This window comes from Crinia signifera, chromosome 1, assembly GCF_055691185.1.
Source record: "Crinia signifera chromosome 1, ASM5569118v1, whole genome shotgun sequence".
Classification (NCBI taxonomy): domain Eukaryota; kingdom Metazoa; phylum Chordata; class Amphibia; order Anura; family Myobatrachidae; genus Crinia; species Crinia signifera.
The window spans coordinates 83058633-83119580 of NC_139217.1; the positions used below are offsets into that span (position 1 = coordinate 83058633).

The 60948-nt window shown below is 46.0% G+C and overlaps 1 long non-coding RNA gene and 5 other non-coding genes across 8 annotated transcripts; all 6 read right to left on the reverse strand.

The window, feature by feature from the left end:
* Nucleotides 1-29920: 29920 nt before the first annotated feature.
* Nucleotides 29921-43390, reverse strand: LOC146057304 (uncharacterized). Of its 3 annotated transcripts, none has more exons than XR_014469710.1 (9): nucleotides 43290-43390; nucleotides 42612-42764; nucleotides 40901-40952; nucleotides 39290-39423; nucleotides 37949-38161; nucleotides 36087-36229; nucleotides 33434-33558; nucleotides 31867-32002; nucleotides 29921-30191 (listed from the first exon to the last, which is right to left on the reverse strand). It is a non-coding gene; the product is annotated as an uncharacterized LOC146057304 (long non-coding RNA). The 3 variants fall into 3 exon arrangements; XR_014469709.1 differs by having other exon boundaries at nucleotides 29921-30212; XR_014469711.1 differs by lacking the exon at nucleotides 43290-43390 and adding an exon at nucleotides 42867-42941 and having other exon boundaries at nucleotides 29921-30212.
* LOC146045676 (small nucleolar RNA SNORA26) lies at nucleotides 31486-31604 on the reverse strand. Its single transcript, XR_014465557.1, has one exon. It is a non-coding gene; the product is annotated as a small nucleolar RNA SNORA26 (small nucleolar RNA).
* LOC146045680 (small nucleolar RNA SNORA26) lies at nucleotides 32211-32312 on the reverse strand. The gene has a single exon (XR_014465559.1). It is a non-coding gene; the product is annotated as a small nucleolar RNA SNORA26 (small nucleolar RNA).
* On the reverse strand, nucleotides 33988-34106 carry LOC146045672 (small nucleolar RNA SNORA26). Its single transcript, XR_014465552.1, has one exon. It is a non-coding gene; the product is annotated as a small nucleolar RNA SNORA26 (small nucleolar RNA).
* On the reverse strand, nucleotides 38815-38933 carry LOC146045679 (small nucleolar RNA SNORA26). Its single transcript, XR_014465558.1, has one exon. It is a non-coding gene; the product is annotated as a small nucleolar RNA SNORA26 (small nucleolar RNA).
* Nucleotides 39627-39728, reverse strand: LOC146045684 (small nucleolar RNA SNORA26). The gene has a single exon (XR_014465561.1). It is a non-coding gene; the product is annotated as a small nucleolar RNA SNORA26 (small nucleolar RNA).
* Nucleotides 43391-60948: the final 17558 nt, after the last annotated feature.

Consider the following 60948-nt stretch of genomic DNA (forward strand, 5'->3'; position numbering starts at 1 on the left):
GGCGTAACGTGTAATGGGCATCATGGTGTGAGGCGTAACATGTAATGGGAATTACACGTACAACGTGTAATGGGCATTATGGAATGTGGTATACTATGTAATGGCTGTGTGATGTGTAATATGCATGTAAGTATGTGTTAATTTTTGGCGCGCGCCTTCGACGTGCACAGTCCCTATTGTCCCTGTTTTAATAATATTTTTTTAAGCCCTAACATAATGTGTAATGGGCATTACGGTGTGTGGCATGTGTGATGGGCATTATTGTGCATGACATTATGTCTAGTGTGTTTTATTATGTGTAATAATAGGAGATGATGAACACGCCCAGTAGATAGTGATGGACACGCCCCCTCCAATGGTGCACCCCCTAATAAAACGGGCTGCGCACGCCTATGATAGACAGTCATATGGTCGACCACTAACGGTCGACAGTCACAAGGTCGGCAGGGTCAAAAGGTCTTTTTTTGAATTGTGGATTTCTGATACATACCTATACCTACCTAATTTACTACAAATTACCTGTGCTCTGATCCATCTCCCACCTCCCCCTCCCCGTACATTTCAGGGTCAAAAGGTCGACAGGGTCTAAAGCTCGACAGGTAAAATGTTGAGGTAAAAGGTCGATATGGTTAAATGGTCGACATGAAAAATGTCGACATGGTCAAAAGGTTTATATGAGTTTTAATGTTTTTAAGGTGTCTATGTGGACATAGGTCTACATGGACACTGTCTAAGTGTACCGCTTCCCCTCGCATGGCTGAAGGCGTTCATACAGCGGCCCTGCACATATGTATATTCCCCTATATGCATACGCAGAGCCGCACCATAGTGAATTAGCTATGGACCGATTGATACAGAATCAGGCCCTTAATGCCGATGACTGTAAGTCTATCACACCTACAAGGAACTTCACTTTACCTAACACTGCTGAGTTACTAACATTATTGCATTAGCTAACACTACTGACGGCCATGCTTTACACTCAGCCCCCTGAGCGCACAGCTGAGTATACTGCATCAGCATAAGCTCTTACTGTGTCCAGTCATGGTTTGGCTGAGCAGCTGCGGGGTTTGGCCTGATAGTCATACTTCTGGTCATTACAATAGTGCAGGTCAGTTAGGTGAAACTGACTGTCCCGTAGAGATTGCCGGGCACACAGCAGCAGCACACATCACTTAGCCGGGCCAGTCACTGCGTTATTGTTCCCAGATGGTGGCTGCTCAGCTATTCCAGCCTCTCCAACGTATTGTGAGTGTCACATCCGCATTCTTAGCATTCATTACTGAGCAGGCCACAAATTCCCCTGCCCTCAGATTAATAACATGTCAGGCCAATCCAGTCTCACCCAGTTAGGAGTACATTACCCCACTTGAGGACTTTCCACTCTGGAGACCAAACTACTATGTACATATTTTAAAACACATGAGGTCAGGAGAGCTTATCTTGTCTGAACCAGCCGCCTCTTGAAAGACACTTCACTCAATGTACTGAGACCATTTGTGTAATCATGGTGGATTAGTACCCAGGTCCTCCCACCATAGCATCTATGTTTTGATAATTATTTTCCATCTTACATACGTTCTGTCATATGTGATTTTATTTATAATATGAATGTAAAATGATTTTACTTTCATATGTATAACTGTAATCATAGAGCTTTTATATTGCAATACCTAATTGCTTCCATTCTATTCATTCATAGCTTATTTTATTTTTTTCAGAATAATTGTATTTATTATTATTCATATTTCTTCTCGCAATCATAAATGCAGCCCAGGCTCCTCAGCTGTTGTGGTACTACAATTTACAGCATGCCTACATGTCATTTCTCCATAGTTCGGAGCAAAGTTTACCAAAGCTTGTTTATAATGATGAAGTGACAAAAACCCCAAGAAGCCAGCAGCAACTAACTGGTTTCTGGTACATACAGTATATAAACCCCAGGGAACTGTTATGCATGTTATGATGCTGCTACCACCGTCTTACATCTGAGGACTCGGAGCAGTAACCAGAGCCACTGAGAGGGACACCTTATGGCATGTGTGATTGCATGGACCACTACAAACAGCTGGCTCTCTGCTGTTGGCCCATGTAGTAATCTGTCCCCATTGTGTGCCCAGGGCCGCCAATAGAGGGGTGCTGTGAGTACAGCTGTCCCGATACCAGCCTCTGGAAGGGCACGTGCAGCACATTTTGCCCAACGCAACCCCCTGACTGCCTCAGCTGCGCTGAAATTAAAATGCTGCACTGGCTTTTGAGCCAATCAGAGCTTGCGTACCGGCAGCCACTCAGAGCGGCTGCTGGTACGCGAGCTCTGATTGGCTCACCAGCCGGTGCTGCATTTTAATTGGCTGCCGGAATCCTGAGTTGAAGAAGCCTGCACTCCGGGACATCCGGACTGCAACTCAGTGGAAGAGGAGATGGGGGAGCAGGAGCCAGGTTACGGTAAGTCAAGGGAGGAGAGGGAGGCCACAAATTCCTGATGGCGGGCCTGCGTGCGCAAACTATTGTCCAGTTTGTGGGACAGTTGTGGCTGATGCCATGGCCTGTATTCTGGTCTGTGTAACAGGTGGTAGTCCATCGTTCCCTATAATTACCATTCCTGTGCTTAAACCGGTGCATTGCCACCACACTAATACACATGCCAGTGATTTTGGTTGAATGCCACAGTATTCCCAGCAGCACTTTCACTGTTTCCCCGGCTTGGTGTATTTTTAGGGAAAATGAATAGTCAGAGCCCACAATTATGTGGTTAGTGTCAATCCTATTGGGGAATAAGACACCGTTTGAAATCAAACCAGTACAGCGAGTAAACTAGCCTGAAACCTAAGAAAGCAGATGTAGGCTGCTGGTGTGTGCAGACAGAGGAGCGGCACGGGATACACATGATGTCACACTAATTAGCATCATGGACTGGGCTCGCCTGAGTGATATTGTTTATGTGCCGATGTTTGTGTGGACATATTGTTCTCATTACTGGGCTCTGTTTATATTCTTTTGTCGTATCCTAGTCCTCTAGTTTGGGATAAAGCAGAACATGGAATAATATGCAGAACATTGGCAATTTCACAAAATGATGACTTATACACTAGGCCCAAAGCTATAGAATATCTGTTCATTTCTGCTATAGGCACAAATGCAATGACCCCAGTGTGCTGGAGGGAGAGCAAAAGAAGGAAAGTAGCGCTAACCAATGAGGAGTAGACAAATATAATAAAAAATATTATTTAATAGGGCACGTAATGCATGTAACAAATAAACATATAATAAAAACAACATTAAAATTGACCAGAAAGTTGCCACATATATTAATAAAGAATTTGGGCTCAGCTTACCAATCAAACAAACACAATGGCTGATCATCGATATGTCAAATATCGATGGTCAGCCATTGCATAGTTTAGCACTATCGATGACCAGTTGCAGAATTGCCATCGATGGCAACCATCGATGGCAATTGCAACGATGGCCATCCCTACATCTGAAAGGAATCTTTTAAAATGACATATCCACATGTAGAGGAGCCAAAAGCAGTTAGTAAGAGCGACTATACTTGGTAAAGTGCTGGGTGCTGATTATTCAATGTAAATGTATCTATCTCTCATTCCTTTTTCCCAAAAATGTAACAGTGTAATGTGGGCTAGGTGACATGAGGGAGATTGCTAGACTAATGAGGGAGAGAGGGAGATTTCTGTTATTTCAGGGAGTCTCCTGCAGAATGCAGGAGGGTAGGCAGCTATGTATTACTTTAGTGTTGATATAATCTCACAAAGTGTATAGTGCAATTGCACACAAACATCTCATGGCAAAGCTAAAAAAATTGCTAAGAAAAAAAGCTGTATATTCTCTAGCACAAAATGAATCTCAGAAAATAACAAACAAGGTTTAATTCACCAATAGTAGGGCTAAAATATCCCAGAAAAATGAATGCTTTTAGTGCTGATATATTACACAATCCTTGTGGGTCTGTATACAGTGCTAGGGAAGTTCCTTCCCATTTTCAGTAAGTACAGAGTTAGCAGAGATCACCAAAGGAGAAATAGCGATGGGAACAGCAGTCCCTGTTACTGGGTGTTGGTGCGTTACAGAGATGGTAGCACCATAATAGTTCTAACACCACCTTCACAAATATTAAAACATTTTTATATTTTTGGTAAGATGATAATGTGTGAGGTTGACATTGAGCTGATATAAAGTAATTGGGTCTCCAATTGCCATCTTCAGGCCAATGAATGATGCCAGTGACTGAATAGGAAATAAGTTGATAAGCCATAGACAACAGCACCTCCTGCTGGTTGCCACATGTAAATGTACAAAGCCAGCAGCACCTGGTCTTCCAGCCAGAACTCTGCCAGGTCACACACTGCTCAGCTTCAGAGTCATGACAGGATCAGGCTTTATGAATGTGACTAAGCTGCAAGCAAGAACCGTGTCTCATTCGGTCAATTTCTACTGTCAACATGTAGTATTGGCAACAGTATTAGTAGTTTATAGTAATATTACTTTTTTTATTATTATTATTATTATTATTATTATTATTATTATTATTATTATAATAATACTTAGTGCCATCCATAGGGGTAAAGCATAGAGCATTGAACAAAAGTACAAAATAATAAAAATAAATATATAACATTACATATATCATATAATTACAGAGCTCATATACATATGTGCTGCACAGTTTATTTCTACTTTAGATTCTGATGCTGCGGGATCACATTGGGATCGGGTGCTGTTAAACACGGTGCCATTTTAATTAACTTGCTATCAATTTTGACTATATAGTAAAAATTGATAGCAATATATAGTAAAAATTGATAGCAAAAATCACACTGTAATACACCCTTACACTTATAAAGCCCTCACCCACTCCCCTCCCATTTACATCTCTGACCTTTTGTCCCTTTACACTCACACCTGTCCTCTTCGCTCTGCTAATGCACGCCACCCAGGGCTTAAAGTGGTCATGCAGAGGTGGGGGAACTCATTTCTCTATGCCACCTAATTACCCCCCTCCCCATCCCCCATTAGCCAGAGAGAGGGCCACTGGCAGGGTTTTTGCGCCCCCCCCCCCCCCCTGCAAACTATAATGCTTTTCTGTGAGAATTACTGTGTAGGGCCAATGTGGAGGTTAAAATGTCCACCTCACCATTAGAGGTGGTGGAACTCAGTTCCAACCCGTTCCCCCTCACTTTAACCCCTCACGCCACCTTTCCTGCCTACTGGTTACTTTATCCCGCTCCTAAGCCACTGTTACATGCTCATTTCTATGCCTTCTGTGTCACTCTTGTGCACATGCCCTTTAGGCCTACTTTTAAAGGCTTCTCCCGGAGAGGAGACTGTCAGCAGCACTTCGGGGGTGGGGTCTCATGTAGGCATTATCAATTCCCGCCCCCAGTATGGCAAATCCCACAATTTGCAGGTCTTCGAAGAGGGGGCAGGGCTAAATGACATGGTTTGCATCTTTGGTCCCGCCTCTTCCCCTGAAAAGCTGCAAATCATCAAATCATTGGAAATTAACGCTGCTGTGGGGAAGATGCGAGGGGGCGCCAGTATCCGTGAGGGTTGCACACCTATCCGGGGGGGGGGGGGGGGGGTGTTGGGGGGGCGGGAGGGGGACCCGATTTTCAGCAGCCTCCCGGCCATTCCTGGAGGGTAGGCAACCCTGCTTTAGAATGTAAACTAATGGCACCTAAGCCCACCTAAGCACCTAAAACCTGGTTTTACACCACCCTCATACTTATTTCAGTATTGTCTGCTGATACGTTAATATACCTGGTACTTGTCCTGTACTGTCTTAAACTGTAAAGGGGCATACACACTGAATAGATTGCTTAGAAACGGAGCACTGATTGCTCCGTGTGATGCCGATGCACAGGCCCACATGTCGCTATCGCCCAAAGGGAAAGCCAGCGCTTGCACAGTGCTTTGCTACGCTTGGCACACTATTGTATTTTCACTCTATGCCCACTTGGATAGTAAAGTAAGAAAAAACACCTTTAAAAAAAAAAAACATGAAAAACCCATGTCGACATTTTTCATGTCAACCTAATGCTTGTGTCGACCTATTTCATGTGTCGAATTAGTGAATGTCGACCTACAGTGGTCAACCTAATAAATGTCCACCTACTGCTTGTAGACCTAATGACCTAATGACCTAATGACCACAACCCATCTGAGGCACCCCTGCAAGTGTCCCTGTGAAAGAGACAGCACACCATGGGCCTGATTAACGGTCATCCGCAATGCTGATACTTACAGAGTTCATCGATTATTGAAAAACTATGTGTCTACGTTGCACTGCGCCCACACCAAGGTACCTTAGTGATGTCACTTACAGTGAAGGTTTATTCACAAATTGATTGACAGTCATGAAGCATTTGTGAGGTAACCGCGGGTGGCGGCAAAAATACAGTCATGTTGCAGCCATTTTCTGTGCGTGTCTCATCTTATGTGTTCCCATACGCTGTAACAGTGGCCCCAGCGTTTAAATTATTACGTCATGCCAGAGTCTAATCAGATGGTCAGTTATCAAAGCATCCTGGGCCAATGCTGTGACTTCACACCTTACGGGGGTTGGTAATGCCACTTACAGGGGGGGCGGGGGGGTTTGTTGTTCTTACTGCCATTTAAGGGGGGTCAGGGGGGGGCAGTGGTAATGCCACTTACCCTGCTTTGGCGAGTCCGCATCCGCAGCAGCCCTCCCGTGTCCACCTTTAAAACATGTCCACTGCCCAACCAGGGGGTAGGCGGCCAGGTCTGGACCGGCCCACTGGAAAATGGCCTGGTTTCCCGCCGGGCCAATCCGCCCCTGGCACTGGCATACAACTCTCATTTAGGGCCTTTGTGCATAACAGTTACAAAACATGTAAGAAAACAATCACAAAGCAATAAAAATGTTCAAACATAAATAAAAACAGCATTTATTTTGTGCATCAGATCTTTCTCATGTAAAGTACATATTGTACTCCTAATATATTCATTGCTTCACATAACTTATCTCTTTAATGTGTGAGATCACTGATAAATATGTAAAATTGCTTTCCCCCTCATACAGCATCTGGCTCAGAACCTTGACCGTTACTAGATCAGATCCGAAATGACACAATATAACATTCTTGTTCAACAACAAGATTCCCATAATTTCAAAACCGCATCCGTCTGCTTTGTTCTGTAGTAGTTTTACCTCCAAACAACTGTCCTTTAGGAAAAGCAGAGCCTCACAAACAAATGAGTAAGTGTTGCAGTATTCTGTGTCATCTAAAATTAGATGTTTCAACGGTAACTCAAAAATGGAAGCGGAAGGTGGAAAATAGATAAAGAAACCGATAATAAGCTGAAATGTGAAATTTCACTCTTGTGAAAATGTTTTTATCTTATGAACTATGGGACCATAATTCAACGAGCTTTATCAATTGGAATGATGAATTGTGCTCCAGCCAATCAGCTCCTAACTGCCATGTGTTGAAAAACGACTGCTGGTATCTGATTGGCTGGAGTATGATTTATCATACACAATGAGCTTTTAAAATGGCTGTGTATGAAAAAATGGTACTTATGTAATATCTGGGCTCCCGTTTTCTTATGAGACCGCGTCCCCTTGCGGGGCTCGCTGCGCTCGCCACGCTTCGGGCACGGTGGCTCGCTGCGCTCGCCACACTATATATAGTCAAATCCATGCATAGTTGGATAGTAGGGGCATGAAAAAATGGGGTGCATTTAACATGGGAGCCCAGATAATACATAAGTACCGAAAACCTCCTAAACAAATGGGCCCCTATTTTTAAAAAGATAAAGGGAAGCTTTACCAAAAATAGAATTGAATACCTTTTTTCATACCTTTCAATAGGATGATCTACAACGATCCTCTCTGTATCCAGCTCTATCCAATGCAAAATTACTGCTATTGCTATTTCATGTAAAAGAAAACGAAAAAACCCTGTGTGGATGATATTTAGATCTTGCCGAAAGGCACAGTATGAAGTCAGGCAAAAGAGAAGACTGTGGTGTAAATTTACTAAGGGAGTTCTATTTCAGATTGTATATATTATTTTCTAGAAGGTGCTAAATAAATAAGCAGTAGATTCTGATTGGTTTCCCATAGCAACATCCTATCTGAAATAGAACTCCAGTCTTAGTAAATGTACCCCTATGAGCCTGATTCAGAGTGCTAAGTTAAAAGCACAGCAGCTGGGTCTGTGAATGCAGCTGCTGTGTGAAAATATGTTAATGCGACAGGAAGCGAATGAAGGAAAAAGATATCCACGTGCAGATACGTAGACACAGCAGCAGATCACCATTGCAACCACCGGTCACAGCATCAGTCATCTGAGCAACCCCAAGGTTACTATCAATGGCTGCCTCATCTACGCAGCCAAGACCACATGCACACATAATGTCCACAGTAGTAGTGCCCCTTGCCATACGACCCATGTCCCATGACACCACATACCTCCCAACACTGAACGGGAGGGAAAAGGAACGCTTTGCACACTGGAGGTTGGCCGAAATGTTGGGGGTGCGGCCTCACAGCAAAGGCGTGGCCTATTGTCATTATGTCATGCCCCATTTTTGCCATTGTGGGGGCAAGGCTAGAAGCTCTGAGAGCTGCTGGCTATGTCCCAGTCCATCAGGCTGCAGGAACAGGCGCTGCGGACAGGGGGAGACTCCCATCTGCCCCTAAACCCCCCCCCTGCCGATGGACACTGCCAGCCCAGACCTGGACATGGGAACGTCCCAAAAAAATGGGACGTTCCTGCGAAAAGCGGGACAGTTGGGAGGTATGCATCATGTCACTGCCCTCTTCAACGTGGGGCCTCACGGCATAACACAAAGTAACACCAACCTCACACCTTCTCCACCACCACAATTTACCAACCATTGTCCCTTCCTGTCTTTCTAGTTACAACATAAACGTAAAAGGGTTACATAGGTAAGCCTTATAGGGAGAAATGGGTAAAGAGTAAAGATACCTGTACATGTTTTGTTATTTATTTATTACATTTTTTTTTACACCCTTCTGTTATTTACTGCACTTATAGTAACGGTGACACACTGGAACGTAATGAACATTATTCTTGTTTGTATTCTTGTTTTTTTTTTTAACACAGTTCCTGCATTAAACAACACAGTGGGGTAAGAGAGAGATCTGCAAAATATCCGCTAAAAATGTCCGCCTCCCCCACAGCGACGGTTCTATTTTTTGCGCAATGTTCAACAAAACTAACGTAATTCATGTTCCTCGACTCCGATCCCGGCATTTTTTACCGGATATTTCGCACATCTCTCACAGCAACGTTGGCAGTCAAAGGGTTAAAATATAATCTGAAAACAAAAGATACAGTTTTGTGCAGGCGATGCTTGAAATATAAACTTTGCGATTGATGGGTGAACGCATGGGGTCAGATTAATAATCTTTTGAGAACTTTTTTTCTGTTTCCATTCATCCGCTAATAAAGAGTTAAATATTTTCACTGGGAAGGGGACTGCTGTCCTGATTTAACCAAATAGAAGCTCCATTGTCTCAGCCCTAAGAACATTCCATCAGGTGCGCCAGTGCAGATGGGTAGAGAGACCGAACTATTGTATTCGATATGCAGGTGCACAGGCCATTAGTTACTCTGCTAGATTGGTACAGCATGTCAGAAAAGGAGCTGGTGCTTAGAGGTGGTGCCTCCTGGGAGCTCTTGAATGCTGCGCTTTTCTACCCAGGGAAGTGCAGCCTTCATAAAGGCTCAATCTGCTGCAGTGATGACAGGTGGAAGATAAGTGGAAACACTCTACCCCTGGGTCCTGTCACAAGAGAGCCATTCAGGACTGAAAGCGCTGTATGCCGAAGCTTAATGTTTCGAGAGCCCGGAAGTTTCTTTTTTATTTTTAAATCTTAGTAAGGAGACTGAACCACTGTGCAAAATGCTATGGTGTAGGCCTCATACCTATTATTTATTTATTTATACCTATGAATACATTACACTTTACATCTTGTGTACGGATATCCTTTAAACCTGGACTGTTATACGGCCTACACACATGCCGATATTAAGGCATTTTCTAAGCGATTTTGCTTAGTTTGGCAAAGTCGCTTAGAAAATGCCCTCACATCGGTGTATGTGTGGGGGCTATATCGACAGCAATGCGCGTCCCCGCGCGTCTTTGTCGCTGGCCGAGATTGATGAACAGTGTCCATCAATATCGGCATCGGCAGGGTTCTCCCACCGGAGAACACTGGCGCTGTCTGCTCGCTTAGCACACAGAGCTGACAGCTCGCTCTGTGTGTGTGTGTGCTGAGCAGAACGGTCCGACATAGCACAGCTAGGTCGCCCTACACACATCGGCATGTGTGTAGGGCCCATTAGGGTGCCTTGTAGACCCATATGGGAAACACTGCTCTAGGAATAAAATAAAGCAGAGTATCCCAATCTCCAGCATTACAGTCCAGGTTCTAAGGATATTGGGCCAGATGCACTAAGCTTCAAAAGTGATAAAATGGAGACTGATAAGCAACCAACCAATCGGCTCCTGTCTGACATTTTTCAAAAACAGTCTGTGACATGGAATTTAGGAGCTGATTGGCTGGCTGTTTATTACTCTCCATTGTATCACATTTGAAGCTTAGTGCATCTGGCCCCCAATGCTTATAAGTACAGTGCGCTTACCAACTGTGCCACTGGAGCACACACATATATATATATATATATATATATATATATATATATATATATATATATCCATGGGTTTTTCGTTTGTAATTTACAAGCAATATTTTTGACCACTGTTTGCAAGATAAATAGAGAAAAGTACAAAATGATGTATACTAGTTTTAAATTCTCTACAACATCTACTTTTATAAATATATATTGGAGGGTACAATGAATTTTGGGTTTTGCGATACATGTTTTATTCGTTCATGCGGAAATGTGACAACTGCATTGAAGTGTAATGGATCAGCATACTGTAAATCTGATAGCAAAAGGATTAAAGGAGAGGAGCGTAACTGGGTGGTACAGGCACTGTTGGGCTGCTTATGTGTGCCTGCCTTGCTCTCTACGATAGAATTTCCCATTTGCCTCTGTTCTGTTTATAATTGATGTTGCACTAACCTACTTTTCATACTTTGCTTCCAAGAGAGTTCGAGGCAAGGTAGTGAAAGATGTGGACAAGGGGTTGCCTGATTGATTATATAATTTGCTTCTTCAAGTGGTTGGGACACAGTGTATCACTTTGTAGTTCAACTCGGCAATCACCACTGAAACTTTAAGACATTTTATCACACAGCCCTCTTTATACTTTATAACCAGGACGAGAAAGGACATCAGCTCTGGTCACCTTAAGGAGACTCGACTTCTCTGTCCTTTTATTTTTATTTTTTATGTTAATACTATATCGGATTATATATAATAAAAAAAAAAAAAATTTTTTTTTAATTAATATAGACCCTAAAGTTCTAAACAATTTTAAAAAACTTGTCCTGTCTTGTCATTCCCCCAACCTCATATCTCCTTCCCACTTTTTTCCCTTTTTCTATGTTTGATGTAATCTAGAAATCATAGTTAATATTTCTATCTGATTCTGAAATTAAACTTAAATATATTTGTTATATAGGAATACTACTTAAATATATTTGAATCTTCATTGTCAATTAATTGTACTCTTTCCTAATTTGTAATTAATGTGAAAAAACAATAAATACCGTATATACTCGAGTATAAGCCGAGTTTTTCAGCACATTTTTTGTGCTGAAAAAACCCAACTCGGCTTATACTCGAGTGAGGGTTACCTTGCAGGGACACAGGGAGAAGGGAGGACGCAGCTGCCACTGCCGGAAGTGCCGGGCCAGGATGTGCGACAGCCGGGACGCGTAAAACAGCACGCCCACTATTAAGAACAAGCCGCACACAGCCCAGACCAGCAGCAACCTCCGTGGGAGCCCGCCTCCCTTCCGCCCACCTCCCGCAGCACGTCGGTCGGGGTGACAAAGATGCTGGAGCATCTTCTCACTGTCCTGCTCTTTCTGGGGCTCAGACTGCCTGCACTTCACACCGTCTTGACATGGACGTCGGCGGTTGTCTCCTGTGCCAGGTGGGTGCTGCCGGAATCTGTTCTATTAGTGCTGCTGATCCCTATGTCAGGGAGATGGAGGGGACTGACCCACCTACTGTCCCCAGCTGGGCTCTGCTCCCTGCCCTGTGCCCCAGGGGTCTACTGTGGTGCTGCTCCCTCACTGTCTGCCTCTAGTCCTGGTGCTGGGTACCCCCTCTAGTCCCTCAAGGTGTAAGGTACCCTCTACTCTGTCCCTGATACTGGACCCTCAGTGGGTACTGGTCCTCTGTCCCTAGTGCTGGACGTGCTATCACACCTGCCTGGATGCTTTCTTCCTCCATGTGGTCCCTCACTGTGCAGTTACTGGGTACTGTGGCCCCTTGGGTCCCCCTCACACAGCTGCAGCCTGAGCTTCCCACCCTTCCAGGGGTCACCAGAGCCTCCCCTAGGCTTATACTCGGGTCAATGATTTTCCCCAGGTTTTTGGGGTAAAATTAGGGGCCTCGGCTTATATTCGGGTCGGCTTATACTCGAGTATATACGGTATGTTTCTCACAAAAAAAAAAAAAAAAATAACCAGGACGAGAAATGGAATGATTAGATAACACAAGAGGTGGGCTGGCATGGGTGCTGATCCAACCCTTTTCAGTAGCCAATGATAGTGTAAGGGTTTTGACGTTGGCTCTTTGCAGAGGTATGTTATGTGAACAGTATGGGTGCAGTTGTTTTAGTTCAGGTGCACTCCCTTTGTTGACTGTTAGCAGGCAGTACCACCCCAAAGAGGTACATTATCATCACCCAAATGGGTGGGTAGCAGGGGCGGATTGGAAACAAAATCCGGCCCGGGAAAGGTCCTCAAGCAGCCCACGGGGAGGGGGTGTGTCACGGTAATGGGGGGGTGTCACGGTAATGAGCGCAGGGGTCATGGTAATGAGTGAGGGGTAATGTGCTGGGGGTGTCACCGTAGTGAGCGGGGGTGGGCGGTGGTCACGGTAATGAGCGGGGGGGGGGGGGGGGGTTGGTCATGGTAATTGGGCTACTGTAAAGCTGAACCTGCACATCTCTAGTTAAATCATTCCCAAAAAAAAAATAACTTTTTTGTTTTTTTTTTCTAGGTGTTATCCATGTGTTTGTAAAACTTGTTCTACCTCTCTGCCACAACCCTTACATGTTTCAGAATTATGTAAGTTATCCAACATTTAGAGCAGTGGTTCTCAACTCCAGTCCTCAAATAACCCATGTCATGTTTTCAGGATTTAAGTCTGTCAAAACATGTGGAACAATAACTAATCCCTAAAAAATTACTACTCTTGTGTACGTGATTATCGAAATCCAAAAAACATGACTTACAGTATTCTGTGTACTTGACGACTGGCGTTGAGAATCACTGTTCAAGAGCACGGAAGGCAATATATTTCCCTCAACAACCTGTTTCCAAAGGCATCCATTTAGCAAGCATAACACTCATAAAACACTTTCCTTTTTCATCTATGAAACAATAAATTGAGACAAGATACATTTGAATTTCATAGTGATATATTTAGGTAAATGTATTTACTGTATGAGTCTTCTAGCACAATGGAAAATGATTGCCGTCAGCAAGAGTAGTTACTGTACATGAATTTTCCATGTAATCTCAGTTGTTACAATAATGCAGACTTGTTAGAGAAAAAAAATGGCATTAGTGGAGCAGATATTGTAGAGGGTAAGAGGTTCGTGACAGAATAAACTTAAGTCACATTATAGGGGCTTTACCAAGGGAGTAGCTACCATTGGTACAGGAAGTGCAGCTGCTGTGGGACCCAGAGCTAAGAGGGGCACACCTTCCTTGTCACAGTTACATGTGGTATGTGTTATTTCTCCATTGGGAGGTACATAGTGGCCTAACTTGCCTTGGAGACCACAATGTGACATAATATGAACAGGGGACACTATGTCATATTATGAATTGGGGGTACTGTGTTGCAAAGTGCGAAATAACACTAGCTAGCTAGGGCACTACCAGAGGTCATAGAATAAACCATGGCACTGCCATGGGGCATAACATTTACTATTAAACAAACAACTTTTGTGGAGAATGGTGTTTCTCTAGAAACATTGGGACAGGGACCATTTGGAATGTTTCCCACAAAAAAGTCTTATTGAAAAATTAAGAAAAAATATCTTAATTAAATAAGTTGTGTTTAAATGTCATCTTGAGGTTTAGTTATGTCTTGAATGACAAGAAAAGCCTCTGTTTGTCCACATATTTTATGACTGGCAGCCACAAGCACTGGTTTTGGCAATTACATTGATCACAATTAATTCAAATTGGTCCTGGACCACGCACCTGGGGCAGCCGTGCAAGGGTTTCAAAGCACCCCTGGATGCCACAGGACAGTTTGGGAACCAGAGGCTTAACTATTAACCTGTGCATAATTGAAGTGTAGGTTTAAATATAACTTTAGAAGCATAATAGCTATCCAGTACTTCATTCAGAGTTGGACACATGTTTTTGGCCACGATTCGCTCTGTTTATGTGTGTGCGTGTTTTCATGATGCACATATTTCTTTCCAGGCAAGTTGCACTTGCGACTCCTTATAAGAAGATGGCAAAGACAGGTTTGTAGAGGGGTGTAGATGCATCCACAAATACAGCAAGGGAGCGTTGCAGCCTAACCTTACCTCTCCCATAAACCCTCCCCACCGAACCCTGTTTTTCCATAGTCTAATCCTCCCATCCTGCAGCCTAACCCTAACTCTCCCCACGCCCCTGCAACCTAACCCTTCCCTGCATACTTACGTTCAGGATTCTGATGCCATGCTTCTTATCTCACACACTCAGGTGTCCATTGCCGGGAATGGGGCGTGCCCCATTTGGCGGATGGCGGTTGGCGTGCTGGGAGCTGCTCTGATGAGAGCTGCTCTATCTGAACAGTAGCCACATCACAGGCATTGTCCAAGACATTTCTAATAGAATGTGTCTCAGTCACAACTGAGTCTCTGTGGTCACGGACTCTTGCTCCTTTTCCCAGTGGTCTGTAATTTAGCCTCCACAAATTATAAGTGCCTTTAACGTAGCTGGGTTTATGGAATGGAAGTGTATGAAGTGAACCACTGTACAGTAATGTAAAGCTCCGTACACACTATACCATATGCAGAACCACTGATATCATTAATTATATCGGTTGTGCCTAAAACGAGCGATCCCTGGGTCAACCGCTGAATGACATTAACAATATCGTTCAGTGATGTCACCCAGATGCTCGCCCAACATGCATTCACTGACGATATGGTCAAATTACACTGCATGTTGAGATGATAGGGGTTATCATTAATGATCTGTGGTAGCGTGCATCGTTAAATATAGTGGGTACACACTGAACTACATGCATGATGATATCATTAACGATATCATTATCCTGCATATCCTTCATGAAAATCGTAGAGTGCGAGAAATAATTGTTGGTGCCTCCACTCACGTTAAGATGGGAGGATGAAATACATTACCTGCGTTTGGGTTTGTAAGAGGGGTCCAGCCTTGGTCATCTGCTAGTAGGGTCCTCCTGTGCACTCAAGGGGAAGTCTCTCCCTATAGGTCGCAGCGATGTGTAACGGAGGGGAGGGAAGTCTCTTCCCATAGGTGGCAGCGATGTGTAACGGAGGGGAGGGAAGTCTCTCCCCATAGGTGGCAGCGATGTGTAACGGAGGGGAGGGAGGACTGCAACACATGGTTTCCCTGCTTATTCCTAGTCTAGGGCGCATAATGCAGAACTTGGAGCAATGGAGGAGGTTAGTGCGCCCCTCTCAGGGCCGGCGCCTGAAGGTGACTGTCTTCGATTGTCTACTGTCTCTGCAAAACCTAGAAGATAGAACTTTGGGCGGAATAGTTTTGCTCTGCACTGCGCCCCTTCCATAGACATCTGCTGCTGGCCAAATGCCACATTTGTACAAGTTAAAAACAAACCTCTTCTCCATAAATGTATCATTCCCTCTCCTCATTTAAAATGCATTATTATAAAAACGGAATAAAAAAATTATTAATCAGAAAACTTAATAGACACGGTGAAAACTGAGAACTTTCATTTACTGTGCAGTAAATTGTACCCGGCTTCTCTATTGATTCCTCTCACAATAAAAGGTTGAAGCACTTCTAGCAGCAGTCATCATACGGCAAGTGTCATCTGTAAATTGGCACTTGAAAACATTATGTGTGGGTAAAGGAGGAAGCATTGCTGATTATACCCTTAATAGCTCCGGAGTACAGAAGGATTTCTGGCATAGGTACTGTAGATGCACGTCACATTGCAGCCACTTCCAAAAGCAACACATTCATGAGTTCATGTGTATCACGTGGATCCAGGAGACATGAGGCATAGTAGAGGAAATCTGCAAAACCTGTAAACACCAATTATACACGGCTTTTACTTTGTATGTCATTCATTTTATTCCAATATATATATATATATATATATATATATATATATATATATATATATATATAGTGGTAGTGTTTCAAATAAATGAAGACTGGAGGCGGCACTCTCAGAAAACCACAAACTTGTATTCAAAGCATTAAAAACATAATGCAAAACATGCAAAAAATCACAGCAAAGGTGGTGTCAGCATAGGCATGTCGACAGTTTCGAGGCTTTACGCCCCTTCCTCAGGACTGCTGACTGTGCAACATAACAAAACGTAGCAACCAAACTAAAGTGCAGAGAACAATGAATCTGTGCTAAAACAAGGTTTAAATACATGAGTGCACTTACGTGATCCCCTGTGAACGCGAGGCCGCGGGGCTGGCTTCCGGCAGCGCTGTCCCGTGGCTGCGTGACGTTGGTCCGTCGCCGCGGCAACGCGCCGGCGTCTATTCCCGTTGGTCTACGGCAAGAGGGGGAGACAAAACTTGTTCAGAGTGCGTTAAGACCTGTATCAAATACAGTGGCGCACAAACCAAAAAATATTGTTGACTAAATAAAGTGTATAAAGATGAAGTGACTGAGTGCCTGTGTATAAAAAAGGGGTTTAAAATGAGGAGAACCGCTATACGAAGTATGGGATCACGTTAGTGAACTGCCTGTACTTTACATAGATGAACCCTGTCATACATGCATACATAAATCAATGCGCTGTAACAGTATAATAATTTATGACAGTATAGTAATATCCTCAGGCTGAATGACCCAGTGCGGGGAACTCTCCAAAAGACTATATGGTATGGTGTTGCCGAGTGCTTATAGCAAAAAAAGCAGTTTCTATATATAACTTTCAGCATGCTTGTCTATTTAGCGCTGATGCGCTGTGACCATATAATAAGTCTAAGCTACAAGGAAGTCTACACAACTCACATCTAATGTATTATTAGGTAGTGTTAAAGTCTATTTGCTATATACTAGGGGGTCCTTGTGTATATGAACTTTCATCGGTCGACATAATCGACACTGGTGTCGACAGTATTATGTATGTCCACAGAAGTGTTTACAAAACGAAGTCTACAAAAAGATGTCTACAAAAAGATGTTAAGAGAGGTTTTCTCATTGAGGCCATGTGGGGAAACGGAATTCAGCACATGGATCCAAAATGTCTCTCTCTGGAGGAGTTTTTTGATTCTGTCGCCACCACGGACAGGAAGGGGGACATGTTCGATAATTTGATGTTTAAGATCAGCCAAAGTATGCTGATGAGCCTTAAAGTGGCGAGCCACTGGCTGGTCTATATCTTTGCCTGCCAGGCAATTTTTGATGGCTGATCGGTGGGCCGTAGCCCGGTCCCGAAAAGGACGACTTGTCTGACCCACGTAGATGTGAGGACATGGGCACTTGATTACATACACCACGAAGGCTGTGGTGCACGTTATGACCTGTTTAATTTTGTGGCGTTGACCTGTGTTTGGATGCACAAAAAAGGGACCAGTCTCCATGTGATGACACGCGGTGCATGTCGGGCATTTATAGCACCCAGGGGCCTTAATTTGGGTGTTAATAGGGGTGGTTGGCATAAGGTTAGTTTTAACTACAAAGTCCCTTATATTGCGGCCCCTCTTGAAACTGGGCATAAGAGTGGTTTGAGAAAAACATGGTAGATCCCGGTCACTGGTGACCAAAGGCCATGTGGCCTTCAAAACTCGTGGTAAGGCCGCACTAGTGGTGGAGAACGAGGTTACAAAGGGAATCCTCTTGTCGGTATTTTTCTTATTGTTATTACCGACTAGGAGTTGTGTTCTTGGAATACTAAGAACCTCCTGCTTTTGTTTTATGAGTAACCTGTAATCGTATCCACGTGTTAAAAATTTGTTAATAACACGATTTAGAGCTTCATCTAACTGGCCATGGTCGCTAGTGATGCGTGCAATGCGTAACATCTGTGACCGAGGTAGACCTCGCTTCAAGCTAGGCGCATGGTGGCTGCCATGCTGAAGCAGGGTATTTCGGTCAGTACTTTTGGTGTAGACCGTAGTGTGGATGTTGCCCTCATTTAGGTGGATTGTCACATCCAAATAATTAATCTCGGAGGGATGGCATTGCATGGTCAACTTGATTGGGTTATCAAGTGCATTGATGTTATTCACAAGTAATAAAAGAGACTCTGGACTGTCACCCCAAAACAAAAGCAAATCATCAATATATCGACAATAAAACAAAATCTTATTGGAGACAGACTGTTCGGAAAAGAAAAAATTGGTTTCTTGAGTAAACATAAACACATTTGCTAGCGACGGGGCCACATTGGACCCCATCGCACATCCGGTGAGCTGTAAATAAAAAGAACCGTTATGCAGAAAGTAATTTTTAGTGAGTATGAACTCCAATAATTCCAAAAAAAGTGAAATGTCCAAACTGTCAAATGAATTGGACACCAGAAATGATCGCATGATTGAAAGACCTTCGGAATGGGGAATGACAGTATACAAGTTGGATACATCCATGGTACATAATAAAGTATGCATAGGAATAACTGATAATTGTTGTAATTTGACAAGGAGTTGGGTAGTGTCTTTAAGGAAGTGGGGTTGTGACATGACAAGTGGCTGGATAAGTGTATCCAGAAATTGAGATATGGGTTGACAGAGGGAGTGGCGGGCGGAGATAATGGGACGGACCGGAGGGTTATTGCTGTTTTTATGAATTTTGGGGATGGAATATATCACAGGTATGATGGGAAAGTCTGATGAAAGAGTCTTGTGGGTTTTTTTGCTTATATGGCCGTCTTCCAGGGCATGTTTCAAAATTTCATCCAGTTGTTTTTTAAAAATGGGCGTAGGGTCTCCAGGCAGTTTCCTGTAGGTGGTGGCATCAGACAGGTGGGCATCTAGGTTTTGAATATAGGTGGCACGGTCTTGAATGACGATGCCGCCACCTTTGTCCGCCGGGCGCACAATGATGTCTTCCCTTTTTGATAGGGCTTGCAAGGCCTGATTCTCTCCTTTAGATAGATTATAATGGCGGCGAGGCTGTACTCTATCCAATTGTGAGATGGATGAGTCCAGTAGCCGCGATAGTGTGCGAAGTGATGAATTTTGCGATGGCGGGTCAAAGGTGGATTTACCATATTTTCGTAGGTAATCTTGATGTTTGTCTGGTACCGAGATGGTGGTCTGGTGTTGATAATACTCCTTAATACGTAAATTTCTGTTGAACCTGTGAAGGTCGACTTTCCAGTCCAGGTCTTTGTGTCGACTGGTGGGGACAAAGGACAAACCCCTTGAGAGGACACTGTGTTCCAACTCGGACAAGGGGGTGGAGGACAAATTAAAAATTAAGTCTTCTGTTTGTTGATTGGCGGTTTGGTGGAGCCTTTTCGTTTGGCCTCCACGGCGGGTGGGTCTGGCACGATACCCCCCGTACGGGCCCGGGTGGCGCGGCCTAAAGGGATCCTTGCCGAGGAGGTGGATGGCTCATCCGAATCACCAAACGCAAAGTCACTGTCACTATTAGAACCGCCAGGGTCTCGTCTGGATCTCCACTGGGAGCGGGAGCGGCCTTTGTATCTTGGATTGGCTGGTTGAGTCCCATTCAACCAGCGATAAACTCGCGATTCCTCATAATCGCCCTGTACAATGGCTAATTTTTTCTTTTTAAAGCGCTCCAAATCAGCTCGATACGTGGCTATCTGGGTGTCCAATTTGGACCAGAGGGTGGTATGTTTCCTATCATCCAACATATTTTTATGCAATATTTTCAAGGCAGAGATTTTGGATCTGGTTGCTTGTAATGATTTCCCGGCCTCCTCTATTACGAGGATCATTAGATCCATACTGCATTTATTCAATACAGATATCCATTTATAACAAAATTCTGCACTGTTGCGCCCTATAGTGGGTGTGTTGGAGATGCGAAAACCACGGGGTATTTGGGCCTGCCGATAGTACTGAGACAGGGAGGTGCCGTGAAGAAGACAATCAATTTCTTTTTTCTGTAGTTTCAAAAGAGCATGGTAAATGTCCTCAGGTGTGTCCGTCGTGGAGTCTGTGGTGTCGGGCTCATCAAACAAAATGGCTTGTGCCTGATCTGACGAGAGTGACAACATGTCAGTTAGATGTTGTTGTAGCTCCACAAAACTGAGAGGCTCCGTTCTGGTACTAGCGGGTTCCATTTTAAACGGACAACTTGTTGTTAGCAGTAATCCGTTGTTTCAACTGCAGGTAAATCAATTTGTTTAAAAGAGATAAACGATCACCAGTGCCTTGTCACTTAGGGTTCCTGGCGGGGAATCCAAATACACATCGGTGGGTGACGACCGGCACTTGGTACAATGATTAGCAACAGGGAGGTGCCTTCCACAAAATAGATATAGTGGTAGCAGGGGCGGATTGGCCATTGAAGTCACCGGGAGGTTTCCCGGGAGGCCGGCCGCCCCTGAGGCCGAAAGCTGTACTGCAGGTGACTGCCCCTCTTCCTGCTTCACGCATATGCACAGCGTGAGCAGGAGGAGGCCAGCCGGAACGAACACCAGCAGCAGCTCATCAGGTAGTGGAGCTGCTGCTGGGAAGACAGCGGGGATGCCACAGGGGGATTGGGCAAAGTATCAAAGGAGCCCCCCCTCCCCCCGTGACACACAGGACCCCCTTGCCTTGCCCCCTGCTGCTGCTGCACTCCGTGGCTGCCGCTGTCTGTCACAGTACAGGCAGCGACGCCAGCAACATCAGGCAGAGGCTGAGCAGTGAGCTGCGAGCTAATTCCCAGCTCTCAAGTCACAAGGCCCTCCCAACCCCCCTCACCTACATTAGTGTCACAGTCAGAGAAAAGACTGGACAGGGGGCGGAGCTACACGGGACGCGAGTGGGCGGGGCTACACCAACGAGGGGGCGGAGCTACACGGGAGAACACCAGCAGGGCTGATGAAAGGAGAGGGTGAGCTACCTGCCACACAAATTACAAGGTAAAAAAAAGTTTGTGAGAGAGAGAGTGTACTGTCATAATGGTGTGGGCATTATGTCCAGAAGGAGCCATTGTCATTGTAACTGTCCCCAGCGTGCTAATCGCCTCGGTGCGCTGTGGACTCTGACATGTGTGCATCTCCAATGCCCGCCCCATTCCCGGCAAAGGACATGCGAGTGTCCGAGACGCTGGCATGTCCATGTATGCTGGTGGGCCACCTGCTTTTTTGGAGCATCTGGCGCACCAGCAGCAACAATGACGCTACTACTGTCATCAACTTTTGTGGGCATAACATATAGGCAGCACTACTACTGTCGGCAACTGGTGTGGGCACTACGTATAGGCAGCACTACTACTGTTGGCAGCTGGTGTGGGCACTACGTATATGCAGCACTACTACTGTCGGCAGCAGGTGTGGGGGCACTACGTATAGTCAGCGCTACTACTGTCTGCAACTGGCGTGGGAGTTAGGTATAAGAAGCGCTACTACTGTATGCATTCGGTGTGGGTGTTACGCATCACTACTTCTATCGGCAACTGGTGTGGGCATAACATATAGGCAGCGCTACTACTGTTAGCAACTGGTGTGGGCATAACATATAGGCAGCGCTACTACTGTCGGCATTACGTATAGGCAGCGCTACTATACTTCTTTCACTTGTGTGGGCATTAGGTATAAGCAGCGCTACTACTTTCGGCAACTAGTGTGGGCATTAGGTATAAGCAGCGCTACTACAGTCAACAACTGGTGTGGACATTTGGTATAAGCAGCGCTACTACTGTCGGCAACTGGTGTGGGCATTAGGTATAGGCAGCGCTACTACTGTCAGCAACTGGTGTGGACATTACTTATAGGCAGCGCTACTACTGTCAGCAACTGGTGTGGGCATTAGGTAAAAGCAGCACTACTAATGTCAGCAACTGGTGTGGGCATTAGGTATAAGCAGCACTATTACTGTCAGCAACTAGTGTGGGTGCATGTATAGTCAGCGCTAAGACTTTTGGCAACTGGTGTGGGTGTTACGTATAGTTAGTGCTACTACTAAGGGGAACAGTGGACATTATATATAAGTAGGGATGTGCAGGCTCGGATAGCCCAGATCCGAGCCTGCACGAACGCCGGGGATCCGAGCGGCGTTCAGAGTTTACCGCCTGCCTCGGATCTGGGCACGCGGGCAAAACGTCATCACCCGGAGTCAGGATTCTCGCTAGATCCGGATCTCTGTATAAGTCCCCGCAGCAGCGCCATTCTTCATTCGGCATATGAAAGTCAGACAAAACGGATGTGTCCGTGCTGTCTGCAAGGAGGGTAAAACTATGGGGTACAAAGTAACTGTAATGGGGAACAAACTAAAAAAATATATATATTTTTACTGCAGGGCTGCCCGGTATCAGTCCAGCTGTCCTGCCCAGTGTCCAATATCAGTCCAGCTGTGCTGCCCAGTTTACCATATCAGTCCAGCTGTGCTACCCAGTGTCCCGTATCAGTCCAGGGGTGCTGCCCAGTGTCCCGTATGAGTCCAATGGAGCTGCCCTCATTTTTATATTTAAATAAAAAAGGTGGTTTTTTATTACCTGCAAGGGGTGTTACGTGTCCCATATCAGTCAAGCTGTGCTGCCGTGTCCTGTATCAGTCCAGGGGTACCCACATGTGTGACATATAATTCCATGGGTGCCCCCATGTGTCCCGTATTAGTCCTGGGGTGCCTGCATGTGTGCCGTATAATTCCATGTCTGCTGCTTTGTGTGCCTTATCAGACATGGGGTGCCGCCATCTGTGCCGTATAATTCCAAGTGTGCTCTATCAGATCAGGAGTGCTAGCATGTGTGACGCATAATTCCTGGGGTGAGCAAAGTGTGTCATATAATTCATGGGTTGCTGCCAAGTTGGTTGTATAATTTATGGGGTGCTGCTAAGTGTGTCGTATCAGTCCAGGGGTGCCTGCATGTGTGTTGTATAATTCCAGGGGTGAGCCAAGTCTGACGTATAATTCATGGGGTGCTGCCAAGTGTGCCATATCAGTCCAGGGGTAAGCCAAGTGTGCTGTATAATTCATGGGGTGCTGCTAAGTGTGCCGTTTCAATCTAGGGGTGCTGCAATTTTTCATTAATATAATAAAACAGTTTTTTTCTTTTTACTGCAGGAGTGTCACCATGTGTGCTGTATCAGTCCACGGGTTCCGCCATATGTGCCAGGTCATCATCATCAGGTCAGGGGTGCCACCATCTTTGCCGTATTATTCCTGGGATAAGGCAAGTCTGCCATATAATTCATGGGGTGCTGCCAAGTGTGCTGTATTAGTCCAGGGGTGATGCTAAGTGTGCCGTATCAGTCCAGGGGTGTGTGTCATAATGTGAAATAGGCATTACGGTGTTATTGTTACTGTTATGTTGCCACGCCCCTTCCCCATGAAGCCTAGTTGGAAAAGCATGCATTATTCAGCTTCAAGTTTGGCAGCCATACTGATGTAGTAACCCCGCCTACTGCTGTACTGGCCCCGCCCATTTTGTTTTGGTGCCACCCACATGAGGCCGCTTCCTGAGATTTTCCAGGGCCACTTTTGGTCCCCAATCCGCCCCTGAGTGGTAGTGTTTCAAATAAATGAAGACTGGAGGCGGCACTCTCAGAAAACCACAAACTTGTATTCAAAGCATTAAAAACATAATGCAAAACATGCAAAAAATCACAGCAAAGGTGGTGTCAGCATAGGCATGTCGACAGTTTCGAGGCTTTACGCCCCTTCCTCAGGACTGCTGACTGTGCAACATAACAAAACGTAGCAACCAAACTAAAGTGCAGAGAACAATGAATCTGTGCTAAAACAAGGTTTAAATACATGAGTGCACTTACGTGATCCCCTGTGAACGCGAGGCCGCGGGGCTGGCTTCCGGCAGCGCTGTCCCGTGGCTGCGTGACGTTGGTCCGTCGCCACGGCAACGCGCCGGCGTCTATTCCCGTTGGTCTACGGCAAGAGGGGGAGACAAAACTTGTTCAGAGTGCGTTAAGACCTGTATCAAATACAGTGGCGCACAAACCAAAAAATATTGTTGACTAAATAAAGTGTATAAAGATGAAGTGACTGAGTGCCTGTGTATAAAAAAGGGGTTTAAAATGAGGAGAACCGCTATACGAAGTATGGGATCACGTTAGTGAACTGCCTGTACTTTACATAGATGAACCCTGTCATACATGCATACATAAATCAATGCGCTGTAACAGTATAATAATTTATGACAGTATAGTAATATCCTCAGGCTGAATGACCCAGTGCGGGGAACTCTCCAAAAGACTATATGGTATGGTGTTGCCGAGTGCTTATAGCAAAAAAAGCAGTTTCTATATATAACTTTCAGCATGCTTGTCTATTTAGCGCTGATGCGCTGTGACCATATAATAAGTCTAAGCTACAAGGAAGTCTACACAACTCACATCTAATGTATTATTAGGTAGTGTTAAAGTCTATTTGCTATATACTAGGGGGTCCTTGTGTATATGAACTTTCATCGGTCGACATAATCGACACTGGTGTCGACAGTATTATGTATGTCCACAGAAGTGTTTACAAAACGAAGTCTACAAAAAGATGTCTACAAAAAGATGTTAAGAGAGGTTTTCTCATTGAGGCCATGTGGGGAAACGGAATTCAGCACATGGATCCAAAATGTCTCTCTCTGGAGGAGTATATATATATAAAAGATATAAGTGTATATAGTATATATATATATATATATAAGAAATAAATACTATAAACACTATGGGGGATATCCTAAAAGCACATACATTTTTCTCGTTTAAAAAAGGAGTTGATAGCGAGACCAATGGTCATTATCAGGCTATCTAGCAAAGGGGTCGATTCTGGATTACTTGTAGTGATCCAAATTTTGCCCCTACCCCTATTATTATTATAATTTATTATATGGCGCCACAAAGGTTCCGCAGCGCCTAACAATACACAAATGAGCAAAAACAGATAACGAATTACAGTACAAGACAGTTTAGGACAAGTACATGGTTAATATGGATAGTTACATCAGGGGACAGGACACTGAAGCAATCATCAGGGTGGCAGAGGTTTATATATTCTAAGAAAGGCACATGAGGAGAGAGGGCCCTGCTCGTGAGAGCTTACATTCTAAGGGGAGGGTAAGACAGACAGGGGTGACACAGAAGGGGAAGAAGTGGGCATAAACAGTAGGTTCGGATGAGAGATGGTCAGGTTTTATGCAGGAGGGTGGGAAGAGGTCAGCTTAGTCTTTGAAGTCTAAAAAAGCACTGGGTCATCCAAGAGTAGATAGCAGAGAGACAGTTGGAGATATGAGTGAGGATAGAGGGAGAGAGATCAGGAAAGGAGCATTAGATTTCAGTATTATCAGCATAGATGTGATAGTGGAAGTCAAGTGAGCAAATGAGCTCACCCAGAGAGGACGTATAGACATAGAGAAGAAGAGGACCAAGAATAAAATGTTGGGGGGACACCTACTATCAATGGAAGTGCAGGAGAGGTGAAGTCATTAGAGGTACAGCTGGGCATTTCCAAAACAGTGATAGTAAAAGTGTTTACAGTGAAAATTGTGATATTACGGCTGAATAGCCAGATTGGTACTTATGTATTATCTGGGCTCCAATGTTAAATGCACCCCATTTTTTCATACCCCTACTATCCAACTACGCATGGAGTTGATTTTATATAGTGTGGCGAGCGCAGCGAGCCACTGTACCCGAAGCGTGGCGAGCAGACGCGGTCTCATAAGAAAAACGGGAGCCCAGATATTACATAAGTACCGCCAGATTAAGCAGCCAGGAGGAGTATGGTGTGAGTATGGAGCAGTCCTTTGGTTTTCTGAGTTGCTGTTGTTTTCTGTCCTTCTGTTTCACTTCAATACCAAGTTGGTTGTCAGTTTCCTTCAGTTTAAGTCCAGGCTGACGGTATACAATTGTAATCTTCCTACTTAGGATCTTCCTACTTTGGATCTGACTAAATTTCTAGAGTCAGATTTCTATGGCCAGCCAAGGCTTGCTCAGCTTCCTACACTCTAATAAGTAGGTCTGTAAAAGCTGTTTCTAAGTTCATTGACTGAGACCCCACCCAGTGCCCCTCTCCCACTAGAGAAAGTGAGCAATAACACTAAGATAAGCAAATGGTGAGAAGTTACAGACCATGTCCCAATCACTAGTCAATTCTAAATCACCTTCTAATTTTAAAAATATATTTGAACAATTACCTAGCACAATGCAGTATGCAAATTAGAGCAATGGGTACTTGTGTACTTTCACGGCTCCCATCGCATGCCATATGTAGTGGCATGCGATTTTCCCGTGTTTTTATGCATTTTTGATAAAATCGCATGCGATCGCATGCGATCTGATGCGATACGATGTCATTTTTCACAGAAATTAAGGACATGAGTTGACATTGTAAAATGCACCCCAAATGTCATTTTTCACACTGTACCACCCCCACTATCAACGCCAACCCGAAGCGTGGCGAGCGGCGGCGGTACGCGTCCTACGACCTTTTCATACCCCCACTATCCATGTCGGCGTGGAGTTGAGAATAGAAAGTGTGGCGAGCGCAGCGAGCCCCACGAGGGGACGCGGATACCTTTACAGGTATCCGTGTCCCCACGCGGGCTTCACAGGTATCCGTGTCCCCTTGCCATGCTTCGGGCTCGCCACACTTTCTATTCTCAACTCCACGCCAACGTGGATAGTGGAGGTATGAAAAGGTCGTAGGACGCGTACCGCTGCGCACGCCACGCTTCGGGTTGGCGTTAATAGTGGGGGTGGTACAGTGTGAAAAATGACATTTGGGGTGCATTTGACATGATGTCAACTCATGTCCATCATTTCTGTGAAAAATGACATCGCATCGGATGCGATTTTTCCCTGTACGATGCACATCGTGGGAGCCATGAAAGTACACAAGTACTGAGCAATGCTAGTTCAATAATGGCAGTAACATGTAATGGTATTTTTACCTGCAATGTGTCCCCATGAGTGCGCAGGCAGGACAATTCCTGCCAGGGGCAGGTGGCTAACATCACAGGACATCAGCCGCCCACACTGTCTTCGTCCTGCTGCCCACAAGTAAAAGTCGGAGATCATCAAATAATTTCTTCTGCAGTGAAGGCATGCGAGTGGAGTATTCTCGTTACACATCCCCTCGAATGTTTCCAAGGGGATTCGGCAGCAGTGGGTATTCGGTGGTGCAGCATCTCTGGTGCTCGGTAAGCTGCGACCTTCACAACCAGAATCACCCCCTAAAGCCCATTTCTTCAGGAGAAAAATGTCCAACTTTCTTGCAATAACACATGTGACCCGGGATCAGTATCCAGAGCCATGTGTTATAGTATTTTTCAAGGCTGGTTATCCGGCATGCAAAGCATAATCTTCGTAAGCTCTAGGTACAGTATCAGGGCTAATTGGATAGCCCCCAGCGAATACATTAGCCACAGTAAATTATCATGGCTAATTGGATAGCAATCCATGTATTTGTCCATTGTAATTGATCTTGGATAATTTGTGCAATTCTTTTGCATTGGGAGAAGACTAGCAGGACAAAGAAAGGGGTATAAGGGTAAACTGCAAAAGGGATGAGCTATGGGGAACAGGCGGTCAAGGCGAGGCTTAACCGGAGTTACATAGTTATGAGAAAGGGAATATTGGACGGCTTTATAATAGAACTAATGGGCAATTACTTATGCTGAAATTAGACATCTGCAAGCAATTATTCAGTCATTTCACCTAAAACTCATGTTTTATTACATACAAGACATTTTACTTCTTTTTTTTTGTAGTTAAGACAGTCAAGTTTAACTAATAATTAGCCGACCCACCCAGCATTGCCCAGGAAAACCTGTAGGGGGTTTTTAATTTCCAAAATTGCTGTAAAATTAAGTCTTATGCTATGCCAAAGGCCCAAGATTGTAATTTTTTTTTTTTTTAAACCTCCACCATAATGTTAGAATGTTTGCATTGATACTCATGAAATCAGGGGTGGTGTTGTTTGACACACACCGCTCCCGACTTGATAGCTTGTGTGTGTTTATGAATTCCACATCCACTCCTGAGATTTAGCACCTACAGTATGGTTAATTTATTTTTTGTAGTGTATGTGGGTGTGTTGTACTGTGTGTGATATGTTAAGTATATACGTGTGTGTTGTGTGTAACCGTTTAAGGTTTAAGTGTGTTTTTGGGTTGTGTTGTATGTGCGTGTTATACTGCATGTGGTGTTTTGTGTATCTGTTCAATGTGCTGTGTGTACTATATGCGTGATGTTTGGTATATGTATATCCCCAATTGTTCATAGCCTCCACCATAATGTTAAGGTGCCCATACACAGTGCAGGTGGGATGCAATGCACGCTCCTGCGCACATCCCATCGCACAGTTCCAAAAGTATGTGCTACACATACTGTTTGAACTAGGTCCCAATTGCATTGCATTCAAATCGCATGCAATTTGTGATCTGGACCAAAACTCATGCAATTATTGCACCGTGTATGGGCACCTTTAGAATGTTTGCATTCATACTCAATGACAGCAATGAAATCAGATGTTGTTCCTCAGTCATCAGTTTCCCAGATCAAGGCAAATTGAACCTTGGTGTTTTTTACATTTCTAAGCGAAATTTAGCAAAAACAGCTTTGAAAGGTGCACAACACTGAATTTGGCGGCTCTGAGTGCCACGGTATCTCCGCAATGCGACAGACACGCTTTAACTTATTATATAGTTTTTTTTATTTGGGGGAAATAAAAGTCACCTCTCATGGTCAAGTATGTCTTGGTTACGTCATATACAGTTGGGTTCTGATTAGAGAATGGAAAAGCATCACAATCAGAGGAATAGCGCAGAGCCATCACGTTGATGCATACAGTGTGCGCCCCTAACACAAATTAAGTGCACAAGGCTCCACTAACTAAATATGTTCAAGTGCAAATAAAGAACATTAAGAACAGTGTCGGATTAGGGCATGAAGTGTCCACTGGGGCCAGCAATGGATAGGACATGAGAAATTGTGCCAAAGGGATAGGGGAAGGGGCCACCAAATATAGGTAGCAGACAAATTACCATGTGGTGATAAGTCACTTGCACTATAAGATGACAATTATTCAAATTAGATTTTGTACATGTACTTTTTGATTGTCAGCCTGGGTGAAGCCATTGACTTCAGCAGAATAGGAGGAGGAAACTGATGAGGTTCGCATGCAGAGGTGGGAGGCGTGGGTGGTGTGAGGTGCCAGAGAAATACAGTATAACCCTTTCACACAGGATGCGGTCGGCAGGTCAATAATAAATAGGTAGACCGTCAATAGGTTGATCACTCGAGGACTCTCGTACACAATGCTGATACTTTTCCAGCGATGATCGCCTATTATCAGATTCTAGAGGATCTTCAAATTGGCCATCCCTAACACTAGAATTTGTGGACCAATATATCCAAGTTTCCCCCAAATGGATTGCTAAAACAGAATAGCATGCTGTGGGGTATAAGTAGTAGAGAGAGTAAACCAAAATATGTGACTACAATTAGTTTATTCCATTTTCATATATTTCATACATTTCATACATTTTACAAACACATAATGAAAAATACTGTGCTCTAGAGAGACTTTATTGTACAGCAATTCTCAGATCTGACTCCTTGTGTATTAAAATTTAACACAAGCGAGTTGAATTTTGTCCATCAAAGAACGCTACTTATGTTCCCAATTAGAAGAGCTTCTATGACGTGTTCCTCCAGCTACTGCAATGGTTAGGTCAGGATCCTTAACAAATGGGTAATTCCTGTTAACTAAAAAAAAAAAACTAAAAAAAAAAAAAAAACAAACAAATTATTAAAAGTACAACAGCACACTGTAAACTAAGTGAATTACAGGACTAACATGGAAATGTTACATGCAGAGATAGAGGAAGATGTAATAAACTTGATGAAGAGAAAGTGGAAGGAGACAACGCACAAGCCATTCAGCTGTGTTTGAAAAATGGCAGTTGGGAGTTGATTGGCTGGTGTGTCATCACCTTTCCCTTCACCAGGCTTAGTACATCTACACCATAGTCTCTAAATGAAGTTTTTATTGTTTTGGCTAACCGGGAACAAAACCCACCTTTCCAGCCAATTTTGCCTTTTGTAAAAGGACTGTCAGTATACGGAACTATGAAACTCCAGTGTTTTTATCTGTATATTTATGAATACACATTTACACTATGAGCAACTACCTTATATTTTTGTAGGTATACACATTCCTTCAATATAATCTTACAGGAGATTTGTGACTATTTACATATCTTCAGCTTATGCAGTTTTAGCTGGTACAGAGGAGGCCAATAAAGGCCACGGATTACCATCATTTAATACTGTGGCTTCCAGTATTGCTAGGACCCACTGATCTGCACTATGATAAGTGATTATCTTATGCCTTAGAAGTGTCCAAGTCTTACTTCCTAGTGGAAACATCTGAACACCTGCACATTGATTCTAAGGGGGGTATTCAATGTCAGGGGTACGGCTGTCGAGCAAGCTCGACAGCCGTGCCCCTGTTCCGTTCTCGCTTTGCTTGACTGGAGCTCGGCGGTCGGGATTCAATGTACCGGCCGCCGAGCAGCGAGAAAGGGGCGTGGCCGCGAGCCGAGGACGGAAATAGACGAGCTCCAGCCGGGAGCTCGCCTATTTCCGGCAGAATGAGCCCGACAGCTTGTGATGTCCGGCTCGTTCTGCGGAGAACCCCTGTTCAATGCTGTCGTGGAAGGCAGCATTGAATAGGGCCCCGCAGCCATCTCCCCCATCGGGAGATGGCTGCGGGAGTACGACAGCGATTGAATACCCCCCTAAGTGGGACGATGAATTTGTTTGTGTGTTCGATTTATCCCAATTGGAATAAATAGGTTCTCGGTGTGCTCCAGGGAGGGTCCACAGCTCCTGAGTATGTGTACAGGCCACACAAGCCTCATGTGCTTCCATATGCCTATTTCAGGAAGGAGGCCATCTTCGCTGTACATTTCAAAACAGCTAATACTAAATGCTGTTATTCTCAGAGTACGATCCTCTACAGAAAGGGTTTCCCGACATTGGATGCCTCATCTTTGTTGCACTAGACAGGATTCAAAGCAAAAACATAGTTCTTTTACTCTGAGTTTTATAGAGCGTTGCTATACCCCTCTATATTGGCCACTTAAAGAACAGCATCTTAAAGTGGGCAAAGCTGAAAAAGGGGATGTTCCTGATACTCCAGTGATTGATAATCAGAGCATACTGGCAACTACCCACACAATGTAGTTTTGTGACCAACTAACATAATTCAAGCACGGGACCGCGCATCGGACCCGACTGCATGTCAGGGAGAGAAGATTTGGTCCGATTTATCGGACAAAATTGCCTCAGTGTATGGGCACCTTAAGGTACCAACTGAAGAGGCCTCTAGTTTGCTAGCCTTAAAAAAGCTCTATACTTGTACATACGCACCTGGTTTCTGCTGGCAGGAGTTGGACTTCGTGGTTCTTATTGCCTACACATGTACCTGGTAGGCCCCTGTAGAAACCCACAGTATATGTGCATGAGGTCGCCAGGAAAGGCAGTGTGACACTGGGGGCAGCAAGTGCTAAAAAGAAGTTACAGTAAGCGTCAGTCTGGACAGTGTATTTACCATATAAAAGCAATGATACATATCGGGACAGCATGGTGGCATAAACACATTACTGTATTACATCTACTCTTACGGACTTCCCACTTCCTAAGCACCAAAACCACAGTGATGCATGAGAACCTTTGGTGCACACATACAAGGAATACAAGTTTGAGGATTGTTTTTTTGTACCTCACGACAGGATACAGAGAGGAGGAGGTCATCTCCACACTGTGTTTTAGAGAGGAGTCACTTTGCCCCATCGGTGTCAGACACCACAGAGCAAGGGGAGAACTCTGGGTGTACAGAGAAGGGGTTACACATACATTAAAAAGGAACAAGTACAATGCATTTAGGCATCCATGTAAGGTTCTTACACCATGAGGATTCATAGAGGACACCAGGGGCATGTATGCACATGGGCACAATCTGCTCAGCACTGAGAATGGAGACTCAGATGAGACACTATGCACCCTGCCAAGTGCCAACAGCCCCCCACCCCCCCTCCCCAGTCATCTTTGGCCAGTGAGACAAAGATAACTGACCCCCATCTAGCACCTAATAAAGTGTCCCAGCTATCACGCATCTGAGCCCAGAGATACTGGTGCCATGAGCAGTTAAGTGTTTGGATTGCCAGTATTTGGAAGGGTACGATGTAACTGTGTGGCTTTGTTTTCTGTGACTGTAAAGTGAAAGTTGTGCCCATGAGTGGGGACCAATGACAGATTCGCTGCTGGCTGTACAAGCCCAATAATTTTCAAGATATGCCTACAAATAAGGATTTCATTTTAATTAGTAATTAGCCTGTCATGACAGGCCACCATTGAACACACACCCTGAGGAAGGCTTGTGATCAAGCAGAAACGCGTTGGTGGAGGTTTTAAAGGACATAGAGGCCATTGGACTGGACTTATTACTACACCATCTGCGGCTATTATAGGAGGACTTTTCGGTGGAGGCCCGGGATCCCACTGAGAACTATCCCTCTGACTGCCCATTAAGCGACATAAATAGCCTTGATAAGGCCAGACACGGTACGATGCCAAATTATTGTGTGTATTATTGTTTATTGAAATACAGTTTTACGCTATGTGCAATATTTAAAATTTTAAACTGAGGTATACAAGTGAAAGAGAAAGGGAATCTTATTTGGAACATCAGACAATATACGAGATATCTTGTGGCCTAAGGAAAGGCTCATTTGCGGTATCGCATTTCTACAAGGCTTACCGACATCGAAATCCTTTATATCTCAAGTGGGAGCACCCTGTGCTCCCTGTCAGACCCTACTGCTCTTTGTATCTACTATCGCTGGATAGTTTGGTGACTATCTTTTTTGATAAGGCTGCACCCTTTGTGTAGAGCGCAGGTTCTTTACCACTTTTTTGTTAATATAGTAATGCTTACCTTATCTCTTCACATTTAAACTCCAGAGGCTGGAGCTGATGATTTTAATAGGAACGCACAGATGCCCAACCAGAAGGCATCCATTAAATGTTTTCTTCTAACTACTGGAAGAATTGGGTATGAACCTGGTAAAAAGAAAATAAATAATAAAGATTTTTTTTTTACAATTATAGCTCAACATTATAAGACCACACAACCTGGAAAGAGACCAGTCACCAACAGGCCTAGATAAATGGACTAACAATTAGTCAACTTGGATGGTAAAGTGTGGTGAGCGCAGCAGGCGCCTGACCCATAGCATGGCGAGTCAAGCTGTACACTATTAGGGGGTCCAAGTGCTCAGGTGTTGATATGGACTCCCCCAAAAAGTGAAAAACTCATGTCAACCCCTTAAGACTTGCTCCATGGAGAGACCAGAGTATGTCTGCAGGCTACAAAAGGAATAAATGTACAGATAAGACACGTGGCGCTACTTCTACTAAATGGGGTTACTCATTCTCACAAATACATGACAAGTCCTCTACAGACGGGTTTCCTGACATTGGATGCTTCATCTATGTTGCTCTAGACAGGATTCAAAGCAAAAACATAGTACTTTTACTCTGAGTTTTATAGAGCGTTGCTATACCCCTCTATATTGGCCACTTACAGAACAGCATCTTAAAGTGGGCAAAGCTGAAGAGGGGATGTTCCTGATAATCCAGGGAACAACAGTGATTGGCAGACATTGCATAATGGAAACTATCCCCACATTGTAGTTCTGGGACCATCTAATGTTATGTAAATTAAAGTGCGAATACACAGAGCGATGTTCTTCGTACTAGATCACAGCACATCTAGTAAAAAAAGTACATGCTGCACATACTTTGAGGATCTAAAGCTGGCCATACACCAGAAAGACCGGTCTTACAATCATGATTGTGTCCAATTTCCAGCAGTCCTTGGTGGTTTTTGGACACACAATCTGTCATACAACCCATCAGCTGCATGATTATAGCTTCATTTAAATAGGGGGCTAGCCTACTAGGATCAAAAGGATAGGACTCCAAAAAGTTTTTTTAAATTTTGGTACTTCTGTATTTGGCTTAGTGGGCCATTCTGCATAAGAAAATCGCATGCAATCGCATCACACATAAAATCGCATGTGATTTTATAGGGTGCGATGCCATTTAATTTAGTATACACTTTTATGACATACAATGGTATTTAGGCACCCCCCCCCCCCCCCCACTATCCACCCCGAAGCGTGGTGAGCGCAGCAAGCCCCGCGAGGGGTGACTGAACACGTCCTTCCGACCTTTTCATACCCCCACTATCCAAGTCGTCATGTAGTTGACTTTAAATAGTGTGGCGAGCGCAGCGGATTACGTTACATGTATTCCGGGGCTCCCTGCGCTCGCCACACTACGTAAAATCAACTCCACGCCGACGTGGATAGTGGGGTTATGAAAAGGTCGGGAGGACGCGTTCCGCCGCGCTTCGGGGTGGCATGAATAGTGGGGGTGCCTAAATACCATTGTATGTCATACAAGTGTATAGTACATTAAATGGCATCGCACCACCCAAGGACAGAGAGCAGTGAATAAACTACATAGGAAAGTCGCATCGCATGCAAAAAAAAAATAAAAAAAAATAATAATAATCATAATAATAAAAAAAATCACATGAGACTGCCCCTGCAGTGCCATATGTATGCTAATTGGGCGCCCTGCTAATACAGAAGTACCTTTATTTTTTTTTTAATTGACAGGTTGCCAGCAACTACCAATCTGCTGTGTTAGGCCATTATTAAATAGAGGACGTCTACCGCTCTCTTCAGCTGCCTACCCGTCTGCCACTTGGAAACTTCAGCGGCTACTAGCATCTTCACTGCCACGGGCCGCCCGGAAGCTGCCCCTCTTCTGCTAGTCAGGGAGGGAGTGTCACATGACTGGTTGTAGGAGCCATCTAATGACAGATTGCTAGTGCTTAAAAGCACATGCAATCTGCTCCCAATCCCAACTGATCTGACGTGCAGCACGTCAGATCAGAGGACCAATCCTGGGCCGGGAGATTGTGTACACATGATGTGTACACAATCAATTGAGATTGTATGATTGGGTACAATATATTTCTGATGTATGGTCACCTTAAGTAGAACAATTACATTACCTTGGAGTTCCTAACAGGGCATAACCAACAGATCAGTGAACTAGTTTACAGTTAATTACAGTTAATTAGGACTGAACTCAAAACCTCTCAATGGTAAAAGGTGGAGGAATGTTTGCAACTAGTGTTCCCCAACAAAACCATATTAACTCCTAGCTGGTAATTCTGCTTAGACTCAAGTACCAACTAAAGGGGTGCTGGACAGTTTCCCAACAGTCAAAACCCCAACACTCGGGGACCTGACAGCCACCGGCTATTCTCCCTCGTGGGGGGGGGGGGGTCCACGACCCCCATACAGGGAGAATAGAATAGGTTGCGAGCGTAGCGAGTCACCGTGCCCGCAGCGTGGCGAGCGCCCGCAAGGGGCTTTGTTGCACTCAACCTGCTGTCTGAGTCCAGCCAGTCAGGATCCCGACGTTGGGCTAATGACTGTCGGGACCATATAACCACACCCAACTAAAGAGGCCTCTGTACTTTGCTAGGCTTTACACTTGTACATACGCACCTTGTTTTCTGTTGGTAGGAGCTGGACTTTGTGGTGCTTATTCCCTACACCACATATGTACCTGGTATACCCCTGTAGAAAGCTGCAGGATATGGGCATTATGTACTTCAGGAAAGGCAGTGCGATGCTGGTGGTAGTAAGTGCTGTAGAGGTTACAGGAAGCGTCAGTCAGGACAGTGCTTGCACATATTAAGCTTGCATTTATCATTTCAAAAGCAAAGATACAGATCCTGTGAGCATGGGACATCATTTGCAGATGCACAGCCATAACATACTCAGGGCCCAATTCAGATAAATGCGGGGTCTTTAGATGCCCACCTACAGGCAGCACAGATACAAGGGCAGCATCCAAAATCACCTAATCAGATCACCATTGATAAGATATTCACACACCTCAGCCTTCACTTACTCTTCTGGCTGGGTTAGGAAATCTGCATCCAATCTAGCCTCACGTGCACCCCTCTGGACCCCAAACAGCACAGCAGGTCACTGGTGGTGCGGGTGTGGATCATTTGGTCTACAGCAAGTTGGCCGACAGGTCATTAGCTGTGAATGAAACGTAGCACCGTGTCCCCTCGCACTCGGCACACTTATTCTCCCTCCACACCCTAGTCGATGGTAGGGCATAAAATACCGCCTGCCGGCGCACGTTGGCGCAAAAATAGTGAATAACCCCATGTCGACCTAATGCTTGTGTCAACCTAAACCGATGTCAACGAAATTACCATTTCCCGGTGGTGAAGCTGGGGACTGCGTGCAATCATGAAGGAAGGGTCCGGTGCATACTGTATGTAGACATCAGACCAATGGTTTCACGTATGTCTCTGAATCAGGCCCTCTGCCCCCTCTACACTAAGTGACATTGAAATATGGTTAATTTCCCCCTGCTGAGTGATATTCAAAATATCGCTTAGTATGTATGCAAAATATCAGCATACATGCGTGCTCCCGCAGGTCTTTACCTATGTCCTCAGTCATCTTCCTTGTACAGATGAGGGAACGCATAGTTAGTGAGGGCCATGTTCCCCCACATTGACAAATGTGGATGCACTTGCTGGTGGCAGCACTGAGCGAGTCACCGCAAATATCGCCAGGTCGACAAAATGTGTAGTATGTAGCTTATTTTATTATATAATTTTTCCATCTAACCATTGCTATAACTATAAAGGATGTATGCATTATAAGTGGTGCACACAAATCTGGGGAAGACCATCTGAGGTAATGAGAATAAAATGCCGTTTACTGTGAATCAAGTGCTATAGGAGCTCCATAGCTTTCCATGCATATAATGTAGATCTTTGGTTTCTCCAAATGACTGCGATAAAAAGACAAACTAAGGATACGAGTCCTCACACAACAGTGTATGTAACATAACATACATGTGTATGGGTTGAGCTGATGTGTGGTCTGCATGCAGAAGGAGTATGTACCTCACGACAGGATACAGAGAGGGGGAGGAGGGAACCACTCACTGCGTTTAAGAGAGGAGTCACTCTGCCCCCCTGTGTCAGACACTGCAGAGCATAGAGATGGCTCCGAATGTACAGAAAAGGGGCTGAACACATGGAATGGAACATGCAAAATGGGTAGAACAAATAAGGTGTTCACACTTCTGTTGCACAGGACACCATTGCCCCTTGTATATGGGCAGGATCTGTTCTCCTACACCAGGGGTGGCCAAACCGGTCCTTAAGATCTACCAACAGTTCATGTGTTTCAGGCAACCTGTGGATCTATAGTAGGAATGAATTCAGCAGGTTCCACAAATGCTAGGAGATTTGGAAAAGGTGTTCTCACAATGATCTAAATTTTAATTAATAATTGCTGCTACGCCAAACTAGTCCTATAAAAGTAACTGTTACCTTAGGATTTCTCCTTATGGAACTCCAGAGGCAAGCAAAAGATTTGCAAGGACAAAGTCAGTCTTCGACATGAAGGATAAACAAATCATGGTGCTGATGCTTTTGCCAGGTGTAGATCATGTTATTCTATGCCCAATCTGAAAGGTTTTCATCCAACTACATCATTTTACGCAAACACCAAAGACCTTAAGAACTGAAGTTCTGGGGAGTTTCCTGTTGGAGAAATATTATTGCAATTAATAAAAACACAACCTTGCAAGATCACACAATGGTTCTCCTAGTTGGATCGATCCCCTGTACGTTCAACATAGGGGAGCGATGTTGGGCTTGATTCATCTCTGTAAACTATTCTGATGAATATGCAATTCAGCAAGATTGAATGGCTACTATGGATGCATTGGGAATGTGTCAGTGCTTAATAGGAGCAACCATTTTGTTTGTGTTAGGCAACAGGAGTTACTGTAAAAACGCACTCCTGTTCAGGCCATATTTGAGTAATGTGTCATGGCAGGGTCTGCGATTCTAAGTGAAGATCTCAGCATCTGAATTACTGTGCCGACTCACACAGAGCAGACACGTGCATGATTAGCGTCAATATGTAAATGTATTTGTGGATAGCAGTCACTGCACTGGTAGGTACTTCAATACAAGTTCCGATGGCTGGTGAATTAGTTATGGATGTGGGATCATATGCTATGAAAATCACAGCTGCTGCATCTGTAGCATACAAATATAAAAGGAGGCCAAAAAGTTAATACTTTTTTGCTTGTCAATAAATTCAGATCTGAGCAGGTAAACATATGTACAAGTGTCAGTGATCATCACATATACAGTCAGAAAGTGGTTACTGGCACTGGATGCCTCATCTTTGTTGCACTAGACAGGATTCAAAGCAAAAACATAGTTCTTTTACTCCGAGTTTTATAGAGCGTTGCTATACCCCTCTATATTGGCCACTTAAAGAACAGCATCTTAAAGTGGGCAAAGCTGAAAAAGGGGATGTTCCTGATAATCCAGTGTACAACAGTGACTGACAACCAGTGCATACTGGCAAATATTCCCATGATGTACTTTTGTGACCAACGAATGCAAGATTGATTTAAGCATAACATTGGCACGTTACCCTGCGATCTGAGTTCAATACAGGGTATAACCAACAGATTAATTATCTAGATTACAGTGCAGCGAGGTGGATAGGAACCCAAAACCTCTCAAATGGTAACTAGCATTACCCACATAACATCATATTAATTCCTAACTTACAGATCTGGGTAAGGCACCAACTGAAGAGGCCTCTGTATTTTGCTAGCCTTAAAAAGCTCTATACTTGTACATACGCACCTTGTGTCTGCTGGCAGGAGTTGGACTTCGTGGTTCTTATTGCCTACACATGTACCTGGTAGGCCCCTGTAGAAACCCACAGTATATGTGCATGAGGTTGCAAGGAAAGGCAGTGACACTGGGGGCAGCAAGTGCTAGAAAGAAGTTACAGTAAGCGTCAGTCTGGACAGTGCATTTACCATATAAAAGCAATGACATATCTGGACAGCATGGTGGCATAAACACATTACTGTATTACATCTACTCTTACAGACTTCCCACGCACCAAAACCACCTCTATCACCATAGAAAACCTTTGGTGCACACATACAAGGAAAATAATATTTGAGGATCGGTTTTGTGTACCTCACGACAGGATACAGAGAGGAGGAGGTCATCTCCACACTGTGTTTTAGAGAGGAGTCACTTTGCCCCAATGGTGTCAGACACCACAGAGCATGGGGAGAACTCTGGGTGTACAAAGAAGGGGTTAAACACATTAAAAAGGAAGTACAATGCATGTAGGAATATATGCAAGGTGTTATTTCACTGTCAACATTTTGTTTGAACCAGTTGTTAAAGTCAATCTAGACATTGTAAGTTATACCACACCCAAGTTTCAACCATTTCAGTGCCAACGTTGCTGTGAGAGAGGTGCAAAATGTCCACCAAAAATACCAGGGCCGTAGTTTAGGAATAAGAATTGCTTTAGTTATTGCCGGCAAATGATCTGAAGTCAATTAATTTAAGTTTAGTTAAACTCTGCGCCCAAACCAAAAAACAAACAGTCGCTGTGAGCGAGGCTGGCATTTTGCACATTTTACAGCAATGTTGGCACTCAAAGGGTTAAAGTTGTACATTGCTTTATGTTCCAGTTCTACAATAGGACATAATTAACAGATCATTTATCTAGTTTACAGTGAGTTAGGGCTGCAGGGAGGGGAGAGGAAACTCAAAACATTTCAAAAGGTGGCTGTAGATGTGCGGTCTGTGCTTTAATGTGGAGGGTAAGAACTGCATCACTGTTCTCCATTGGATATTCAAGAAGTGCTTCAACCTTTATAATGCAGAGTCAAGACACAGTTCTGCCATTCTCCGGAGTCCTGTGGTAATTTGCACACAAACCCCTCTGTAGGCGTAGTCAGCTCCAAGTGCTGCCTCCTCCCCCACTAGTGACTCTGCTTATTGGGCCTTATTCTGGTTCACATTCAGAGGCAAATTCCTTCTCAAATGGACAAAACCATGTGCACTGCTGGGGGAGCAGATGTAACATGCAGAGAGAAATAGATTTGGGTGAGTTATTTTGTTTCTGTGCAGGGTAAATACTGACTGCTTTATTTGTACACTGCAATATAGATCTCACTTAAAACCCCACCCAAATCTAATTCTATCTGCACGTTATATCTGCCCCACCTGCAGTGCACATGGTTTTGTCCATTTGAGAAGGAATTTGCCTCTGAATGTGAACCAGAATAAGGCCCATTGTAGGGTCGCTGCGGGGAGCTTCACCTCACAAATGCCAGGTCACTCCCAGGACGGGTGCGACTCAGCATTTGTGAAATGAAAAGGGCATTACTAAACAGAGGCACTCCGTAGTCTGCTAGGCTTGCAAAGCTTTGGAATTGTACACACCTGGTTTTCCTGCTAGTACGACCTGGTCATTGTAGTATTTGCTTCCATTAACCTTAAAAACACAAAACATTAGAAGAAACGTTAGAAGTCACCACAGGAAACATCTTAGGAAGCTGGTACTGTATTTACATCGATGGAACCACGTAAATGCCTCAGCCACTGGGAATACATGTATTCACAGGTAAATGTACAGGTGAATTCACAGAGAAACTGGGTATGGATCATTAGGTCTCCACCAATTAGGTCGACATGCATTGGATTGACATGCTGAAATGTCAACACAAGCATTAGGTCAACATGAGGTTTTACAGTTTTTTGGCCTGAAACGTAGACACTGAAACGTAGCACCGCGTCCCCTCGCATGGCTTCCTCTCCAACCACGCTAGTGGATGGTAGGGCATGTTGACTCAAAAAACCTTTTGACTGTTGACCTTGCCCATGTCAACCTAATGCTTGTGTCCACCCAGACCCATGTCGACCTAATACCAAAGAAACTGGCCTCTAATAAAACCAAAGGCTTAGGTTGCAGAGGAGCCCACAATGTGGCACGAGTAGCACATGGTACGGCCCTGTAGATATCAGGATGACATGTGCATAACCGTACTACAGGAAAGGCAGTGTGACACTGCTGGCAGTAAGGGATGTAAAAGTTAATGTTAGTTTGGACAGTGCTTGTAAATAATAAGTTTGCATTTACCACGTAAGCACCAAAACCATCGTTATTACCACATATACCCCATTCACACCAGAAATATCCCTGCATTTTCTGGTGTGAGAAGGGGGCGGGAAGGAGGCGGAGGTGGGGAGAATACTCCCCCACGGTTGCTGGTCCTCCGTGCAGGCCAGGGATCCACACAGGCGGCGGCACAATTGACGGGACAGGCTGCGGATGAAGAAGACGCAGCTCTCCGGCGTCCTCACTGGCTGTCCAGTCATTTACGCCCGCCGCCTGCGTGGATTCCCGTCCAGACAGCACACGGCAACCCGGGTAAGTATAACCTGTACCTTTCACACCAGCCAGGTCCCCGGGAACAACCCTGGTACCTAGCCGGGTTGAAATTTGCCCAGGATTTTGTCCCGGGAACCTTTCACACCAGCGCTAGTACCGGGTTGTTCCCGGACTCAACCCGGGAATTTAGGCTGGTGTGAATGGGGTAATAGATGAAGGTATGATGACATTTGGTGCACACAAATAATGAGAATAAAATCAATTTGAGATAAGGAGAATAAAAGGGTGTTCATATCAAGCACTACATGAGTGCCATAGCTTTTCATGCATGCGTGTAACACATGAGGCTTCTCCAAATGACCTCAAGCAAGACAATAAACTAACAGCATATGTAACGTAACAAAAAGGTATCGGACCTGGGTGAGCAGGGGGTTATGTACCTCACGACAGGATACAGAGAGGAGGAAGCAGCCCCCATACTGTGTTTTAGAGAGTAGTCATTCTGCCCCGTCAGACACTGCAGAGCATGGGGAAGGCCCTGAGTGTACAGAGAAGAAGAAGGGGCTGCACACATTAGGCGTTAAACAGTAAACCACAAGCAGTCATACATGTAACAAGTGTAGCACACCAGGTGTTACACCATGAGGATTCACAGGACACCAGCACCTCTTATACACAGCTGCTCAGCACAGAGACCAGTACAGCCATGAGGCAGCAGCATGTTGCCGATAGCTAGGCCCCAGCCTCACTACCACCACTCACCTCGGCCAGTGACACAGGAAGACAGCACAGCAGGGTCCTCACTCTGAAACGTCAGCTTCCTAAGCTCCAGCCAGACCCATCCTGGTTTTTCCTGGTCAAAATCCCCAGTTTGTTGGCTTTAGTCCCTGTCCATTTCATTTTTGGGTTAAACCACTGCAAGAGAGGAGTAAAATATATAGAATCTGTGGTTAAATCAAAATGAACATTCCTGCACGATTTTCTTTGTCATTGCAGTGATCAGTGTGCACAACAAACCTTTTAGAGAGCCCAGATTCCTGCTGCTGCCTGTACTGTGCCACCCCTCCCCCTCTCCATTCACTACCCTTTTCGGTTCCACTCCCCACCCCTCCCCCATGCTAACTGGTTATATAAAATAATTTACTAGTGAACAGATGCAGCCTCTTAAAATCCTAGTTTTAATTGCTTTAAATACACAAATAGAGTTTTGTACAATTGACAGATCATCGCATTTACAGTACAAATTAGTACATGGTAAATAAATAAAAGACAGTTGCAACAGTGGACGCTGATGCAATTATAACAGTGACAGAGATATATCCTAAGAAAAAATACTAATACCGCACTGATCACGTAAAAAAGATTACTCCACCTGAAAAGTAGGAGCTGGCAACCACTATATTTACTAAAACTAACAGAGGAAAGTGCACAAAAACTCACCCCAGCAGCAGCTCTGCAACTTGAATAACTTCTCTGTTCCATGACTTCCCCCACCAGCATGTGCTCCTAGCAATGTGCTCTGACTGAGTCTGTGCTGAGTGTGCTCTACTGAAATCTCGTGAGAACATGCACTGCAGCTTTTATGGCTTTTTTTTTTTTTACTTTATTGACAAAAAAGAAAACTACACAGAGAAAACATCCATACATTGGTTTGAACTCTTGTCTATACTCCAAGTGATGACATTAGCGCTGAGATGCAGCAATAGTTTGGGTTTTTTTTACAGCCAAACCTCAGAAAATGCAGTTTGCTGAGTTTGGGCTGCACACTCGATATACAACAAGCCCCAGAATGCAATAGATTCCGGGGTTTTGAAGGTTTGAGCAATGCCATCTTCAGAGCGCCCTATGGGCTTCATCACACTGCCCTTACTGAGTAGAAACCAATTCAATCCACACACCCACCCCCCCCCCCCCCCCCCCCGGCGGTCGGGATTCCGGCGTCGGTATTCGATCGCCGGGATTCCGACCGCCGGGATTTAGTACTGAATCCCAAGCAGGAGCATGGAAACTGCAGTTGCATTCAGAATAATTCAGAATAATTCACAACGTTCATCGCCATGGTGTTCAGGCCGTGTGAGAGGTGGGCCAGGCTGCAGCAGCCGTGTGACATCACTTGCAGCTGCTGCGGCCCAAAACATGGTGGCCCAGGGGATAGCTTTGCAGCTCAGATGCGCAGCCAGGGCACTACCCTTAATATGTGAGCGTTTTGCTGTATATCGAAGCGATCTCATAATAGTAAGTTTGAAGAAACGCAGGAGCCCGAGGTGTGCTCCCTACCACCAGTGCTGTGCCTAAACACGTGCAAAGGGGGCCGTGCGAACGAAGTGGGCCATCTCCCGAAGGAGACGGGCCCCGTTTTTCCCCTAACCCCTCTCAACCATAAGGCCGAAGAGAGGAAAATAGAGAACGGTGGGTCCTCTTCGCCGAAGCTTAGAGAGACCCTCATTCCTCAACCCCCAGAAGGGTTAGGACGGTGGGTCCTCCACACCCGAAGGTTTGGAGAGACCCTCAGTAGACTTCCCTGCGCCTTGCGGCTCGGGGTCGTCCTCGGGGGCACGAAGCTCTCCCCAAAAGGCGAGAGCTTCGGCACATTGGGGAAATGGAAGGCCCGAAAGGGTCGACCACACTACCCAAAAAACGTGACAAAACTACAAAAACAAGGAACGTGAAAAGTGACGAACGTGAGAGGGGGAAGAGAGATAAATAATAAAGATACCCTAGCCAGAAGGCCAGGGTGGGGGTGTGAAAAATTGTCCTACCCCATCCAAAAGGACGAGGTAAGGACGTGCAGCGCTACCTGAAGGGAAGTGCGCAGTGCAAGTGCCATACTAGTGCATGGTGATTTTGGGATCACCCGTGCATGTTCGGCACCCCCGAGTTTCCCCGGGGGCACAGTGCAGCCTCGGACTCCAAGCAACTGACCGATCAGCGTCCGACCAAGGTTTCTCTGTTCCCATCGTAGGGCATTTTCCAGCCCCTGGCATGGGAATGGGTACTCCACTGGGCTTTTCGACTGACTCCCTTAGGGGCTGCGACCCCCTCGGAAGAGCAATCTACTCAGTCTCAGTGTTTCTCCGATCCCAAGGTTAAGGTACTTAGCTGGGCCTTTCGCGGTCTCCCCATCAGAGGCTACGAACCTCTGGAACAGGAGCCATCTACTCAGTCCCAGCCTTTCTCCGCTCCTTGGGAATGGATACTAGACTGAGCCTTTCGCTGTCTCATCCTTCGGGGGCTACGAACCCCGTCAAGAGAGTCAAACTACTAGGCCCAGTGTTTCTCCCCCCCTCTTACCAGTGGATTTACGGAAACAACACCTCCTACCAAAGGCAGAGGTGAAGGTACTTAGCCAGACTTTTCACCACTCCCAGGCAAAAGAGATTTAGGCCCTACCTCTAGGGATTTTGGGGCACATTTATCAAACAATATTTGCGACTAAAGGTTAGCCGCAAATATTAAGTATCACCCAGATGTACGATAGGGGGACCGCAGCAGGAATCTCTGATCCCTGCTCCGATTCCCCCAGCATCGCCGCCGGCCGCATCCCCCATAGGTTTCTATGGGGGATGCGAAGCTGCCCAACGTATGAATATCGGGCAGCCTGGCATCGCACCCCTGGGCATGCCCAGTGTATAGCTCGGCTTCCGGCTCCAGACTTCGCAGGAACGTGCTCTTTTCGGAGCCCTGTCCCAGTGCCCTCAGGGATGATACATACCTGTGATGTGATCACAATTTAGAATGCAATCTGGGCGGCAATATTCTGCCCAGATCGCATTGTAAATGCAATCAATAATAAATGGGCCCCTTTATCCCTTATCTCCCTTTAATACATCATGGACACGTTAACACCTGATGTATTAATGTTTAAATGCTTCATGACTATTTTAGCTACTGTAACAATATGCCCCTAACAGTTGTAGTTTTAAATCGGTTTATTTGATTTAACTAATAAAGAGGTACAAGTTAGAAAAACTGGACAGAATTCTGCACTTTAGAATGAAATCCAACCCAGGGCCGGCGCCACCACTAGGCAAATCTAGGCATTTGCCTAGGGCGCCGGCCACTGGAGGGCGGTATTTCGCCCCCCCTTGCCGCCCGGGTACCTGTCCTGCGGCGTATAAGTGCGTAAAAGCTTGGCGGCGGCGGCGGCAGAGGGGGGTCCCTGCAGTCAATAAGAAATAACGAGCGCTATCCGCCGGGCTATGCGGAAGCGCGTCTGTTTTGTTATTTCTTATTGACTGCAGGGACCCCCCGCTGCTGCCAGCTTTACAGCACCGCAGGACAGGTACCCGGGCGGCAGACACCGGGGCGCCCCCACCCCGACTTGCCTGGGGCGCTCTGGTGCCTTGCACCGGCCCTGATCCAACCTGGACAGTATGACAAAGGAGGAAATACTTCCTGTGCATTACCTAGAAGGTGCTATATCATACCTTCCAACTGTCACGATTACAGTGGGACAGTCCCGATTTTCGGGTCCTGTCCCGCTGTCCCACCCGCGGCAGGCACTGTCCCGCTGCGGGGGGTGGCAGTTTGGAGACCCCCTCAATCTAATAGAATAGACGCTGTGCGCATGCGCACAGCCTCTATTCTTGTATGAAAATTAGGCTGCGGCTAATTAGCATAAGCCGCACCCTCATTTGCATACGCCGCGCGAGTGTCCCTATTTCTTCAGCACGAAAGTTGGGAGGTATGCTATATACTGTAAATAAGAAGTAGAATCTGGTTGGTTACTATGGGCAACATCCCATTTTTGTAAATGTACAACTAAGTCAGAGTCCGGGAGTTAAATACAAAATTGGCTGCAATGGATTATCACTAGATACACAGAACTATAAGGCAGATTTATCACAATCCACACCTGAGGATGTGGATGTGATGTGATAACATCGCCCAATCTGCACTGCATGGAGGCATCAACTATCAAATGCAGGGACAGAGCTTGCGAGAAAGCTCTGTCCAGGAAAATGCACACCAGGCCTTCATCAGGAAAACTACCCTGAGTATGTACTGCAGCGGGGTACATCTTTTGGGTGTGGGTCATATAGTCAACCATAAGTTGGTCGACAGTCATTAGGTCGACACCACTAAGGTCAACAGGTCATTAGGTGGATACAAGCATTAGGTTAACAAAGTCTAGGTCGACAGTCAAAAGGTCAACATGTTTTTTTTACACGAATGTCGACAAAGTCCACATGGACACAGGATAAAGTGCACCGCTTTCCCTCGCATGGCTCGCCATGTTTCGGGCACACTATTTTATTCTCCCACCATGCCCTAGTGGATGGTAGGGCATGAAATACCACCTTTCATGACATCGGCTCAAAAAACAGTGAAAAATCCCATGTCGACCTTTTGACTGTCGGCCTAGACCATTTCGCCCTAATGCTTGTGTAAAATTAATGACCTGTAGACCTTGTCCCATGTTGACCTAGACCAGTGGTTCCCAACCTTTTTTCTCTCCCATACCCCTTGATTAGGCTTTTCATTGATAAGTACTTCCTCCTTTCATTTTTAAATATGGACAGTACTTAGCGGTATGCGGATCCTTATGCATGTCCTTATATCAGTGGTAGCCAACCCTAGCCCTCGAGAGCTACCAACAGTTCACATTTTCCAGACAACCTAGCTGCTGCACAGCTGCACTCATTAATCACTGACACATTTTACAATATACACAGATGGAGCTAATTAGCTCACTTGTGATTCTGTGAGGAGACCTGCAAAACATGCACTGTTGGTAGCTCTCGAGGACTAGGGTTGGCTACCCCAGCATTATATTAAGGAGGAGCGGAGGAGTAGTATACAGCAAAGAATCATGCCCTTCTGTGTCTAGACTTGTGGTTGTGTATTATCTCCAGAATTCCCGCTAACACCGGTAGGATTAATGTTGCTGCTTCCTCCACCTTTGTCAGTGCTGGGCAGATGACTGCTGATGTCTGAGGGCAGCATGGGAAGCTCCCAGTGGATTGCTGGTCAGGCATATGACACAACATGGTTTGTCTCCATGGCAACGGGTCTTCTTCAGCCATCAAAAGACCTTTTCATTGTCCACCATTACCAATATTATTTTCAAGTACCCCCAACTGGTCTGCAGAGTACCCGCAGGGGTACTAGTACCCCAGGTTGGGAACCACTGACCTAGACCCATGTCGACCTTTCACCATGTCGACCTAGTGGTGTTGACCTAATGACTGTCGACCAAAATGCTGTCGACCTAATGACCGCATCCCCATCTTTTAGGGTTAGGTATTAGTAGGGAGGTTAAGGGTTAGGCTGCAGGGAGAGGGTTATGGCCCCCATAAACTACAGTGACTCATATGAGCCTCAAGTCGCATCCGATTTCCCTTGAACTCCCCGGCAGATCTCCGGGAGACCTTCCATCTGATACTTTATTGCATGCAATATATCTGATGGGCTGTACTACAGGGGCTGTTAAATATAGCTGTATAAAGTAAATCGCATGCAATATATATCACAGGTGCCAAAAACAGCCACAATGAGCACCTGACGCCGTTTCCGATTAACCCTACATTAGGGTGACCAACTCATCCTGTGGCTGGCTTTCACCTGGTTTTAAACTGCCACAGAACCTGTGTAATTAATATGTGTCCCGGATTAAAGGGATGAGTTGGTAACAATACCCTACATGCAACAGGTCCGATGCGATTACGCCACTTGTCAACTAATTTCTCAGCCCAATCTGTTGGGATCAGATAAAAAAGTGGCCAAATAGCACTAGTGTATGGCCAGCTATAGAGTTAGGCTGCGGGAAGGGAGGGTTAGGGGAAGGCAGGGTGAAGGTAAGCTAAGTATAATTACCAGTTTGGGATGCTGGCGTCAGTATTCTGACTGCTGGCATCCCTACCACCAGTCATCATTGTTCAATCAGTATAAGACACAATTAAGGTATATACAGTAGATATAGTACAGGTTGAGTATCCCTTATCCAGATATCTGTTATCCAAATTACTCCAAAACCATAGTTTCCGGAATGTACTTTTTTCTTTTTTGTTGTTGCTAAAAGCTCTACTGGGACCTCTATAAATGGCACTACTGGGACATCTATAACTGGCACTACTGGGACCTCTATAAATGGCACTACTGGGACATCTATGACTGGCACTACTGGGGACATGTGTAACTGGCACTACTGGGGACATCTGTAACTAGCACTACTGGGGACATCTATACCTGGCACTACTGGGACATCTATACCTGGCACTACTGGGACATCTATACCTGGCACTACTGGGGCATCTATAACTGGCACTACTGGGGACATGTGTAACTGGGACTACTGGGGACATCTGTAACTGGCACTACTGGAGACATCTATACCTGGCACTACAGGAGACATGATATTTAACTGGCAGCTAATATGGTCGCTGACCATTGAATGATTTTTATCCTATTCGCAAATATAAGTCAGTCTTGACTGACCTATACTTAAGGAGTGCGGGTCCAAGAATGGGGTGGCCCACCCTGGAAGTCATCACCCCGCCCGGGTTCGCATGTGTTCGCCTTTTTTTTGTGGGTTTGCACAGAAAACGCTGGGCGTCTCCATGCGAATGCCCCCTAGCAGTCTTAATCACGCCACTGCAACTGTACAAATCACCGAAGGCATCCACACAGCGTCCCTGCACATACGCATATGCCTGCTCGAAGCAAAAGCTTCAAATGCTAGTCTGCTACCATCTGTGTTTGTGCATGTGTAAGAAAGAGATGTAGGTTCACTCTCTGGCAGCAGATGGCAGTGTTTCAGAGACTCACGGACACTAGACATATATATAGATGGTGTGATATACTAATTAAATTTTCTCCTGATTTCAGGTATCATTGTTATGTAAGTAACAATACCCAATAAGTTGGGTGAGGAAACCACTCAGCTGCGTCATTACTTGTCTTAGTGGAGGCGGAATATAAATGTTCCCATCAACCTACTGCACTAATATATTATTCTGTTCCCTCATATGACTGTGGGCGAGAAGGTTTCTTGTTGCACTTTAATGTAATAGTTATATTGTGTTCTGCTTATTGAGGCTGACAATAATATATATAGTGCAATAGGTTTAATACCAAAATTGCTGACATGCAATCACTTTTCTGAATGTATTCTCCTTTGTGGATATTTAAAGGAAATTGGATAGACCAAACCAGATGCAAATATCAATTACTAAAACCGATTTGTTATGTTATACAATCATTTGTCTTCATACGTCTGGACATTTTACTGCAACTCTAAATACCTTGTAGCTTGCTGACTACCTGTAATAGACTTTTCCCCTTGGAAAATACAAATTACCAGATCATATTGTGTATAGATGATTGCCAGTTCTCAACTGGAGGTCATTCAGTTTGTTTCAACCACAATGTTGAATACATTAACAAACATATCTATCACATACCTACACTCCTGGAGTCTTCCAACTATGTGGGCGGCTAGTCCCTGGCACCCACAAAAGTGGGTGTATCCCCCAAATCCCACCCCCTAGTGAAATGGGCACAATGGGGAGACGTTACCTTTAAATTATGGGTCTGTCTGGAGAGGGGTACCTAATGATGATGACTGTACCATGCCCCGGGACAGTGGTTATCTACATCTCCTCTCTGGGCTTTTCCTGAAGTGATCTACCACCATGAGAACATAAGTCTACAGTAGTTTAGTAGGACAACTAGCAGATAAAGGCCACATCAGCTTGGTCTCAATATACCGAATTGCATTCCGGACAGTGATGTGTCATTGGATATATTTTTTAATTTTACTGATATGTATTTCATCTGAGGTTTTGGGAATGGCTTGTGGATATATGTTAATTTATTGCAGATGAACTTTGGCAGTGGTTGGGACAATGGGCCTTATTCTAGTTCACTCTTTCTGACAAAATCCTTCTGTGCACTGCAGGGGGGCAGATGTTACTTGTGCAGAGAGAGTTAGATTTGGGCGAGTTATTTTGTTTCTGTGCAGGGTAAATACTGGCTGATTTATTTTTACACTGCAATATAGATCTCACTTTGAAGTAAAACCCTACCCAAATCTAATGAACTCTGCACAAGTTACATCTGCCCCACCTGGAGTGCACATGGTTTTGACCATCTAAGAAGGATTTTGTCAGAAAGAGGAGTGAACTAGAATAAGGCCCAAGGTATGTGTTGTAGTATGTGTTTACTACCCCCCCCCCCCCCCATTTGTCTCTGGGTGGGAGGTGACCTGGTACCCCCTCCATTGGTGTGGACACACTTCTGTGAATGCACCCTACATAACCTGGGTCCTGCCAAGCACTGGGTGCAGCACATAAAGGTTCACCAACAGTCTAGCATTAGACACAGGAGAGGGACAAAAGTATCCACCCTCACTGTCCAAGTAGCCAGAGTGATTCAAAGTTCAGCAGCTGCGATGACCAGTGGCGTAACTACTGTAAGGCAGCCCCTGCTGCTGCTTGGGGGAGCGAGAGGCAGCGGGTCTGTGTGGGTGCTGGGCCCAGCAGCGCGCATCATGAGACTCATGCCACAAGGTAGTGCTCCTTTTGGTTAAAGCTTTACACAGCAGCCAATAGGCGTTGTGTATAGCCTTAATCAATGGGAGCGCTACCTTGCGGTGGGCGGAAACAGCTGGAGCCGCCCATGTACTGCCTCCATTGCAATAAGCATGTAACCCCTGGCAATGAGCATGTGAGCACATGTAACCTCTGGCAACAAGCATGTAACCCTTGGCAACGAGCAAGAAACCCCTGCCAATTAGCATGTAGGAAACAAAATATATAATTAATGTTGGGGGGGCGCTAGAGACTTTTGGCTTGGGGGAGAAAAATTTTCAAGTTACGCCACTGGCGACGACACAGCAACACTTGGACATCACCATCACTAACTCCATGAAGCAGAATATATCAATTGTTGGTAGATCATTTGTTTGCATATTTTGTATACAGATATTGGGGTAAACTGAGTCAAATGTTGAGCAATGTGTGTGGGTCTTAAGGCTTAAACAGATTGGTCTGAGTGGTATGTTCAGCATATGCAAAGGTCTGAATTGCATGTGGGTGCTCTTATTGGTATGTGGAGACATGTGAGGATGTTTGAGTAGCATGTGGGTTGGTCTGCGAGTATATATGTGGAGGTCTGAGTGGTATGTTGGTGAACTTAGTGGTATATGGAAGCAAGTGTGCAGTAGCGCACGCAGTGGGGTTTCTGAGTACCCCGAAACCCCCACTGGTAGGCTAAATGTGCTTTTACTGATCCTGGGTCCCGATTGTAGCCCCACCCACTTTCTGATTTAGGCTCCGCCCCCTTACTGCATTTTACCGCAATTAGCAGGGCTGTAGGGACTAGGGAGGGCGGAACTGGGGAATAGCTGAGGGGAGACACAGTAAGAAGCAGCAGGAATGGGAGGCACCGGGATGCACAGATCTAGAAACTCAGGAGAACCATCAGGTTGCCTGCTCCTAATGTATTTGTAAGTTCTATTTTCAATATCAAGTATCTCTTGTTTATATGGTTGCTATGATTTTAATGTATACAGTATATTATCACTATGATAACCATTATCCATACACAAATGGTGCGTCTGCACTCCTGCTAGATATGGCATCCGAAATGATTTGTGATGCCCATGGTGCATCGCCACAGGACCGGTGTCCTGCTGCAGGGAGGATTTGTGACATTCTCACGGTGGTGGCATTTTTTGTAGGTGTTCTTCTATACTGATGACATTTCAGTATTTGAAAAGAAATGTTGAAGCCTCTTCTGGATTGTACATTATTTTATGTTCCAGAGTTATGCACTTTGATTTGGGGGCATCAGACAAAGGGTCTGATTCTCGATTACAAACCCTACATTTGCCCGTGTGGTGGTCTGATTAGCATGTTGGTGGTCTGAGTTGAATTTGGAAGCATGTGTGGGGATCTGAGTGGCATGTAGGTTGACTGAGTGGCATGTGAAAGCATACTGTATACGGTGGTTTCATAGGCATATGGGTTGGCCTCAGTGATAAGGCATATGTGGGAATCTGAGTGGTATATGTAGACATGTGGTTAGGTCAGAATGGCATTTGAGGTAGTCTGAGTGGTATAGGGCGGGATGTATTAATATACATCGCCGCCCTACGCTTAACAGCCACCGCGATGCTGCCGCATATGTACTAACTGTGAGGTTAGCAAACTGACCGTAAATCTGTAATTATTATATTTTATTAGGTGTAGTGATTAATGTACTATTTTAGTCCGTCTGTACCCTCTTATTCTCCATAGATGTTTCTATCCCCCAAATCTGTGTGTATTTCCAGATCAGATCGCTCTTGCCCAAATATGGTCTGCCAGGAAATACCCAGGAAATAATTCACCAAAAGGTTATGTCCCATTACCATACTTTTGTTCCTGCTATCACAGGAAAGAGATAGCAGAGGAACCATCTCCACAGGGGGGGTTTACAATTCTTTGTAAACCTCTGGGCTCTAGCAGACTTTGTGGAACCAGGCACCACAGGGGGTGATCAAATGCCCCTGCTATCAATAGGAAGGTTGTCCACAGGGGGTGGTCACCACATAATGTAATCAGACTGTTTTGTATCTTGTGTTGACACTGCATCTGCATATCCTGGCTACTTACAGACTTACTGGAACCGACCCAGCAGGGGGGGGCAGCAGCAGTAGCTGGGAGGGGATGATACCTGACTCTTGAATCCACCAATCAAGATCCACTGCAAGCCCACTTTTGGTTTGTGAACCGTGGGAATTTGGAAGTTTTTAAAATGACTTGTATACCTGCCAGCTCAGTATGTTAGTCGCAATCCTGGCTAGAGATGATACTCTGCCACTGGACCTTGTGGAACACATCGTTTGCCCGGGAAGGGGGCATCCTACCAAGCTCTGGTGTGGAGCGTCTGTGTTGTGTGGATTTATACAGTTTTCTGCTATCACAGCTGTGTGGCTAAGTGATAGTTTGCCCTGTGGAACTGATCTGGGACTGTGACTATACAAGGACTGTCTGTTTGGGCCTGCTACCTGAATATCTTTCTACTCTGCAATTTACCTTTGCCACTGTTTATTGTCTATTTGTGCGTGCTGTGGAAAATAAACCGTTCTTCTGGTTTCATCTGCTCGGTGTCTGAGTGATTGAGGAACTCGTACCCTCACATTTGGCGGCAGCGACAGTGGGATCATTCAGACACCAACCATCGAGCACAGAAAGCACAGAGAACAGAGGATCAGACCATATGTAAGGAAACGGAAAATGCAATAAGGTGATGTTCAGCAAGTGAGCAGGTGTCAGTCCTGTGAAAGGGAAAATGTTTCCAAGGGAAGGAGCAGAGGAGCTCAGGGATGGAGGTTCTTCAGTGTATCGGCAGGCTGGGAAGCCGGATCTGTTATTTATTGTCAGAAAGATGCATTATATCTGGGAGTACTGGCAAGAAGCTCAGCAGATGGTCAGCGGGTGGAGAGTATCCAGCATACAGGACAAGTTGTGTTACCTGGGGGATGCATTCCTGCACTGTAAAGGTGAGGCCACCTCGTGGAATCTGCTGGGAGAGCCAGAGTTTGTAGAATTTACAGAGGAAGTGATTGCTACAGTTACCCAGATGCTACAAAGAGGACAATATTCTGAGGCTGAAGGACAAGTCCAGAATAAATTGATGCCCCAGATAGAACCAGAGGAAAGGTCTAGAAGGGGGCTACTGCAATCTGGGCAGACAACCGAGGGGTCTGCCACAGAATTAATTGTTACCGCAAGAGAAGGGTCGTTGTCAGGGGGGCCCCTAACTGCCCTTGAAGAAATGAGTATGGAGGAGCTGATAGCAGAATGTCAGCTGCGAGGTATACCAGTTCAATCCTGCACGCGCAGGGAAATCCTTCAGCAGATCCTTCACGATCAGGGAGATCCTACAAATGCCTTTGCTGATTATCGGGCATGTATCCTCCATTTCGGGGCACAGTTGAGTGTGTGGGAACAATTGCAGTGTCTGGAGGAGTGCTTCGTGGTGGCAGAGGAAGAGGCGATTGATCGGGGGCTCCTGGATACCCCAGCATGGCAAGATCAGTGTCGCAGGGGGCGTGATGAAAGGCACCGTTTGCAACTGCTTCTCCCCCATCCGAGGGAGGAAGCTGCTCAGTGTTCTATACAGGGGGAGGTTATCCCCAAAGTGAAGGAGGTTATTCAGGAGGAGCTGCACTTCAGCTTCCCTTTTGCTGAGATGGAAGATGAAGAGCTATTATCCTGCTGCCAGGGGATCTATGAGGACTGCGTCCAGGGGCGGGCTGGGCCGGGGGGCAGGGTGCCATGTGCCCCCCGGGCCGCTCAATCTATTGTGTGCGGGCCGCCTGTCTGTTTCTGAGGCTGCTGCTGCAGCCACGGCTAACTAGTCTCCGACTGGTCTTCGGAAACATGGCCGCCGCCTCCTGCACTGAGGACGTCTAGGACGTCTAGTGCAGGAGGCCGCTACAGAGAGTGGCTGTGGACTCTGAGGAGCTCAGACCTCTGTGGCTGCCAGCAGCTGCTGCGCCTGTATCACACTGCATTACAGGCAGCAGCGTGGACAGCACAGAGGATCCCTCCCTGCTCCTGCTCAGCGTCCCTGTAGGGATCGAAAAAGGGGCGGGGCTAACGGCCGGAGGGGGCGGAGCTACACCACTGTGAAGGAGATGATGAGCTGCCAGCCTGAAGTGCCCTGAACCAGTTAAGTAAAATGTGAGTGTACTTTAACTGGTGTGGGCATGTGTACAAGCAGCGCTACTAGTGTTGGCAAGTGGTGTGGGCATATGTACAAGCAGCGATACTAGTGTCGGCAAATGGTGTGGGCATGTGTACAAGCAGCGCTACTAGTGTCGGCAACTGGTGTGGACATATGTACAGGCGCGTTACTAGTGTCGGCAACTGGTGTGAGCATATGTATAATCAGTGCTACTAGTGTCGGCAACTGGTGTGAGCATATGTATAATCAGTGCTACTAGTGTCGGCAACTGGTGTGGACATATGTACAAGCAGCGCTACTAGTGTCGGCAACTGCTGTGGGCATATGTATAATCAGCGCTACTAGTGTCGGCAACTGGTGTGGGCATGTGTACAAGAAGCACTACTAGTGTTCGCAACTGCTGTGGGCATTTGTATAATCAGCGCTACTAGTGTCGGCAACTGGTGTGGGCATGTGTACAAGCAGCACTACTAGTGTCGGCAACTGGTGTGGACATATGTACAGGCAGCGTTACTAGTGTCTGCAACTGGTGTGGGCATATGTATAATCAGCGCTACTAGTGTCGGCAACTGGTGTGGGCATGTGTACAAGCAGCGCTACTAGTGTTGGGAACTCGTGTGGGCATATGTACATGCAGCGCTACTAGCGTCGGCAACTGGTGTGGCATATGTATAATCAGCGCTACTAGTGTCGGCAACTGGTGTGGGCATTTGTACAAGCAGCGCTACTAGTGTCGGCAACTGGTGTGGGCATTTGTACAAGCAGCGCTACTAGTGTCGGCAACTGGTGTGGACATATGTACAGGCAGCGTTACTAGTGTCGGCAACTGGTGTGGACATATGTACAGGCAGCGTTACTAGTGTCGGCAACTGGTGGGGGCATATGTATAGGCAGCACTACTGCTGTTGCGTCTGGTGTCGGTGTGGGTGTTACGTATAAGCAGCACTACTACTGTCAGAAACTGGTGCGGTTGTTATGTATAGGCAACGCTACTATTGTCGGCAACTGGTGTGGGTGTTACGTATAAGCAGCGCTACTACTGACAGCAACTGGTGTGGGCAGTATGTATTAGTTGTGATACTACTACTGTCGGCAACTGATGTGGACGTTATGTAAAATATAAGTTGCGCTGCTACTGTCGGTAACTGTGTGCAATATATATATATATACAGCGCTACTACTGTCGGTAACCCTGGGCCATTATGTAGTCATATGCAGGTGTACTCGGGGCATTGTGTGGAGCATAATGTGTGTCGTAATATCATATGGGCATTATGGTGTGCAGCATATTGTGTAAGGGGCATTACGCTGTGTGGCATAATACATAATGGGCATTACTGTGTGTGGTATAATGTGTTATGGGCATTACGATGTTATTAGTACTTTTATAGGGCCACGCCTCTTCCCCATGAAGTATCGCTCCTACATTTTGCCGCGCGCCTTCGGCGCGCACTCTCCTATTTTTAGTTTGGTGGTGGGGCAAGAACCAATTTCCTTTCTGGCACAGGGTACCAAAGTGGCTAGTAATGCTACTGGTTCTGGCATAACTAGCCAGGGAGAGCATCCTGTGGGGCTCCTGATATTATACAGGGGAGCAGCCTGTGGTGTCCTATTATTGTTTTTTTTTTTATTAATACATATACGAAAAACCTCCATTTAACGATACGCTGTTACTTATGGGCCGGTGCTCTGGACTTGCCCCCCAGGCTAAAAGTTGCCAGCCAGCCCCTGACTGCGTCCAAGAAGAGATCGCCATGGTTAGAGGAGTGTTCGACAACATCCAGGCCACAAGCATACCAGTCGCAGATGATGTCGTGCTTCAGGCTGCCCAGCATATTCAGCTGGGGAAGGAGGTTATCCTAGAGACTGAGGACTGCGCAGAGGAAGCGGCAGGTGAGACCCAGGCTTTTGAGGGGGTAGTACTGGCCGTGGACCAGCTTGCCCTGCAGCCACCAGCGGAATTGTTCCTGATGGAGGGTCCCTCCTCAGCCCTGGACATTGAGACCAAATGCTGGGCTGAAATTTGCCATGCCCCTAGTTTGGGTTTGGGGGAGGAAGGACATGACGGGGTGGTGGAAGTGCCAGGGCCAGAGCCCCTATCTTGGCCTGCTGTTTGGCCCCTGTTCCTTGGGCAAGAGGGGGAGGTGGAAAGTGGTCCCTGCCCCATTGTGCCCGAGGCAAAAGTATTAGTAGGTTACAATGTTGCAGAGGGGGGGTACCCAGAATCCGAAGAAGAGGAATCGCTACATCCCTTGTTAGTTCCAATGTATGACTTAGACGGTAATCATGCCCTTGCTGGTTCTGCAAACCAGCTGCCTTTTACAAGATGGGTTTGGTATGATGTCACTCTGTGGGACTCAGGTGGTAGATCCAAACCTCAGATTCTCTGCTCTGCATCCCACTACAGGTTGTTATTGGTTCCAGAACAACTTGGTACAGGAACTAAAATAGTAGGGGAAGGAATGTGAGGTTAGCAAACTGACCGTAAATCTGTAATTATTATATTTTATTAGGTGTAGTGATTAATGTACTATTTTAGTCCGTCTGTACCCTCTTATTCTCCATAGATGTTTCTATCCCCCAAATCTGTGTGTATTTCCAGATCAGATCGCTCTTGCCCAAATATGGTCTGCCAGGAAATACCCAGGAAATAATTCACCAAAAGGTTATGTCCCATTACCATACTTTTGTTCCTGCTATCACAGGAAAGAGATAGCAGAGGAACCATCTCCACAGGGGGGGTTTACAATTCTTTGTAAACCTCTGGGCTCTAGCAGACTTTGTGGAACCAGGCACCACAGGGGGTGATCAAATGCCCCTGCTATCAATAGGAAGGTTGTCCACAGGGGGTGGTCACCACATAATGTAATCAGACTGTTTTGTATCTTGTGTTGACACTGCATCTGCATATCCTGGCTACTTCCAGACTTACTGGAACCGACCCAGCAGGGGGGGGGCAGCAGCAGTAGCTGGGAGGGGATGATACCTGACTCTTGAATCCACCAATCAAGATCCACTGCAAGCCCACTTTTGGTTTGTGAACCGTGGGAATTTGGAAGTTTTTAAAATGACTTGTATACCTGCCAGCTCAGTATGTTAGTCGCAATCCTGGCTAGAGGTGATACTCTGCCACTGGACCTTGTGGAACACATCGTTTGCCCGGGAAGGGGGCATCCTACCAAGCTCTGGTGTGGAGCGTCTGTGTTGTGTGGATTTATACAGTTTTCTGCTATCACAGCTGTGTGGCTAAGTGATAGTTTGCCCTGTGGAACTGATCTGGGACTGTGACTATACAAGGACTGTCCGTTTGGGCCTGCTACCTGAATATCTTTCTACTCTGCAATTTACCTTTGCCACTGTTTATTGTCTATTTGTGCGTGCTGTGGAAAATAAACCGTTCTTCTGGTTTCATCTGCTCGGTGTCTGAGTGATTGAGGAACTCATACCCTCACACTAACATATGTGGCTAGCATCGGGTTGCGGTGACGGAGACCCCCGCGATACCTGTGATGTGGTCTGCGGCAGTGGCGTAACTACATTTTGGGCGCCCCCCCGCCGTTAAAGGGAGGGCGCCCAGCCACTCACCCGCCGCCCGCCGCCCCCCAGGTAGCCGTCAATGCAGGTGGGGGGGGACGCTGCGAGGCGGCTGAGGGGACGGACGCTGCGGGGGACACAGAGGCGGCAATTACTTACAGCTGAGCCGGGCAGGGGGAGCCGGGAGCTATCACTGTCAGTATGTAAGGAGAAAAAAAAAGCCCATACAATGAATCGGCAGCCTGTGATTGGCTGAGCGCTCTCTCAGCCAGTCAGCAATTGGCTTAGAGAGCGCTCAGCAGCCAATCACAGGCTGCCCATTCATTGTATGGGCTTTTTTTTTCTTCTTCAGTACAGACAGCTCCCGGCTTCCCCTGCCCGGCTCAGCTGTAAGTAATTGCCGCAGCTGTGTCCCCCGCAGCGTCCGTCCCCCCAGCCGCCTCGCAGCGTCCCCCCCACCTGCACAGGTAAAGACTGGGGATGGTGCGGCGGGCGGCGGGGTGTAACATAACTATAGCACTGCAGCCCCCGGCGCCCGCACATGCATAGCGCCCCCCCGCGGTCGCGGGGGCTGCGGTGCTATAGTTACGCCCCTGGTCTGCGGGGGTCTCCGTCACCTCCCAGCGGCTGACAGCATCCCCCTGCGTCTCCTCCTTCCCCCTGAAGCCGGATGTCCTCCCGGCTGTGACACCTGGTGGAGGAGGAGATCAAAGGAGGACGGGGGGGGGGGGGGGGGGGGGGGGGGCGTGCGGATGGCGGGCGGCGAAAGAAGCCCATAGGCTTCTATAGGGTATCGTCACCCAGAGGGTTTTATAGGGTATCGCCACCCAGAGGTTTTAATACATAGGGAAATGCGGTAAAACTTGTGTTTTACCGCATTTTCCCATTAGTACATCCCGCCCATAGGGCGGGATGTATTAATATACATCGCCGCCCTTCGCCGGCTGTCTGCCTCGATGCCAGCACATATGTACTAACATATGCGGCTGGCATCGCGGTGCGGTAACGGAGCCCCCCGCGATACCTGTACTCTGGTCTGCGGGGGGGTATCCGTCACCTCCCAGCCGGCTCCTGATGCCTACACGCCGGGGACAGCTAAGCAGGCTGTACCCGGCGCCTCCTCCTCCCCCTGCAGCCGGAAGGACATCCGGCTGCGTTGATAGGGGGAGAAAGGGCTTACCTTCCGGGGTCCAGGAGGACCAGGAGGTAAGCCCAAGGGAGGGGGAGAGGGGGGGTCGGTGAGGCGGTGGGGTAGCGGCGACGCGGTGGGCGGCGAAAAGATGCCCTGCGATAACGGTGCGGCCTGGTAATAGTACATAGGAAAATGCGGTAAAACGGGGGTTTTACCGCATTTTCCCTTTAGTACATCCCGCCCATAGTATGTGAAGATGTAGGTGGAAGAGAATGGCATGTAGGGTGGTCTGAGTTGTACATGAGCACATGTAGAGAGATGAGAGTGGCATCTAGAGTATTTAAAGACTTAAGGGGAGATTCTCTTAGCGAAAAATGCGGTAAAAACCCGTTATCGGGGTTTTTACCGCATTTTGGGATGCTGTGACCGCGGCGGGGGGCATCGCCAGAAAAATCTGGCGATGCCCCATAGAAGCCAATGGGCTTCTACCGCATCCCACCGCCGCCCCACAACGACCCCCCGCCGCCCCCAGGGCCGGCGACAGGGGGGGTCAAGGGGGACATGTGTGACGGGCCCGGCAATCTGAAGGGCCCCAGAGTCCGGCCGCAGCCGGGGCCCATCTGTAACCTGTGTTACCCCCATCTACTGTGCAGACTGTGCATGCCGCCCCCGCCCCTGTGTGCTGCCTGGCTCAGTGTAACTGCCGCCGCCGGGCCTCCAGCAGCACCACTGATCCCACCCACATGCCCACTGCGC